Raw genomic sequence first — 54,766 nt, 5'->3', positions numbered from 1 at the left:
AATGGATTTCTGAACTTTGAATTTTATTGTTATTCATGTTTTTATACTGTATTTTATGCTGCTTTTACAATTAAGTGTTTTAAATTTGTTGTTAGCTGCCCTGAGCCTGGTTTTTGAACCGGGAGGGGTGGGGTATAAATAAAGTTATATTATTATTATTGTTATTATTATTATGGGACTAAAGGTAAAGGTAAAGGGACCCCTGACCATTAGGTCCAGTCGTGGCCGACTCTGGGGTTGTGGCGCTCATCTCGCTTTATTGGCCGAGGGAGCCGGCGTACAACTTCCAGGTCATGTGGCCAGCATGACTAAGCCGCTTCTGGCAAACCAGAGCAGCACACTGAAACGCCGTTTACCTTCCCGCTGGAGTGGTACCTATTTATCTACTTGCACTTTGACGTGCTTTCGAACTGCTAGGTTGGCAGGAGCATTATGTGGCAAGAGAGAGAGAGAACAAGAACCCCCTCAAAAGATGAGGGGAAATCATTTTTTAAAAATTAGACAGTGATATCATTAAAACTATATCCATATATAAAATCTACGAAAGCCATAGGAACAATTAAAAAACAACAACACAACAGCAGGGCACCTGCCCTTTAATTAACAGCAGCCGCCCCGCCCCTTTCCTATCTGCTTGCACGCCTCCAGCCAGCCTTTGCCCTCCTCGCTTCTTCCTCATCTCTCATTCTCCGCCCCCTTCCGCTCCGGAGGCTCCTCCCCCTTCTCCCCCCCTTCCTACCACCTGAAAGCTTTGCCTCGCCCCTCCCCATCGCATCCCAAAGGGGCGCAGCAGGCGCACGCGCAGCGCCGCGGTAAACAAGGGGTGGGGAGGGAAAGGCCTGAGGCCCCGCCCACATCGCGGCGTGAACGTTCCACGGGCTTCCCTTCCCTTTTGCTTTCGGGCAGGGGAAGCGAGCTTTCCCCCTTTCTTGGCGGCGGCGGCGCCTGCGCGCTGGCCTCAACATCCGGGCACTGGGGCAGGATGAATGCTCCTTTCCAAGATGGCGGCGGAGGGAGGAGGGAAGGAGATGAACGAGATTAAGACCCAGTTTACCACCCGCGAGGGGCTGTACAAGCTGCTGAGCCACTCGGAGTACAGCCGGCCCAACAGGGTGCCCTTCAACTCGCAGGGCTCCAACCCCGTCCGCGTCTCCTTCGTCAACGTCAACGACCAGAGCGGCAACGGCGACCGGCTCTGCTTCAATGTGGGCCGGGAGCTCTACTTCTACATCTACAAGGGGGTCCGCAAGGTAAAGGGACGGGAAGGGGAGGGCGCCGCCGCTCGGAAGGGGCTGCCGGCGCCGCGCTGAGGGAGGCGGCGCGGCCTGAGGAGGGGCGCTCGGGGCTGGCGGGGTGGCATGAAGGGGCGCCCGGCCCTCTCTGGCTGGGCTCACCCTCGCCGAGAGGCTGCCTGACTGGCGTAACCGCCTCCGCCGCGCGGGAGCTGTCAACAAACACGTTTCCCTCGCTTCCTTTAAAAAACGGGGGGGGGGGAGGAATCCGTTAAAGGGTCCCCCACCCCTTGTAGCTTTTTTGGGTAGGTGGGTTGGTGTGAGGGAGGTAACTTTGCGTGGTTTGGAGAGCAATGGAGGTGTCCTTGCCGGGCTCAGGAGTATAGGGCAGGTTACACAGGTCTCTCTTAAGTGCTGTGGGTCTTCACTTTGAATAAGATAAAAGCAAATGGAAGCGGGGAGGCGGAAGCAAGACCTTTTTTCTTCTTCTTCTTTTTGCCTTGGAAGGCTTTAATGTAACCTGCCCTCTTGACAGGAAGCACAAAAAGGTGTCTCTGGAAGTATGTGTGGGTGGACTCCTGGGTACCTTTAAAAAGTTGGCTGCCGTGCTCTTGAGGAAGAGCAATAAAATAAGAAGGATGGACTTCTTGTTCTGTTGATTTACTTTTTTTCTTTTAAGAAGCGCTGTTAGCTAAAGCAGTATTGATCATTTTGGTATTCCAGGAATGCTTGTGCTGTAAGGTGAATGTATTTACCCTTAAACAAACCTGGTCTATAGGAGCCCTTCCAGCTCTTGGTTTACAGGACAAATGATTTCTGGATGTGTTCATTTTCATTCACTGCCTCGTGAGATTTGGGGTGGAGAAAATTATTTTGTCATCATTGTGTCAACACCCTTTTGAGGTGCATGTAGTTTGCAAGGCTTGGTTTTAGCTAGGAAAACTGGGAATTTTGATGTAGAAAGTGAGGAGTTACAGCAGTGTTCTGGTTGGTAGTGAGTTTTGGTTGGAAAATGTTTTCAAAGTAGTGAAGCTTCTTGTGTGTTTAATGTAAGCGTAGGTGCTGATATGAGATAGTGTAATAGAAACAGCTCTCAAGAAGAGCGTGCTGGATCAGGCCACTGGCCTAACTAGTCCAGCACCTTGTTCTCACAGTGGCCAGCCAGATGCCTGTGAGAAGCCTGAAAGAGAAGGGATAAAGTTTTTTTAGCCATTCACTTGATATTAAATAATATGTAATCACAGTTAAGTTTATTTGGATAGTTTGGAAAGTTTGCATTTTCATCTGTGAGTTGGGTGCCTGACTAAATCATACAATACCATGTTAATGAACATAAGCATGTAGATGCTGATAATAATAATAATATCTGGTACCTGCTGTATTATATTGAAATGCCAGTTTCCTACTCAGTAGTAACACGATGGGTTGAATTGCCAGTGAAAAATCAAACACTCTAGTTTAGGATCAGTTTGCAGTAACTAGCCCTACAGACTTATTTTTAAGTATCCCCTTAGATCAACTAAAGCCCAAATCTTGTACACATGCACCTGTGCCATATATTGAGGCAAACCTTTCATTTCAAAAGGGGAAAACAGAGACCTTCTGACTATATACAAATTAAGTGGTGTGCTAATTAATATTGGCAAATGAAGCTTTGTGGTTTCATTTCATAGCCTGATGAAGTTATTACCACATCTTAATTGCTTGAACTTTATCGTTTCTATGACTCTTCTGTCTGAGATTCAGTGCCCTAATACATAATTAAAACATTAGTTCATCTTTCCTCAACAGTCTGGTCTATACTGTATTAAGATTCATATTCGGTGTAATATTTGTTTGTTCGCTTCAGCCAAGAAAGAGGTCAAGAGTGGCTTTTAGATCACTTTATTGAAGAAGAAAAAGAAGAAAGCCCCTACTCTCATGCTTATACTTTAAACAGATACAACACAGAAGTAAAATGGATAGGGATGGAGGAGGCAGTAAGCAAACTTGGCTACAGGTTCTTTGTTTTTCTCTACTGACAAGTAGGGGTGAAAAAGTTTAAGGTAAGGCAAGAACTACCTACTCTGGAAGAATGGCAGACAAAGGTGACAGACTTCATGGGACTAGCAGAGATGACCGGCAGAATCCGAGACCAGGGGAAAGAGACAGTGGAAGAGGACTGGAAGAAATTCAAAACATATCTTAAAAACTGTTGTAAAATTGAGGAGTGTTAAGATGTCAAGGGGTAAGAAGTAGAGAATTACAGCTGTAACTAATAAGTTTAAGGAAATCTAATGAAAGGGAACTAATAGATAAATTGACTAAAGGGTTGCTAAAGAATTGTGGAATAAGGATGCAGCGAAAGGGAGGTATGGGGAAGTCGGTATATGTTTAATGTTGTGTATGTTTTTGTTTTGTGTTGTGTTTGTTTTTTATTATGTGTTTGAAAAATGAATAAAATTTTTTATAAAAAAAAGAAAGTTTAAGGTAAGAAGCGGCAAAATCTTGGTGCATTGGTGGCGCAGCCCTACCTCTCCTCTTTCCTCCATTACTGCAACTGGATATAATGGCTGCTGCCAGGTGACAGTTGCTGAAGGAAGGGGTCTGGCTCCTCAGTAGAGCTGTAAATGACCACTCATGCCTTCCCTTGTTTACAACCAAATGCTACTCATGGGAACTAATTTTCAAGATGACCCAGTCTCTGAGTCATTAGATTTCTGTGGCACCAGTTATCACAGTTGTAAAATATGGGGGAAGGGGTGTGCAGTTTGGAAGTAGGACAGAGATCTTGAAGTGAAATGGTCAACAAGGAAACCAGTATATTTTGTTTGGCTTTCTGAAGCCGTTTAGATTCTCCCTTTTGATTCAAAGAATAATGTCATACTGAATGAATGACAGTAAGCTCTGTTGAGAAACATCTAGTATATTTCAGATCCAGCTGTAAATATTTTGAAAGGCAGTACAAAAGTCAAGAAATACTTTATTTTAGCAAGTTGGCTAGAGCCATGAATAGCCTTAAAAAGTGCTTGAATAAAAAACAGTATCTTAGCTGGCAGTGCTCAGATTTCTATGTTAAGAAATTGATGTTAAAGGTTTTTGTTGTAGTTTTTGCTATGAATGGTAATCTTTGATAAAGGTATTTTGTATGAGAGGCCTTTTTGGTTTTAGTAATAATTAAATGTTTTAGACATCTTATCAAAGGAACATATAGGGTTCTGTTTTCTCCTTGAAGAAAGCTATGGAAGAAGAAAGTAGAAAATGTGAAACATTATGTTCTGAAAATGAAACTTTTTAGTTAGAATGCAGCAATCATGTGCTAAACCAGTGATGTCAGGTGGACATCTTCAAAAACAGTGAACTTTTTCCAGTGGTTCACTTTTCCGTGGAAATTTAATACTTTCATAAGTTCATTAGTAACAATAAATGGATGCCAGTTGCAAATACAATATTAGGCAAGCTCAGCAGTTTGAAAGTTGCAGTTAATGTTTTTCAGAAGATTATCCCTATCACGTGTGAGAGAGAATACATGCATTTGTAAGTGGCAGGTGCAAGGGAATCAAAACAACATGTCCACCATTTTCAATACCTGTTTGCCTTAAATTTAGAAAATGTGAGGTGAATACATGCTACTGTCATTAAATTGTACAAGTATTCCAAAAGAAATGTCTACATAATATATAATTAAAACCACTTCAAGTGTGCTTTGTAGGACAAATCTTTTTTTTTTTTTTTTAGTGCTTTTATCTTTGTTTTCTAAATGGAAGAAAAATAAACATACTAAACTAGATCACTTTCTATGGCATCAGAAAAATTTCCAGTGCAAACAAGAAAGATTTCCAGAAAACTGGTGTAATGGTTAGAGTATTTGACTAGAACCTGGGAGGCCAGGGTTCTGATCCCCACCTATGGAGCGTTCTATGTGGCTTTGGGCCAGTCACTATCTTGCAACCTAATAGACCTCACAGGGTTGTTTTGAGCATGAAATGAAGAGGAGAACCATGTATGCCACCTTGGGCTGTTTACAAGAAATGTGCAATATAAATGTAGCAATAAAAAAATCAGTATGCAGTGGTACCTCGGTTTACGAACTTAATCCCTTCCAGAAGTCCCTTCTTAAACCGAAACCGTTCTTAAACCGAATATTTCGTAAACAGGGCTGTTCTTAAACTGAGGTACCACTGTACTTACATACATTATTTTCAATTATTCATAGGGCTGTAGGATCAGTCTATAGAATCAGATAAATATGGTAGTATTTATCTTCCTGTTTGCTGTTTGAAGGCCAGTGTTTATTCATGGGCTATCCAGATTCCCGTGTTCTTGCTTAGCTGCCTACTTCTGAAATCTCATTGTGTTGATTCATTCCTCCTAAACCTGGTTGTACAGTAATAACATTCCAAGTGAAAACTAAAGTCTCATGTCTTTGCACATCACCATCTCTTTGGTTGTAATTTATTAGCATTTTTTACTAGTATTTATATACTGTAACTAGTTTAACGGGCACTTTATAGAACAGAACAGGTCCCAGCATACCTTTTAAAACACTTATGATACAATTGCAAATCCTTACGTTAAGCCTGCTTCAGGGGCTTGCGTGTCCCTAGTGGAATTTTGGCCTTCAACCCTTTGAAATAGCAAGCCATGTTTATCAACTGTTACTTCATATTTTAAAGCAAATTGTGATAAACATGTTCATTTTTTGTACAAAGGTAATAGGCAGAAATTCCTCTGGGTGTTTTGCAAGTTCTTGAACATGCCTAAAATTAGGTATTTCAGTTTAAGCTCCTTGAGGCAGAGACTTGTCTCTTTCTTCTGTAAAACACCATTAACGACAATAACAAGAAGAGTTCTTGTATCCATGTTGATGACGCTTGTACTGAAATATCGGTTTCCAAAACAGTTCACTACTGTATAAGAGATACAAGTTAGTGTGGTTAGCAAGTTGCTGATCGAAATACTGAGTACAAATTCTTCTTGAATCATCCTATTTGTGGTTTTTGGATCCCAGCTTTTGAATCTTTTTTGCTGATGACCGTAGGCTCGAATGATGGAGCTGAATCTTGGGAGTTCATACTTCATGCTTCGTATTCTTATTTTCCCTTCCTGTCTCAGAGGATTGTTAGGCCACAGTGTTGTTCTGAACCACTGTCAGAAATTAGCTTTGTTTGTGTGCATGTGTTGGCCTTAACTTTAGATGTCTTGTAAAGGGCATGTGACTTTGCTAAAATGTAGGTTAAAAAAAAAAGAGGTAGCCAAACAGAATGAGATACAGGATATTCAAGTATTATAAACCTGTGGGAAGATGTCTACTTACTGAGGAGCCTGTCCTTAATGTTCTAGTCTGTCAAGACAAACTGCTGATAAATACTGCTCTTGAAGTTGCATCTGTTAAACAAGGAATTGATCTCTTTTTTTCTTGCAAAGTATTTGAAAGTCTTAAGCTATTCTGTCATACCAACTGCAATGATACATAGAAATAACAATTCATTTATTATGATATAAGCTTTTGTGTGCCAGAGTCCACGTCATCAAATATATTTATATATTTTACTACATTTTTATCCTGTTCTTCCTTCCAAAGAATCTCAGAGAGGCAATATCTGAAGCATAATATTTAATTGTCAGGCCAGGCATACACATGGTTCAGGAGAAATGGAGAAGGCAGTGGCCAGAGGGAAACAAAATGCAAAAAGGAAGCTTTTGACTTTGAAAGCATGTGCCACAATAAATTGGTTAGTCTTGAAGGTATCACAAGACTGTTTTTGCTGCAACAGGCTAACATGGCTGCTACTCTGGAAGTATTTGTGGAAAGGCCATGCTTCTATAATGCTTGCCTCTTTTCTGAATTTGAAGGTAGATGTGTGTCCAATGACATAGGTGGAGGTGAATTTTTTTTTTTAGCCAGCTTTGTGAGTACTGAAGACTAAGGGATCCAAAATACATGTCAGAAATATGGTGGCTGGTTTCTGTTTTTCCATCCCTGAGACTGTATGTTTTATTTTGCTTTGTCACAGATAAAACAGTACCTGGACTCATTAATTTATTCTAAATTGCTCTTCTGTCAACCCTGTAAATTTCATGTACCCAGCTGCAACTGCCATTGTCTCCTTTGAATATTCTTGAAGGGTTGATTACTGCAGGGGTAGATTGACCTGGTCTTGTGTCTACTTGGGATCTCTGACCAATTAAGGCATAACTAATCTGTTTTAAGTAATACTTGGTATGCACCATCACTTTTTGCCAGAATCCCAACAACCAGTAGGTCCTAGGCAGATTCCCAGAAACTGGCCAGTTGTTCATCCATGGAGCATAGTCTGTCTTTTGCCCAACCTTTAATTACTGGATGACTTCTAGAAAAGTTTGCTTTTTAAAAATTCTCAGACTGACATATCAGATTGCTGTATGGTTTACCAAATATTAATTTTTAATGTAATGTCGCTAGTGTGGGGAGGTTAACAACGTTCATGGCTTAACCATATGAAGTTCTTGACCTGCACTGAGGCATGGCAAATGATTGTCTAATTGTCTTAGTGTAATACATCCTGGCTTTCTGCATACAGGTTAACTAATTTAACATGAATTAAAGAGTTGCCTGATAAGATGCTTGCTCTTGGGTTAAGAGGCAGATAGCCTGTTATTTGTACCTAGATGTGCTGAGGTACATAAAAGTTTAGACTACGGTTAAAGTGACAAACAGAAATACTTCAGTATCTTTGGCTTCCAGAGTATTGTACCTGATGATTTCTTTTCTTTTGTTGGAGTTGAGATGATTTGTTATCTCTGGATGCCTTCACTGTCCATGCAAATTAAGGGTGGGGTACCTCTGCCCCTTGGGCCCAACGGTGCCTCCCCATTGGCCCACCAGGCCATTTGGGCCAAACATGCCCACTTGCATGATGCCTGTGGGGCAGGAAAAACCTAGCTCAGCTGAAAGGGCATTTGCAGGCACTGTTGATCACCAGTGTCTGAAAAGTGCTATGCAGATAGCACATTGAAAGGGGCTTCTGAAAAATCCTGTAGGCAATTGTGATGCCAGGTGATGGCATCTGCCTACTTGTCAGACTTGACCTGTAAGGGATGGGGGCGATAATGATAAAGCTCTTTGGCCATGGCCAGTTCCTCACCTTGATGTAAACAATAGTTCTCTAGGAAAGCAGATTTATGGTATTGTGTCCATTACTGGAATTGGATGAAATGAGTAACAATGGTCTTGGAAAACAATATGGCATAGATACTCTAGATGTGTAAGCAGCTTGCTGCCTAATCCTACACATGTTTACTCAGAAGGAACATAGAAGTACCACTGTCCTAAGCAGGGCTAATTCACAAATATAGATAGGACTCGCTCATAAGCGATTGATCGAGAGTTAGAAGTGAGCAATGAGATGGTCAAACTTGCTAATGATACTAAATTGTTTAGGGTTGCTAAATCAAAAATGTGAAGAGCTCCAAAAGGACCTCTCCAAACTGACTGAATGGTCAGTAAAATGGCAAGTGCAGTTCAATGTAAACAAGTGCAAAATGATTCATATGGGGGCAAAAAAAAAATCTTAATTTCATGGGGTCTGAACTGGAGGGGACAGACCAGGAATGAGACTTTAGGGTCATGGTAAATAACTTGATGATGATGATGTGAACCCAGTGTACAGTGGCTATGGAAAATGCATAGTGTCAGACTAGGATCTGGGAGATCAGGGTTCAGATCCTAACTCACAGTCATTAAGCTCACCAGGTGACCTTGGGTCAGTCACAGCCTCTTAGCCTACATCACAGGATTGTTGTAGGAATTAATTTAGGAGGGGGGTGAACCGTGTACTCCTTGGAGAAAAAGGTTGGATATAAATGCAATTTACTAGCGCTTAAGAAAGCTGGAGGTGCCAGCTAGATGACGGTCATCAGTCTGACATCCAGAGATCTCCGTGTCATCGAAATTGGATCTGTGCCAGTTGCAAAACTTGCTTGGTGCCTGGGGAATTTCAAACACTGGTTGGGGTACCCTCCAGAACAGCATGAGAGTCTCTCCTTCCTCCCACAGGAACCTCCTCCTGGATCTCAGTTCCTTCTGTCAACAGGAGCAAGTCTGGATCCAACTGTCTTGGTAGTTTTAGCCAAAACTACAATTTTCCATAGGACTATAAGGATTTATCAGACGAGGCTTTTAAAAGGATGCTTGAGAACTTTTGTGAAGCTTTTTATAGTGCTTTTCTAAAATGATTATACTCAACAGTGTTACTGCTGTTTTCCTGCATTTCAGTCATGACCAAACAGTTTGTGGCTAGTGGTTCTCTTTTTGCTAGTTGGAAAGATGGCAGTAAAGTTTAGTAGTTTTTATTGTATGTAAATTGCATTCTTGGTGTTTCAGAAACAGATAACTATAGTAATACTCGATTACTCAGTTGGTTTCTGGCTAGTAATGTTAGCAAGTGATTTCTCTTGCTAACTGCCTCCGCTGTGCGGGGAACTCTGAGCTCAGTTGCAATTCTGATTTCTGGAACATGTTCTTCTAACTTCAAGATTACATAAACTGAAGTTTTGAAGATGGGATGTTTACAGTACTTTCTCCCTGCATTTCTGAGGTCACCATTTCTAGTAACATGGTTATTAAGCTAACAAACAATGGAAAACAGCCTAGAAAAAACAAACAACCCTACAAATCCATTTTTCGTACGGCATCCACGGGATGGCTAAATCTGTGGCTGTATTCAGGATACAGTTGATTTGTTTATTAAGTATGTTAACTATTCTGCTATTCTAATACTAGAGGGTGAGCTTATTTAATACGGGGATGTGGGACCTATAGCCCTCAGATATTGTTGGACTCTAATTCCCATCACCTTGCTGGGGCTTACGGGATCGAGAGTCCATCAAGGCTGCAAGTTCCCCATCCCTATTTTAATATAAAGACGTAATTATTTCCTCCACCCACCCCAAATTGGTAGAATTAACACCTACAGCCCTGGATTCTGGCATCCTTTTTGTAGAGATGCCAGAGATTTCATATGGCATCTTCTTCATCAAAGCTTGGGCTTTACTAGTAAGCTATGATTTTAACTCTTTATCTCTGGGCTTGGTTGTGGTCCCCAGAATATTCAGACTAATTTGTGGCTAAGGATATGTGCAACATTTTGAGCTCTATAAAGATGTTCACAGCTTTAAAAAGATGTATTTGCTTTTCAAAATCAGTTGTCTGATGAAGGCTTTTGTTTGGGGGCTAAAGTAGATATAACAGCAGCAGTCGCAAGTGTTCTCTGTGTTTGCCCTACTAGCATATGGAATGGGGTGTGTCTATTTTAAACATCAGTCTCAGGGTCACTGGTACGAGCCACACATTAGGCAAAAGGATTAGAACAAAATACATGTGTGCCCTACATTGTGACTGATGTGCAAGCAGTGAAGTGTTGGGGTATGTTGTAAAAATGATTTTCTTCTAAAACCGTTTTGAAAGTGGCCAAATAAAATGGACCCTCCTGATCCTAAGCATCTCAGCTCAATGGAAGAGGGGTTTTTGAGAACCTGAAGCTGTGAAGCCTGATAATTACATGGGCAGATTAAAGAACTCTGAAAGCAGACAACCAATAATGGTTATAGCTTTATTGGTCAATAATCAGACTTCACTGTACTGGAACTATCCAGACATCCAGCTGGCTGGAAGAACTGAGATGTAAAAGAAAACTATCTTGCAAATCTTTAATAGGCCGGTGCTGTGGTCTGTGAATGAAATACCTATGCAAACTAAAGAATAGTGGGAAAGTTCCTTCTTTCTGGAAAAGGGTAGTGTTCATTTTTTTCCTCTTTTACCTGAGACGGTTGAGTTGCAATTAGGAGAATGTTGTTCTTGACCTCAGCTGTTAATAATGTACATTGCCTATTCAGAAACTGCAAAAATGGTATTTATAAAATTGCAAAGTGAGTCAGGCCATGAAGCTGCCTACAGCTGAGGCTTGCATAAACAAACAAGGATACAACAGAAATTAAATACACCACTTGTATAAACATTCTAGGCTACAGGGGCACCAAGAAGTGGAGAATTAGCAAACTAGAAATCATAACTCTAACTTGGTGTCCCTCTAATGTAGGTGGTGTTGGACATGCACTTGAAATCCTTTTATTATTTTGTATTGCATATTTAATACTGTGTTTTATTCTTTTAATTTTTGTGAGCCTCTTGAGAGAGTAAGTGTTTTTGGGCAGCCCTACAATTATTGTAAATTGAAGTCTTTGGTTTTTTTAATGAATTGTTTTAACTGATGAAATAGTTACAGTAAAAAATTACCACCACTACCAGAACCCTGGAAACTGTAGCTTTGTAGTTGTGCCATATATGCACCCCCCTTGACTCCATATTAATTCAGAAAAATCACTACCCCTTGGCACCATAATCATTAAATTTATGCTGGTCCTTCTGCAAGAAGACAAACCCCCTCTTGATTTCCTGTACAGTTGTCCACCAGCTCTTAACCTAAATCTTATTAGTGCACTCAAAAGAAACATATTGGACTTTCATGACTTCCATATCTTATATATCACTAGTAATTGACTGTATTGATTTCCAGCTGTTATGGTTTGGTTAAGGCATAGTGACCAAAGTGTATTTTGGTGTCTGACTACCTACAAGATATAGCACCTTCCTTTCCCTGCTTCTCTCAAACTTTAGTTTTGTCATTGCATCTCTGTTGGATGAACTGTAGTTGCTTCCACCCAGGAATCGCTTCCAAACTATGACTCCAGAAGGTTTGGATGCAGTTCCTGGTTTGCAGTAACCATAGCTTGTCAAGGCTGGATTTCACAGCAAGCTACAAAAGGGAGGAGGAACGCCCCCCGCCAAAGTTTCTGAACCATGGCTTGACAATGATATCTGCATTGGACTGGTGAAATGTCAAGCTTTGCTAAAACATCACTTGCTTTGCCACTGAGGGGCAGATTCAGCTAACTGGTCCAAGTAACACAAACCCACACAAGGACTTATTGTAGTGCAATGGGGCATATCCCTTCCCCTCCCACCGTGTGTTCCACCAAATTGGCTGCTGTGGGGTGGGGTGGGCAGGATAACTCCCACATCAGCATGCGGGGGAAGGAGATGGGAGATCATTCCATTGGGTAAGCAGAACTGCTTGCACTGATGGGTCAATCTCCTTAGTGCTGTGTTATACATAGAGAGATATGTAGTAGATTATAGCCTGCTTTTTGTCACAAGTCCTCAAAGCAACTAACAGCTGCACACACATGAAACAAAACAAAAGCAGGAGCTGGATCGGGTGGCAGTTGGTGTCAGTTGGCTCTGAGATGGGATGTGGGAAAGACAGCCTGACAGGATTGGGCCCTGATGTTACCCTTGATTGCTTCCCTCACTCTTTCCATAGAAGATATCACCTCTGTCCTTCATTTCTGCCATGCCACATATCTTCTCTTGCCAGAATTGATAAGTGGTGCAAAGCCCTACTCTATCTAAATGCCATTCTTGAGCTTGAAACCAAACTATTCTCATAAATCTGTTTGGCTTAGAACACTGTTGCAGGATTGCTGAGAATAGCACATGTGACCATATATTCTTTTCACTGTGTGTATATATGTTGAATATGCGTTGCAGGCTTTGTGTAGCTGCATGTGGGAAGTGAATGAGAGGATCATATGCATCTTTTTAAAAGTATAGAAGGTTGTTTTGTGTGGAAGGGTGTGTGTGCTTGCACCTTGTCTCTTAGGGGCGGGCCCCAGAGATTGGCACAGCAGTTCTATTAACAACAGCTGATGGTGCCAGCAGCTGCTTTAAACCCTGCATGCTAAGAAAGTTTTTCTCAGGAGACAAAGTCCCTGACAGAGGCAAGACCTGCCCTGGTGTGGGTGTGCATGTGAGCAGGTGGAGGGAGGGAGGATGCAGGGAAGAAATATCTTTATGCTCCTGAGACATGCCAAGCTTTCTACACAGCCAGTTCCAGATTGGGTCAGTTCCAGTGCTCATGCCTTTTCTGCAATTGTTAAGGCAAAAGATGCACTGAATACTTCTTCACTGTGGCTGATAACTCCTCATCTAAAAATGGGCTGCAGTTCCTTTTTATTTGTTAGGATGCAGAAGAATTAGTTATTTATTCTCTAAGTCTGATGCCTTAGCAGGGATAGGATGAGAAAACTTTCTGAAAAGTGGTGTCATTGACATTGTTTTCATTGCGTTAAGCAGCAATAGAGTCCAGTTTTGATGTCATGCCAAAACATACTTTTGATTACCATACTGTATATCTGGTTATAGAACCTTGTTCCTTTTCTGAATCAGTTATCTCCAAGAAGCGACTGTCTAAACATCCTGCACAAACTGAGAACCCTTATTCTAAGAAACCACAAATTCCCTCAGCTTCATACCTTTTCTCGTTTAAATCTTTAAGGAATCAATAATCTCTTCCCTTAACCTCCTCTCCAGAGATGTGTCAAAGAATGGATGATAAACATATTGCTAATGATTTTGAGGTTGCAGTTGGTGGCAAGCATATGATCTCTTCCTCCAGTAGAAATCTTTGAGGCCACCCAGTACCTCTCCACAATGACACAAGTTGGCAGCTCAGGGGTTAACTTCAATCACAGCTTTTGCATACTCTCCTCAAGGATCCTGAGAAACCACAAGTGGCCATTCCACATTGTCTCTGGCAACAAGAAAAACAGTGAATGTGGATTCATATGCAGGAGCCATTCTTGCAGTGGCCAGAAGTGCCAAGACTCAAATAGAGATACTGGAAAGCAAAATGAAAAATGGCAAGTGAATAAAAAGTTCATTGCCTGGAACGAGTTGTGAGGTGTGGTGTGGTTGATGTTAAGATGGTGCATTTGCTGCCTTGTGCAAGTCCATGTGCAAACAGGAGTGGCTGTGCTGGTCCATGTCAGATGGCACAGATCATTTTGAAGGAGGACAAAGATGAAAATGGCTGAGAACAGCCAAGCCATTCAGACATCTCAGCTCCCTTTCCCATATACTTGCATCAGCCTGAGGCCAGGAAATGAGTTTTATTAAGAGCTAAACTTGCAAATGTTGCTTCTACCAAAGCTTCACTCATCAGCTTCAGGGGTTATTTATAATAGTCTCATGGCTTGCTTCCATGTTTTTAAGGGTGGGTTTGGGGACTGTGTCATCCTGAGAATGGGGGCAGAAACTCTCCCAAGCCAGCATTGGTTTCAGCAGGGAACTCTGACATACATAGTGCAGAAAGCTTGACTGTGCTTTGCAGCATCAAAAAGCAAGAAGAAAAAGTTGGGTAGCAACCGTGAGTTAAAATTACTAATTCAGGGGGAGAGGAGAACCAACACTCCATTGTGAAGTGCTTAAGCCAGATGTGGGGTGTGGATGGCAGCTTCTATTTTAGACATATATTTATTATATTTATATACGTTAATCCAAACATGTTCTCTGCATGAAAAACAGTTTAATTTGCAGTGCTGTAGGAGGGAAGCTGCTTCTATAGTAAGCAGTTTGTGGTAACAGAGAAAGAAGGGCTTTATTGACATCAAAGTATATAAAAGACACCTCTAAAGGTAATTTTCTGCTAGTATAGAATCATAGAATTGTAGGGTTGGAAGGGACTCCAAGGGTCATCTAGTCCAACCCCCTGCAATGCAGGAATCTCAACATAGCATCCATGACAGATGGCCATCCAACCTCTGCTTAGTAGAAATTGATAGTCAGAATAAGAGCTGAGCTTAGCCTTGGACTAATACTTTTTCTTTGAAAGAAAAAGGCAAGGTGGGAAGAATAAAATCTTATTGGGTGTGGGAGAAAGTTTTATTTTTTACAGGGTACGGGGCCATACCCTAACAAGCAGTTAGAGTTGTACATCGTGCATTGAGCATACCAGTATGTTTGCCTAGGGACTTCTTTTCTCTTGGATCCTTTTTTCAGATGAGTATGGCAGAACTTTGAGCCCTTGCCTTAGGGCAGCCTGGGTCCAATATATGCTTCCTCCCAAGCAAGCTGTCTGGGGTTTGTATGATATTGAACATCCTTCCCTGCAGTGCTGCCTCTGAAGTGCCATAGGGACACTGATGAGTAATGATTACCAGCTGCAACACAGTCACTGGACTGATTGAGTCAAAGTGCTCATGAGCAAGTGATGGTTCTCCCATCTCAATGCCTTTCTGGTGCCCTTGCCGTGTTGTGTGGAGGAAGGGTACTGTCTGAAACAATAGTTACCCCCTCCTTGGGAAGTGGGACTCTTACTTGCATAGAGTCTAGGAAAAACTGGGTATGGATAAATAAATGGACAAGGAGAACAAAGATCTGTGCTCAAAGTAGCTGTGCCCAGGCATTGATCCTATAAGGCAGGTGAGTTGCAGCAGTTGCAGTGGCTGGAACAGAGCACATTCTGCTCATGGACACAAGCATTTCTTCTTCACAATTGAGAGTATTGAAGCATGAGGAGCAAAATGTGGGGGACGTGTGTAGCAGTTATACTTTGAGGCATGGCACCTTTCCTCCTTGTGAACCCTTTTGAAGCAGCGGAGTATAATCTCTGTTTTGAATCCTGAGGCAGAGTTAGAGTTCTGAGAAGGCCAATGGTGGCAATGAGCTCTTCCTGTATTTGTGCTAGGCTGTTCATGTAGGGTGCCCTCTCTTTGTGCAGTTTGCCCTTGCACCATGGATCTTCTCACCAAAGTTCCCATTGTGGAAACTATGTGAGACCCAAGTGATGTGTGCTCTGTTATGTTGTTTTCTGCTGCTCCAGAGAAGCGGACACGGAGCAATGGATCCAAACTACAAGAAAGAAGATTCCACCTAAACATTAGGAAGAACTTCCTGACAGTAAGAGCTCTTCGACAGTGGAATTTGCTGCCAAGGAGTGTGGTGGAGTCTCCTTCTTTGGAGGTCTTTAAGCAGAGGCTTGGCAACTATATGTCAGGAGTGCTCTGATGGTGTTTCCTGCTTGGCAGGGGGTTGGACTCGATGGCCCTTGTGGTCTCTTCCAACTCTATGATTCTATGTAAATAAAGGGCTTCCTTAGTGCAGGGCGGTTTGTATACTAGTGTTAGTGCACTGCAGTTAGGTGCAGTTAGAGTCTATAGTCTGCCATAGCAGAGTAGGTGGTGGCAGGGAGAGGAATAGTTTATTTTGGCAACTCATTTTCAGTTATTTTGCCAGCAAAGAAATTGGGCTAAGCTTGATCCTCACCACCTGCTGCCCATCTTGGCCACTCTGTCAATAGTTCTGCCAACAGTGAGGATATGTTGCTGTCTCTGGGACTATCAGCTAAAATGATCGCCAATGATGGTGTGGTAGGTGCCCAAGATACATCAGTATTGGGAACGTAAGCCAGTTAAGATGGTATCCTTGAAGCTTGGGATTGTAGTGTGAGCTGCCTTGAGTTGGTAAAATCTTAATTGGACTGATGTGCTGGTAATCTCTTGGAAGACGCTTTGCTATTACTGTACTGCTTCCCAAAAATCCTTAATTAAAGGACAAAATAGTTGGTTCTAGATTTTCTCCTTAGCAAGAAAACATTTAAGCAGCCCACAAATATCTCATGTCTCGCAGAATACCAATGTTCTGCCCCAATATCTCATTCTGAGGAGAGAAGAGAATGATTAATCCAAATGACTTCAAGCTGCAAATAGGGACCAGTACAGGAAAAGGTGGGCAGCTGTTATGGAGGGAGGATCTGTCCAAATGAGCAGTAATTAAAATGGAGTGCTGAATATTTGAAGACTTAATAGATTCAGGAAACAGGTTACTACAACTAGAAAGAGAGGGAGTAGGAAAATAAGGCCTTTGCTACATCCTTTTTATAGGATTTATAAAAGTGACTGAGAACAGGGATTGGGAGGCATGGCACAGGAGACACTGTAATTATATTTTCAAGTATAAATAGAAGTCTGTCTGGGATTGCAGTTCCTGGAGGCATCTGTGTGTGTGGCACTAAATAAGTTTCTCACTCTGGTGATGGAGTTGAGAAGCTACACAAATCAAAGTAGATTGTTAACTAGTTTTACATTTTTAACCAGAACAGGAAAGTACTAAATTTGGAGGCAGTGTGTCATAAACACATGCGAAACCTAATTTTTCTATTTCTAGAACCGCTGTAGCGCTATGCGTTACTGTTGTAACACTTTTTCCTGATTGTGTTGGGACTAGAGTCTTAAGATTTGGGTGGGGGGAAGTAACACGGTTTTTCAGAACTTGTCGAGGAGCCTCCCAATGACTTTTGACTTAAGTTCAATAGAAGTTTAAATTGTTATTGCCTATTCTTTCTAACTCAAGAACTGTAGCATAAAATGATTTTCTAGGAACTGTTAATTACTTTCTTGCCTGAATAGGTAGAAATCCTCCACCTAACTGGCATGTATACATCTAAATTGTTCCCATTGCCAGTGGTGTTTTCTTATTACTGTATTATCTTTGCACCACCCTCTTAACCCTCAAATTTGCTCAACAAAATTGATTATTGATTAAGCAGCTTAGATTATTCTTGTCTTCATAGTTTTTCTTTAATCTATCAGTTATATTATACCACATCTTTCTTGATCATCACTGTTTCTGTAAAATTAGCATGATTTAGAGGTCAAAGAGTACATTTGATTAAAGCAGAGAGAGTGATCTAATTTAGGGGTGTCATAGGGATGGATGTAGCCAAGATTATAAAGAAGATGAACAATATTTATGAATTAATGTTTCTTCCACCAGCCTGTTATTGCATTGGTGTACAGAGAATGAGGAGCTCACACATAGCTATCTATAACCTATTGATTGGAACAAAATTATTTGAATAGGAGTGCTCCTTTTCCTCCCCTCCCTTTTGCCTGGCTCCAGATTCATTTTATTTCTCCAAGATGGGCTGTTGGAGATTAAGGCCTCACACCAATGTCAGGGAGGGGTTAATCTGGCATGCTTTCCTGGATAGTGAAGGAGGTGCCCTAACCAGATAGGCAAGAAGGCTTTGCATAGCAGGTGAGAATAAGGAAGTTGAGAGGTACTGCAATTTTAGACACTGATCCAAAGGAGGAAAAGCTGTGAGTAGCTTCTTCTTTCTTCAGCTGTTTGGAGTTCTGGCTCATCATCTCCTACCTCAAATAATCACCCCACTGCCCTTTTACCTATTGGGCCATGTTGTGGAGTTTCCAGAAAATGGTTCCATGCTCTAAATTAGGATCTTATTCAGCATGTTTATTTTGACTAATAGTAAACTACTTTAGAAGTACCGTGTACTCTGATAACCATACATGCTATATAGCACCAGCATTTTTCCAGCAGCTGAAGGGATTTGAATGAGAAGGTCTGATAAGGAGGAAAATTAAAGCACACTAAGAATTGAAGGCACTGAAACAGGTGTCTACAATTTTTGGCTTTCCTTGCTGGCCATGAAAAAAACTGGATAGATACCATATTTTCCTGTGTATAACACGCACCCGTGTAGAAGACAACCACTATTTGGGGGAACTCAAAACTAAAGAAATGGGGGAGATTGCCCAGAGTTGTTGAGCTTTTTTAGGGGGGATTGCCCAGAGTTGCACAACTCACGAAGCCATCGATCGCCTGCCCGCTAGCCACCAGCAACCGCCAAACAGACGGCCACTTCCCACAGCAGCAGCCAATCGCCAGCACGCATTGCTGCAGCCCAAAAACCACAGCCAAATCACCTCTTAAAATCTCCTGCTCGCAGCTGCCCCCAATCGCACATCCCCCCTCTGCACTATCCGTGTATAAGATGGCCCCAAATTTTTTACAGTTCTTTGTAATATAACAACCTCAACTTGTACACAGAAAAAGACGGTAATCCCTTCTCTACATTTCCTGAACTCAAGCACAAAAAACATTGGGGGCAATGAAAGGCAGTCTGTTCCTGAATGACCAAGGTTGTCTGGCAACATAGCTGTCAGATGTCCCTTAACTTTCTGCTTAGTGGCCCAGGTAGTAGGGATCTCTATAGAAAGATATCTGCCACTTTCTACAGCTTCAAAGTTGGGATAAAGGCAGGCTGCTCACTACAGTGAAGTTACATACTTGTCACGGTGAGCATAATTGGACATCTTCCCTGTTATGCTAAATTTATAAAACTCAAAAGAGTTCTGTATTGGGCAAGACATTCCTGTTATAAGTAATGTGGAGTTGTAGGGGTGGGGAGAGACGTGGAAAGAGAGGGAAGGAAGGAAGGAATGGATGGGGGTTGGTGAAATTTCATTATATTGCATTGTAATGGTATATGAACAAAGTTTTGTGTCAGAGTCCCATAAATAGGTACCTTATTTTTGTTGGCGGTATGAGAGTCCGGAGTGCCCAGGGCATGGTTGGTTGCAGATGGCTGGCTGCCTGACTTCTGTAGAATTAAGAAACAGGCTCTAGTGCATACAGCTGCATGTGTGATTAGGAGCCCTGGCCAGCCATCAGCACAGATCCAACACCCCATAGCCTGTTCTCACTTTTTGCTCAGCGAGCAGAGGTTGTGCGGGCAGGGCTTCTGCATGTTGGTGAGAAGGGACCAAATAAGTAGCCACAATCCCACTCCCCTCCATGACTAGATGGAACACGAGAAAGGACCTATAATTACGGGGGTGGGGACAACTTACAACTTTGAACATGCCCAGTGAAATTGCATTTATTCATTATGATGCTACTAACTCATTTTTAAGAAAACATTCTTTATCATGGAAAATGTTCTGCCCCACATCACTGCTAGTATACTAGGATGGGTGAGGAGGTAGTAGGAAGTGAAAGAGAGCAGATTTCCAGGAGGGAACACACTAAAATGCCAGCTTGTCTTCTAGCAGTGATGGCTGCCAATTGCTCCAAAACCCCAGCATTCATTTTCACTACCACCCCACCAGTTAACTACCTGCATGCATATGACGGAGTAGCTGCATATGGCACCATTTTGAGAATATGTGAATTCTTTTCTGCTGGCTGTCAATTGCGAAGCCAAACTTCCAAATGTTACTAAACCAGGTTAACAAGTTGTATGATTATGAAACAAATGAGGCTAATTGCTTTCACGTTGTTATGCTGCTAGGGTGCATCTTTTAATTGTTTCAGTTGGACCTTGGGGAAGGGAGAAGTCTACAGCAGAAATAATTTTGAGAGAGCTACTGAAATTGAATTGCTCAATAATTACTGAGGCCTTTAAAATTGCGTCTGACAACACTTTTTGTCTGCAAAACCTTCCCCTACTCCTCCGATAGGAAAACACCTGCTAGGGAGGGAAATTTGAGACCAGTGTATATAAGCAAGGAGAACAGTAATCTTGTTCACGTGCTTTAGACTTGTTTTTTCTGTCTCAGTGAATATGGGAAATCTTTCATACCAGGAGTGTGAAAGCATTTTGCAGCAATATTTTGTGCAGCAGGCAAATAGTTGTACATATGACACTGCACAATAACACTGAATAGCCCCCACAACCCTGTTGACCTGCATGCTTTTTGTTCACGGTCTTCTACAGTTGTGAAGTTGGGATTTGTAAAATAAAGTGGGAAGATTATCTGCCCTTGCCTACTGGCCCTGTTGCTAAACCTGTGCAGGTGGCAGGTGCTTACCTTGCTTGTTTGCTTAACTGTTTACCTTAATGCTTTGTCACTGAGGCTGAGACTCTTGTCTGCTGGGATTCTGCTAATTCTTGTAGAACTGCCACCATCTCCCTCCTTCTGCCTACTTGTTTCTGTCTGCTATCCTTCCTTCCTTCCTTCCTTCCTTCCTTCCTTCCTTCCTTCCTTCCTTCCTTCCTTCCTTCCTTCCTTCCTTCCTTCCCCTTTACTCCATTTTGCTGCTATCTTCCTTTCAAACACCAGCCAGTGCTCCAACTGGCCTATCTGGAAGTGGAGGATGGAGGAATGCAGTCGTAGGTGGTGGCGCCGGCGGCAGCGGCAGCAACTTACACCCTGCAAACTACTGAGTGCTGAGAAGTGGTGGCAAAGAGTTGTGTGCTTGGCACCAGTGGTACCAGGAAAGGAGAGGGAGGTGGAAATTCATTGTGTGGCGGTGGAATGAAGGGCAGTCTTTTTGCAGGTGCAGGGAAGGAACCATTGACACACAGTCCCAATATTACAACCAAACTATGGGTTGTCCGTAATCTGGGCTTACATGGTCACTTATTTACTCTCCCCTTCCATCCTACACTTCCTGGTTTCTGTCAACCACACTTTATCCTGACATCAGAATTGCCCAGACAGTGGTTACCACAAACCATGGCTTCTGGTTCTATTTTTGAAGCATACTGTGAACCTTAATCTTCCCAATTCAGACATCACGTCAAGCTATTGTCATTGAAAATCAAGAAGCTTAGATGAGAGTTGGCATTGCCATTAGCTTGCTTTTCCCTCTTGTGTTCCCAATGGTGAAAACCTGTTTTCATTGGTGTCATGCTATTAAAACCAGAGTTGGTTAGAGCTCTTTAAAGAGAATGTGTGCGTTTAAATACTTGGTGATTTTCTCAAGATGGCATACTGTGTTGGCTTGAGGTTTCTTGATCTTTAGATGTCTATAACCATGCTGTGCTGTTTAGTTATCACTGACAAGAGTTTCTGTTTGAAGCTCATTTGCTTAAGCTAATCCGCTTTAAGTTTACAACTGTTCATTTTTCTTCCCTTCAGTGGACTGGTGTGTTTTTTTATTCCACCAAGCCGTACTTTTGCAAAGCATTCTGTGGTTCAACATAGATGCACTTGTTCTGACAACTTGCTGCTTTCTCTTCTCCTATTCAAAAGTTGTTCTTGTCTAAGTTCATTCACATCGTAAATATACTGGAATAGAATATGCATTTCCCATACACAGCTTATTGCAGTCATGCAGCACAGAAGATCTATAAATCAGAGCTGTTAACCAACCTATGCTTGCATGCTGTTTGTGTGTGAGGGAGCAGATGAGCAGTGAATTTCACCACTTAACGGCTGCAAGGCAGTTGCGTTGCTGGTACTAAATGTTTCATTATGGGGTGGGAAATTGAAACATGACTGTAGAGATGAACTTGTGATATTTAAGTTGAACTTCCTCCTCCTCCTAGGGTTCTATGAAAAATCATTGATTTTGGGAACTGTTGCTGTAAAAATGACAGAGGGAAATCATGAATAAAACATTCATAATCTGTTAAACAGTATTAACAACAAAGGAACACCAAAAGCTAAACACTATTATGTGTAAAAGGTAAAAGATAAAGGACCCCTTGACGGTTAAGTCAAAGGCGACTATGGGGTTGTGGCGCTCATCTCGCTTTCAGGCCGAGGGAGCCGGAGTTTGTCCGCAGACAGCTTTCAGGGTCATGTGGCCAGCATGACTAAACCACTTATGGTGCAACGGATCACCGTGACGGAAACCAGAGCACATGGAAATGCTGTTTACCTTCCCGCCGCAGCGGTACTATGTGTACATTTTCTCTCTCTCTCTCTCTCTCTCTCTCTCTCTCTCTCTCTCTCTCACACACACACACACACACACACACTCCACCAATCATGATCTTTCACTCTATTCATCCCATTAAAATACATACCGCTCCTGATCCATTTATGAGCCTACTGTAGTGTTGACTAGTGTACCTTATACCTATTTTGACTTTGAACTCTACTTCTGAGGCCTTTAAGTACACCAGAGAGATAAGATTATGCAGGTGGATTCTGGGAAAAAGGCCTCTTCAAAAGGTGTGCCCTGACTGTAGACTGCTCAACTCAGAGAGGCTCACCTGGTGTCTTACTTGATGCCCTTCTTGCACTTAGCAAATACCTCTCTATTCCCTCGGGCCTTATTTATTTATTTATTTATTTAAGTATTTCTGCATTGTCAAATTATCAAATAGCAGGGTGCTGTACAATAATAAGCACCATTAAAAAAAATACAAATTGTTTAGTTTCTTGCTGGCATATCCCTCTGTGATTTTAGACTTGATTTGTCTTTTCATTGCATTTCACACTTTGTTTTCTGATAGTTGCTTCCCTGAGAACTTACTCAGATGTGGAATAGAAATGCAGTTAATCAATTGCTAAAGTAGGCAGGATGTAAAGAGTTCTGTTCTGGGCTTCTGCACATACAGCCCCTTTGCTTTGCAAAAGACCACCTTGAAGCACTTGTAGAAACAGTCTCTGGCATACCACAAGGAACATTAATCAAAAGTGGAGAACAGAAACTTTCTTGTACATGCACCAGAGCACTTGAACCCTTGCTTAGAATTTTTTGTATCCTGTCCTATATGTTTTAAAACAAATCTGACTCTGAGTTACATAGGCTACTTGCCAACTCCTGTTGCAAGGTAGGCTTGCATAATTATTGCAACAAGTATATCTGATCTACCTTTACACAGACATAGCACTGTGACACAGATGTCACCATGGTGGTGCCCACAGAGGCATATGCTTCTGTGCACAGAGTCTCCCTGCCCTCACTGAAATTAAACACGAAAGAAGCATTCTGATAGTTTCCCTGGTTTGCAGTTGTGTCCATGACCCAAAAAGGTTGGGAGCCTTTATGGACAGGAAGGAGTTCACTCATTTCAAAAACTTCGTCTTAACTCTAGTCCAGAACTTCTGCCTCATGCTGCCTTAGAGTTAAAATACTTCTGCACCTCTTACGACCCTGACAATCAATTTACAATGTATGTATAAACCAGCTAGTTCTCATTTTTAGAATTCAAGGAGTGCTGTGAAATGACATTTTATTCATAGCTTACTTGGAATAAAACATGTCAGTTCCAAGACAAAAGCAAATTAAGACTTCTATGCATTTCTTAACATTTCATAAAGCAGGTGTCTCTGGGATTTTTGTTTTTATTGCATGCTGCAATACTAAATAATTGAATAATTTTGTAATTCTCACCTGTTCTTACTAGGCAGTTTCCATATGATCAAAAACATCTCTACAATTTAACAAAAGTACAAAATCAGAATTTGACACAACCATTTAGGATAGAGAGAATGCACAGTGATTAACTATCACCACCACATTAGAACATCTCCATGGCAACCCAAGATAAAATTATGCAAACTGCGTTTAGTTTGTTGATAACTTATTTACATCTAAGTGAAAGATGAACACCTAAGATTTTGACTTCTGTGGTGTGCATATTATAGGACTGTGAACAGTTTCTTTTACACTGAAATGCCAGTATCCGTAATACATTTATTTTTCAACCAAGGTGCCAAGATCTCTGGGGTTTCAGTATTACTGTTTGTATTGTGCTGCTAGATACTTATATATAGTACTTGATAATTGACATGTTGGCGTGTTTGCACTTGAAAAAAACCTGTTGCTTAAGGGCCAAAGTAGACATTACACACAGATGTGAGTAGTAACATCTCTTTAGGAACCTAAAAAATCAAATCAAAAATTTTGAGAGATGGTGAGTAATCTTTTCCCTAGGGCTGTTTTTTATTATCCAAACATGCCACCCTCCAAACCCATTTCTCTCTCCCCCCCCCCCCCCGGAGACTTACATTTGAAACTTGCTGGCTGTAGTACTACTCTGAATCGAGAAACAACTACTGGGGAGAGGGAAGTAGACACACCACCTGTTTCTCCTCCTGAACACCTTGTCCTGAAGCCGCTGCTGATTAGCCAGCAGGGCAACCTTAAAGAAACCCATGCATTTGGCCATAAAATGCAGCCAAATTGGAATCGTTCTAATTTCAAAGAGGAAAAATAATATTGGACAGTTAGAGTGGCTAACCATTGACTTGATACTACATTAAGGACCGGATTTAGGCATTGCCCTAGTTTGCATGGAACACTAAACTCTGGATGGGGTGAGTTTCCTCATAGGAACCTTCTCGCATGCTGGCAGTGGGTGGGAATAGAGACAGAAATGGGTGGGCGAGAGGCAAAACAGTCAATGGAGCAGCAGCTGTCATTCTTACCTTTGAATTACGGGCCACATTCCAGCCTTGCAAAACCCAGAGGTTTTCCCACATGCAGATCTCTCTTTCTGTCCAGGCAAGCAAAAGGGATGGTCATATTTCAAAGAGATATTCCGGACAGGCAAAAGCACTTGAGGAAGTGAAGCAGTGCCAGTGAGGTGAGCTTGTATTAAGGTGAGCTTAAACTAGACCCCTGGGCCTAAGGCTCCCCACCCCAGCACTAAACCATTGCTTAGTGTAGGCTTGGCATTAATATCTTTTTCAGCCTAAGGGCCATAGTGAAAGCTGCTCACTTATGGCATGGGCATGACAAACATGGATAGTTTGTGTCTGCATACACAACATTTTTCAACCCCACAATAGGCTAGGAGTGTGGGTTGAGATAAACAAAGGGCAGGAAAATCAGGATAGTCTTAGTGCCTTTTCTCCCTCTGGCATAGTACCTTTGTAAGGAAGTCTTCGTGCTCTTTCCTATTTCTCAGGTCTCCAAAACCACCTTCCAATGACAAGGCTTTCCTACCCCTGATTTTGGTTGAAGGTTGGTAGGCCATAAAGGTGGTTCTGTGGATCAGAATCAGGCCAAGGTTCCGTGCTACATGCATGAGGTGGAACAAAGCCAAGTAAAGCATTGGGCTCCATTTCCTCCTTACCCATTTTACAGGGAGAGCTTTGCAAGGCCCCATCCCCACATTCCTCTAATCTCTGCTTGTTGCATATAAGCAAAATATTGCAGTTTATCACATATACTGGTTAGTTCAAAATAAGCTAGCTTTAAGATGGCGAGTTAAGAAGGTGACTTGTTAAACTAAGCAGCACTTTCCGTAAACTACAATTTCTATTTCGTACACAAGGACAAGCTAGGATGAGGGGGAAGTGAAAGAAAATGCTGGCAAAATCCTTCTCCTGGTTGTACAAGATAGGGGAACGCATGAGCCTGAGGCTTTGTTTAGGCTCATTGCAGCTTGTGCGCATAGCACTAAAGAACGGTTTAGCGTCACACGCAAGCACTTCCAGTGAGTTACTATGTCCTTTATAGGAAGCACCTACTGTTTTGAATGACCTAGAGAATGTCAGGTTTTTGTGCTGATTTGTCAAGTAAGTACAATCATAGGGTTAATCATCAGAGAAGAGAGAAATCTGCTGTAATACCTTTTTTGTTTAACAAAATGTTGCACCAAGCCAAAGAATGGAAATCTTTATGCATTCATGTAGCACAATTGCATGGTGTGCAGTGCTGAATTGCCATCTGAAGAGCTTAGTCAAAAGATGGAAGTTGACACAATAGATAATAAACAGTGGTGGTATGTGTACTGAATGAATGCCTTTTGGATGATGCTAGCAATCTCCATCTCCACTTATCTGAAGTCATGCAGATCTTTGGCAACAAGTCTCAGTGGCTTGAAATTGTGTTTAAGGAGCATCAGAATTTTGATTTAATCTCTGCTTTAAACACATAAGGGTGCAGAAGAATATAAAGCAGGCAATAAGGGAGAAAATCCTTGTTTTGAGGGTGTCATCTGAAGCCTGAAAGAGGAATTGAATCATTGCTTTGTGAATGTGTATGGAGCCTAAAAATTGGCCCAGCCTAAGACAAGTAAATGGGGTATGCAGAGAGCAGGTTGGGATAACCCTTGAAAGATTCTGAATTGATGTTTCTAATGAATGTATTTGGACTTTTCTATCCACCACATAGCCTTTGTTGCATATAACCACAATTAATAGCCCTTTGTGTTGATGAAAAGTGGCATATAAATGCTGGTATGAATGAAATGAATACTCCCAGTATGTCTTAATGATAGAACTTCGTGTTCTGTAAATATTGGCCATTTATTGTTCAAAATCACTCTGCATCATCAAGATATCCTGAGGCATTTTTGATAGGCCCCTTGCAATTTTGCTTTGAGGCTGTGCAAGGATCCATCTTAACCTCCGTGTTGTTAAGTACCTATATGAAATTGCTGGGGAACATCATTTGGGAAACAATGTCAACAATATGCAGATTATTCCCACCTGTCTCTCTCCACCTGAAATCAGGTGATGCTGTGAAGATGCCAGATCAGAGTCTGGTGACACTAATGAGCTGTATGTGGGCCAGTAAATTGAGCTGAGCCTTTGCCCATATAGTTCTCAACAGATTACAGTCAATTGCTTACAAGTCTTTCCCAAGTCACAGTGTACCTTTAGTGCTCAGAGGTCAACATGATTTTTTCACTGCATCAACTGCAGGAGAAGTGCCGAGAGCAGAGACGCCCCTTGTACATCACCTTCATAGGCCTGACAAAGGCCTTTGATCTCTTCAGCTGAAAAGGACTCTTCACACTGCTCAGCAAGATAGGTGGCTCACCTAAGATTGTTTTCTTCCACAAGAAAGTGCACAGCACTGTCCAATATGGCGGCTCATCCCCCTGGGATGATGGTCAAAGAGTGTTCTGCCCTAGCCGTACAGACCCAGGGCAATTCAAAAAACTGAAGGAGAGCAGGACTTTGTGTTTGGGGCAATAATTTACCATTAAAAACAGCAACACCCCTCAGTTGGTTCCTCTGGGTGCTTAAATAAGAAAACTGACTTGCAGTGTGATTTTTCAAGGATTTGTGTTTGCTAAATTGTGTCAGTTATTAATATAAATATTGGCATAATCATTTATTAACTCTGACTGCTTCCCACCACAACTTCTAAATGTTGCTTAATACATTGTCCCTCTGTTCATTTAAGAATGTGAAAGCAATTTTTACACTTTGGCTTAAGATACAGTTTTTGCTTAAGCTGCGTTGATAGGCTTAGAGATTTGAGGGCAATGATGTGGAAAGTTTTGTTGTTGTGCGGTCTTCTGAAATTTAGATAGTTACATTTGTCCCAAATAAACTTAGCTGGATATTTGAAATCCACGGTTGATACCAATAGTGACGGGTAATTTTGTGCTTGCTTTCAGTGTCACAAAATGGAACCAATTGTCACTTCTATAGTAAGCAAAGAATACTCAATATAATGAAATGAAATGCTGTGGGTAGCCATGAGTAGTAACTAGGGCTGCCACATTTCACAGATCCTGAATCCTTCACCTTTTGAAGCAGAAATATAGTTGGCAATTCTCACAATTTTGTCGGCCTTCTTCAGCTGCTGGGAATTGTAATCCAAAACACCTGGAGGATGCAAGGTGATAGAAGGATGCTTTATGTCCATGTTAGGAAAAAATGGACTGCTTAACAGCAGTCTGACATACAGATGATAAATAGGTGAAACTTTTTTCTGTCACCTTATATATTTGTCGGGAAAAGCCTAATCTGAATTGTGTGTCAGGTTGCTACAGGAACAGAAGCAGACCTAAGGAAAAAGGTGGGGCAGCCTAAGGAGTACCTGAATTTAAGTCACCATGTATCTTTCACCTTGGTATAAAAGGTTTATCTAGGACTCTCAAAACAGTATTTTCGTTTGCTGCACATTAGCATTGGCTACATCTTTGGGTAGTGCAGGTGGGGAAGAGAAAATTGAACCATAGCGGATGCTGTTGCCACTTAGCTGTGAATAGATTGATGTTGGTATTTGGTAATCCTATCAGCAATATTAGAAGAGCAGATATTTGGTTTGTGGTAAACCGTAATATTTGGTAAATTCCCACATAATTCATGGAATTTTATTCAATAAAATGTTGTGATAGTCTCCAGTCTAAATGGTAGATTTGTAGAGAATGTTAACCACGATAGCTAAATTGAACCACCATGTTCAAAGGAAGTATGCCAAAATACCAGGGATTGGGGATAAACATCAGTAGAAGTTTGTTTGCTTCATACCATACTTGCAGATTTCCTGGAAGATTATGTTGGAAGTGGGGTGTGGATTAGATAGAACCCTATGCAAAATCATATTTTGTCATCCAGTCACCTTCGGGTTAGCATAAGAGATTGACTTCTGTATCTCTTGCCAAGAAAAAATGGGCACATAAAATGCAATGTGTGTATGTGTTTCTGGGCTTGCTTCGCTCTAATTTGATGCTAGATCTGTTTCTGATGACTGTCCTTTACCAGTGTGTCATGCAGAATTGTCTTCACACTGAGTATCTGTCTTGCAGAGAATAGTTTACCAATGGTATTACTGTAATGTGTTCTTCCAGCATGGTAAGAATAATGAATGAAAAATATTACGGCTCCCAAGATGTTTAAGAGCAAAGACCATCAGTCCTTTTCTCCTCCCATCTAATAAAAAAAGTCATTGTTCAGAGGCCCATTTAGACAGGTGAGAAATGTATCCTTCAGAGCATTAAAAACCAAGATTAGTTAAAAGATAGTTAATGTATTTGCTTCCTCTGTTTTACTCATGGGGTGCTCTTTATATTTGTAACAAACCCTTTAAAAATTGCTTGCCCCCAGGTCCAGTGGTTAGCCCTCTGGCTTGCACAGTCTCTTAAATTTAGTGGACTCTTATTAAATATGTTAGTGCTGTAATATGAAATGGCAGAGGTTATATTTAATTCAGTGCTTTTGGAAATGGTATCTGAAGCATTTAGACATAATGAAATGTTCAGTGCTTTTATTCCAATTCTTTTAAGTACTGAGGCTGGATCTGAGGAAGCATGGTAGTATAACTTGAAGAGTCACTTAGTGTGAGTGGAAGCACAGAGCACCTTTCAGATACAACCTCTTAACAAACTTAGGAACTGCTTCAGATTGCGAAGAAGGGTTCATATTGTGCAGTGGTGGCGAACTTATGGCATGTGTGCCAGAGAGGGCGCTCAGAGCCTTCTCTGTGGGCGCGTGTGCCGTTGCCCCATCAGGGCCGTAGCTTCCGTGCCGGGGGAGGAGGAGGAGAGGAGGGCTCACGTGCGCCATCCAAATTCTGTGGCACCAGGGCCTGGCGAGCGAACAAGGGGCTGAGCAAGCATTGACTTTTGATGCACCGGGGCCTCCGGCCAGTCTGTTTTTCCTACTTGGGAGTAAGCCGCCTTGAGTTCAGCAGGGCTCAACACCTAGGTCAGTAAGCATATAAAGACGGCAACCTAAGAAAGGGCTGCTGGGTTTACATGTTTGCTGGGCTTTCCCGCAGAAGCCAACAGAGAAATTCATTCCATTGAGGCTGCGATCAAGCGGCAGCCGAAGAAACGGCAAATAATAATAATTAATTAATAATAATAATAATAATAATAATAATTATATCCCGCCCATTTGGTTGGGTTTATTTATTTATTTATTTTTATTTGTATGTGTGCACACAGACTATCACTATTATCTCACATTAGTACAGCCCTCCAGTGTGCTAGTGGCCAAAATTGTGGAACCTTCTGGAAAAAACGTATTTGCGAGGTTTGATGGCTCATAACACCACTTTGTTTTGGAGTAATACCAGTGCTTTTTTTTCTGTGGGGACGCATACCCCTAAACATTTTGTGAATTTAATGGGAGAAGAAATTCACTGTATTTATCTTTTCCGATTTGAACTGTATTTATTTCCCCCCGGTGGTGATTTTCTTGAGTCAATATGAGAATGCCATTAAACATTTTTTTAGAAAAAAAGCACTGAGTTATACCATAAAATTATATATCAGTGGGAAGATAATTTAATGAAGAATGTAATGCAATAACTTTTATGAAGGATTATTTATTTATTTATTTATTTATAATAGATATTTATTAAGGTTTTGCAAAACAGAAACATAAGTAAAACAGACATACAACAAAAACAGATATATCAAAAAAGAAAAAGAGAAAAAAAAGAAAAAATCCAATTTTTTAACTTCATAACTCTATAACCCTCTTTCCTGACTTCCTCACATCTCCCTTTTTTGTGTTCCCCTTTACTCAATCAAGTTCTTGAGTCAATATGAGAATGCCATTAAACATTTTTTTAGAAAAAAAGCACTGAGTTATACCATAAAATTATATATCAGTGGGAAGATAATTTAATGAAGAATGTAATGCAATAACTTTTATGAAGGATTATTTATGACAACAGCAGCCATAAAGAAGAAATGTGAAACACACAGAAAAAATGAGATATAAAGGTTAAATTGCCGTGTTGGCACTTTGTGATAAATAAGTGGGTTTGGGGTTGCAGTTTGGGCACTCGGTCTCTAAAAGGTTCGCCACCACTGATATAGTATAATTGGTATTGTTACCTTGAAAGCCATGTTCCCTGTCCACAGGAAAACAGAAAATTAGAGTTTACAACAAATCTGGGTGAAGTTTCCAGTAGTTAGAATGAAACCTCTGTACACAAATTAGAGGGAAAGGCAAGTGCACATAAAACAAATATTGTTCCCAAGCCATTTGGAATTCAGTTTTCTCCTATAAAGGAGGTAGAAAATAAACTCATTTGCTTACCTTATGCTGCCTCACGGGAAAGCCTAAGGCTGCAATCCCAACAATAATAAGTACCATTGAATTCAATAGGACTTTTGAGTAGACATAGGTAGGCTTGTTCTGTTAAACACAGTTCTTTTAATATATTTGCCAACTGCTTGTTCCGAATATCACAGCCTTTAAAGTCTACTTGTGATTAAGTTCCTAATACATTATATTTAAGATCTTAGTTTAAATCACCAAAGGCAGCAGAGATTGCTGTTGCTGCACCAGGTGTTGGGTCTTTGACCTCAAGGCCACTCTCTCCCAACCACAGAGAGGTAGGTCAGCAGCCTCCCAGCTGTTCTTTCCACTGCCTTAGGATTGTTCTCAGGATGTCCAAGTTAACACTATGTAGATTAAGTATTTAATTTACTTGTCAGCTGTATAATTTGTACTAAAAAGTATTAAGGACGCTATTGCCACAACTGTCTCTTAATAGCAGGGGTCATATGGAAAAATACACCTTCCACAATTCAGTTAGTTCCATTGTTGACCCTACTAGAATAATACATATTAACATTGCTCTTGTAATCTTTAAGCATCTTCATGATGGACAATAAAGATGAAACTAGATGTTAGGCTTGACAAAGATTGCAGAAACCTTGTGTTGAATTGTTGCATCTCTCTCTAATGCTCAGGCACATTTACTTATGACATATCACCATGCACTAGTTATTTAAAATATTTGTATCCCACTCTTCAGCCAAAAATGATTCCCGAATGACTTACAAGATCAATAAAAAACAATGCAGCCCCCGCTCTGGGGCTTATAATCTAAGGTATGATACAAAAGGAAAAAGGAATGTGAGTGGAGGATGCAAATGTTTTAAAAGTAGAGTGTTGTAATGACCCAGTTAGAATGGAAACAGTTTGGAGGAGCTGGTCTTTCAGCACAGCAGATCGTGTGGCCTTGCTTTCCATTTTCCCCTCTGCTACATACAGCCTGATAGAATGGCTGCTGCCATGGCATAGTTGAGAATCCAAAAGACAGCTAGTTCCTCTTAGCAGAGCCAATGGCTCTTCTCTTTCACTTTTCTTCTTCCCTCCGCTGCAGCCTGTTGGAATGTGAGCTTCTCTGCCGATTCATTCATGGCAGCCAGTGGTGTGCCTCATGTGCAAATTCATAATGTGATGGCATAGTGTTATGGGCAAGAGAGATTCAATTTATGAGAAGTTGGAGAGCTTAACATGGAGCTGCTATTTTATTGTGCCAATGCCACACTGAACATTAAGTCTTTTTCTACCATATGTTTTAGGTAGTCCTACTGCATTGACTTGCGTCTGAGACAGTGCTAAGTAACTGTCCCACCAGTTCACGGGTTAATGCTTGTGCAACAGTACTTTTCTCCCATCTTCTCTCCCTAGGTGTTCCCTGCATCCTCCCCAAATGTACTCGTGAGGGTTGTGAGAATCCCCAGAACAGATTTAGGGGCACATGGTTCAGGTCCTGTGGGGGCCTGGTACAAATTGGCCTAAATGGAAGATGCAGAATTATCCTTTCAACAGGCTGATAAAATAGATTAGACTGGTGGAGTGACCTATCTGGGGTACCTGATGAACCTCATAGCCTTCAAAACCAGAAGCTCTATGCCATTGCACTACTCTTCTGTGATAATGGATAATGACTCTGATGACCAGAGATGAAGCAGCAATGCATTTCACGTAGAGCATGAAGCTTATTGGCACACCACTTAATACAGCGGAGTTACAGATTCTTGGAACATTTTGCTTCAAACAAGGATAGCCACCTGCCAGCAGTTTCATGTCATCCGAATCTTGTACTAAGGTGTTAATATACAGTAAAACCTTTGGTCCACTATGTTTACTTGTAAGGGAACTTCTTGTTAAGGAATTGAGATATCCATTGTTGTTGTTGTTTAGTCGTTTAGTCGTGTCCAACTCTTCATGACCCCATGGACCAGAGCACGCCAGGCACCCCTGTCTTCCACTGCCTCCCACAGCTTGGTCAGACTCATGTTTGTCGCTTCAAGAACACTGTCTAACCATCTCATCCTCTGTCATCCCCTTCTCCTTGTGCCCTCCATCTTTCCCAACATCAGGGTCTTTTCCAGGGCGTCTTCTCTTCTCATGAGGTGGCCAAAGTATTGGAGCCTCAGCTTCACGATCTGCCCTTCCAGTGAGCACCCTGGAAGGACAGATCGTGAAGCTGAGGCTCCAATACTCAGATATCCATACTCAGTTGCAACTTCTTTTAATTTTTGAATGTGCTGCCAATGTGCATGTTACTGTGTAATGCTTTCCATGAATGCATGTGCTGTCCGACTGGGAAGCCCAGGTGGTGCCAACTTTTGATAGACTGTGTCCATTTCTGAAGAGGTCAGTACATGAGTGACTAGATATATTTCGGCCTCCTGATGACTCTCGACTATACAACTCTCGACTATACAAAAAAAAAATTGCTGTTCCTTTAATACATGATTTCCAAATGGTCTACTTAAAGTTAGTTGCTAAACTCTCTCTGGGTTTTAATCCTGCATTGTTGCCACAGTTGCTACAAACATCAGACTTGTTCTATTGTAGAGCACACTAGCGTACCGTTATATTCATTGCTAATCTTATTTTCAATCTTTTTGCAGGCTGCTGACTTGAGTAAACCAATAGATAAAAGGATATACAAAGGAACACAACCAACGTGTCATGACTTCAATCATTTAACAGCCACGGCAGAAAGTGTTTCTCTACTAGTGGGCTTCTCTGCAGGCCAGGTGCAACTTATAGATCCTATTAAAAAAGAAACTAGCAAATTATTTAATGAGGAAGTAAGTGGATACCGTAATCTTGGTGCATGCAAACGTTTATTTTCTTTTATGAGTTCTCCATATGCATGTTTGTTTTTCCATTTGAAAATAGTCACCTTGGGGGGAATACTAGGGGAAGCCTTTGAAAATGGGAAAGCACATTTATATCACATTGTGTGAGAGGGACTGTATCACAGTAATGCACCATGGAAGAGGTGGTGGTTTTTCTCACACCCTCAGTTTATCACCATTTGCTTATTGTCAGAAGACTGGAGTACTGTATGGGCTATAGCAGTGCACTTAAACTGTGGGAAGCATTACATCTGTATCATCTCCTAATCCAAGGGTGGCTAACACTCAGGTTGACTCCCAAAGGCCCAACAATTTTGCCTGTGGCGGCAAAAAAATAAAAAATAAAGTAGACACAGTGCTGAAATGGGTTGACTCTACCATTCTATGATTGCATGAACTGTTATATGGAATGCTCTAGACCTATTTCAGTTAATATTAATGCTTAAAGGCTTGCATATTTGCAGAACATAAATTTCTTAGTTCTTGGTTTACCTTCGAGCTTGGACAGCTGCATCCGAAGAGCTCCTTCAGGAGAATTGCACTCAGTGGTTTCTTAGCTTGAACAGCTTACTGCTTTGCAGCTTTCCTCAATTTCAAGTATTTTACCATGCAATGAAACTGGCACACATACATACCAGCCTTTGCATGCCCAAGACAGTTTTGGAACCATGAAACTTTTTGGGACCATGAAAGTGATTTTTGGATTGCTTAGTAACTATTCTAGAGGGGTGGGTAATTCATAATGTAAGACAACTGTGCCCAAACACCTCCCCCAGTTCTCCTTTTGTATACAAGGCAAGATCACAGAATCGTAGAATTGTAGAGTTGGAAGGGACCACAAAGGTCATCTTGGCCAACTCCCTGCAACGCAGGAGTCTTTTGCCCAACATGGGGCTCGAACCCATGACCCTCAGATTAAGAGTCTCATGGTCTACTGACTTAGCTATCCCAGATCATCAGCTCTCCAAAGATGGATCAGCACAATTTGGACAAAATGCGCTGCAACTTGCTTTAGGTATAGTTTATCGTTCATTGCAGTGGTTTGTAAAGAAAATACAATGCTGTGAGAGCAGTTGTAAGTCACAAACCTTGTTCCACAATTTTGTACTGGCTTTAATGCCTTGTTACTGATGATGATAGATAATAATAATAAAAAAATGTGGTGCAACTTGAAAGAAGCACTTTTTTCTTTTAACTTGTTGAGGATTAGTATACCATATGATGGTGCGATGTTTGGCTGCCAGATTTTTAAAGTAGAGAGATCTGCAATTTAATTTGAATACAAATTCTACTTTAAAGTGAGTCTCTAAAATCTGATGCTTAAAGGTCTTGCCTTCTATCCACTCATAAATATGCTCAGCTGTTTGCTATAGCAACTCAGGTAGTTGCAAACACATTCAAAACACATTTGTGCATTTCTAGCACCTGTGTCAGTAAAATCATTAACTGGAAGTCTTAACACTGATTATGACTCAGTCAAATTATTCTAGAAGGTGGATCCTTGCGTATCCCTGAATATAAACTGAGTTGGGGTTTTTTTGGGTCCTGTTCTCATGAATGTCAGCCAGACCTATAAAACCTTCTTTTGTTTCATTGGCTGAAAATGTTTCACTTTTTGGGGGTTCAGGAGGCATATTCCTGAAAGTGGTCACCTTAGTACAGAATATGGTGGACTTTGGGCCGGGCATGTTTTTTTCTTTGACGTTTGCTGAGACAAGAGTAGTAAAAGAACTCTGCATCTCACTATAAATTTGCTAGTTTGGATCCTATAATAAGTTGACATAAGGATGCTTACAGGAGACTTTCTCATCTTCTCCTGCTACCGCCCACGTGAGAAAAGACTCTCCAGAACAATGTGAGATGGGGAAATGTGTGTTGGGGGTGGCATCTTCTGTGGGGAGGGGTAATTGCTGATAATTGGACTTGGATCCCAGGATAAGCTTTAATGTAAGGGGTTTCACAAAAGGAAAGTGTCCTGTTCTCTTCTTTATTATTAATATTACCATCTTTCTCTCACCCACCGTCACGCCAGGGAAATGCAAACCTTCTTTGCTTCTACTGACTACAGGTTATCAGGGTTCCATTAGCCCCCAAACCTCAGCCCACCTTATTCAGCAGGTTCCCCTGAAGCCCAGAGGGGAAATCAGCATTTGCCAGCCTCCTTCCATGGACTTCTCTAGACCATCCCAGCATTTTCTAGCTACAGCTGCTCATTTAACCTATTGTGCATTGTACACAATTTGTCCCGTTGATGTATATCCTATATTGAACAAGACAGGGCAAGAACTCTAGGATGGAGTTTTCACATTTCATAATTTGATGGGGTTTTTTCCTATAGTCTCCAAGGATTATTGAAATTATATTAAGTGTTTTCCCTCAGTGAGCAGCCTTTACATCACTGTACTAGTGAAAAAGTATTGTATCATAAATTTTGGTTAAATAAATAAAATAAGTTGTGTCCCAGTTGAAGACATACTACAGTATTCCAGAAAGGGAAGGATATTTAGTTTTATAGCTGGTTACAAAAAAAACACCCTGGTATTACTGTTATTTGCTTCTTCCCTTTTTTTGTTGTGATGCTTGAATGGCTTAGGTTGGCAGAATAATGATAAAACCCACAGAAGTGCCATTACTATCACTTAAGGATAATGAACCCACAGGCTAAATTGCATTGGTTGTGCATAAAAGCCCAGCACAGGTAATTGGAAGGTGGAATCCGCAACTGAAAATCTCTTCCATCTATTGTAACTAATTACCTTGAATGTCTAGACATCTTCTACACAAAAGCAAAGCAGTATTTGTTAAGTGGCTCAAATATTTTAACTTTCCCAGATACTAGATCTCTCTTCCCCATCCTAGGTCCAGACTGTCAAAGTATTTTTTAAGTTGAGCATACTTTGCAATTGCCATTATTTTTGTTGAAATAACATCATCTTCCTTCCTATTTTCACTTCAGTAAGGTAGAGCTATAATACCTAAAGTGGTCCCATTCTACTAAATTGCTTCTTCTCTTCTGGATCCTTAAAGCCAGGTTCCTTTTTCCAAGGACGAATTAAGTGGTTGTCTTTTCAGGGTCCCCCCCCCCAAATCTATGTCAGATTCAGATTTGATGAGTAAGTTCTTCCCAGAATGTACACAGCCTTTCTTTTTTTTCATTGAACTGTGTTAAGGGAGGCTTGCCACAAATCATGCTGACCATTGTAATGTTACTCCAGATCTACACGGGGTAAGAAAAGCACACAGTAGCTTAGAACTGAAGTAGTCATAAGCTTGTTTTCTGCAAGTAGAATAACTTTGCGTATTAAATGCCGACTGGCAGAAAGTTAATTACCTTGTTAAATGAAAAATCAAAACTGAGATGACTCTGATGTGTACCTTCTTTCCTTTGTTTTCCAGAGACTAATAGACAAGTCCAGAGTAACTTGTGTAAAATGGGTTCCTGGTTCAGAAAGCCTCTTCCTAGTAGCTCATTCCAGTGGCAATATGTACTTGTATAACGTGGAACACAATTGTGGTACCACAGCCCCACACTATCAGCTACTCAAACAAGGAGAAAGTTTTGCAGTCCATACATGCAAGAGCAAATCTACACGAAACCCTTTGCTTAAATGGACAGTAGGTGAGGGGGCCCTGAACGAATTTGCTTTTTCCCCAGATGGGAAATTCTTGGCATGTGTAAGCCAGGATGGCTTTCTTCGTGTATTTAACTTTGATTCTGTGGAGTTGCACGGTACAATGAAAAGCTACTTTGGAGGGCTGCTGTGCGCATGTTGGAGCCCCGATGGCAAATACATCGTGACAGGCGGAGAAGATGACTTGGTGACTGTCTGGTCTTTTGTGGACTGCCGAGTGATAGCTAGAGGCCATGGACACAAATCCTGGGTCAGCGTCGTGGCCTTCGATCCGTATACCACTAGCGTAGAAGAAAGCGACCCAATGGAATTCAGCGGCAGCGACGAGGACTTCCAAGACCTTCTTCATTTTGGAAGGGATCGAGCAAACAGCACGCAGTCTAGGCTATCTAAAAGGAACTCTACGGACAGTCGTCCAGTAAGTGTCACATATAGGTTTGGTTCAGTGGGCCAGGACACGCAGCTATGCTTATGGGACCTAACAGAAGATATCCTCTTCCCACACCAACCCCTCTCGAGAGCAAGGACACACACAAATGTCATGAATGCAACCAGCCCACCTGCAGGAAGCGGTGGAGCTAATCCAGGCAGTAATGGAAACAGCATCACAACACCTGGGAACTCTGTGCCCCCTCCTCTTCCACGGTCCAATAGCCTTCCACATTCTGCCGTCTCCAATTCTGGCAGTAAAAGCAGTGTCATGGACGGCGCCATTGCCTCTGGCGTTAGTAAGTTTGCAACCTTATCACTACATGATCGGAAGGAGAGGCACCACGAAAAAGACCACAAGCGAAACCATAGTATGGGACATATATCTAGTAAGAGCAGTGACAAACTGAACCTAGTTACTAAAACCAAAACGGACCCAGCAAAAACTTTGGGAACGCCCCTGTGTCCCAGAATGGAGGAAGTTCCTTTGTTAGAGCCTCTTATCTGTAAAAAGATAGCACACGAAAGACTGACTGTGTTAATTTTTCTTGAAGACTGTATAGTCACTGCTTGTCAGGAGGGATTTATTTGCACATGGGCAAGGCCTGGTAAAGTGGTAAGTTTTAACCCTTAATGCTGCATCAAAGAAGTAGAACTTGAATAGGTAGTTTTTCTCAAAACATAACTGAATGTTGAATATAAAATTTCTTTATGCTTAATGTACAAAAGAAAAAGAAAAAAAGAAAAGATTATTTCCTCAGAGCCATACTTTTGGATACTGCATGCCATATTTCTGAACGATTTGAAGTGTCTGGCCCAGGTAAAGTTCTTTTGAAATACCGTTGCCTTCCAGCTGGAGAAGTGTTGTGTATCCAAAGTGTCCGTGATAGTTTTCCTATATTTTCAAAAGCTATTTTTGTATAACATGATTCAGACAAATCTTTAAAAAAATCAACTAGTGAGGGTAGAATTGTAAGGGCATTCAGGATATCGGATTGGTTGCAGCTTGGGTGAGCTGTAGCTTTGCATAACATGCATTCTGGGTAAATTGAAGTTGGAACACTTATTCTGACAGGAATCCATAAAACAGGGTCTGTTCTCACTTTTTTTTCCTTTCCAAAAGTTAGTCTCTTCTTCCTTCGGTGATCATCTCAAGAGCAGTTTTTAGTGTCGCCATTTAAAATTTGAATAAACTTGGTATTAAATATACGTTGTAATATTCTGATCTTTAATATCAATCTTCTCCAAATATGTAAGGTCACTTTTTTTTTAAAAAAAAGGCTTCCTAGTGAATTGTATCCCTTACTCATTTCTACCCCCTAATCACTTTACAGAACGTTTGTGTTAAAGGTATTTTTAATTCATGCATTTTTCATTAAATCCACAGGCTTAAAATGTGGCACTAGTGATGTCTTCTTTCATGTTAAGAAACTGAAATTATCTATTTAATATTTAGTACTTTCTACTGATAAAAATTATTTTGCCTTCAAATACTCATGGGCAATTTGCAGGCTATGGCCAAGCTCCAAGACTTTTGAGGTGGCTTTTGGGCATGCAATTTGGTTGACTTGGGCTTGCTCTTCTCAGAGGGGGCTCCCCAAAAGCAACCATTAAGGGTTGGGGGGATCCTTTAATTCAGAACCCAACACTGTGTGAGGGGTTAGAGCTGCAAGCAAAGACTTGGGAAGCCCAGTGTGTGCATTGGAATGCACACACGGATTCTCCTGATCTCTACCTATGATGGATAAACCAGCAAGAGACCCTAAATGGCAGCTGGTTATTTTCTGTAGATCTTCCTGAAGGTTCCTAAACTTGGTTCCTAAATCTTCCAAAACTTGGAAAGTGTCGTTGAGAGTTTCTGAAGTGCATCTGTTTTACAAAATTAACACTCTTCCAGTAGACATTAATGCCCATTTTGACTGTAAAGATTCACAGCTTCTCTAAAATATGTAATAATTGGATATTTTAAGTGAAATCTTATCAAACATGTTCTGGTATGTAATGTCACCTGTATGCCTTATCTTGGATAGACAATCTGGAAAAATACGGCATTGCTTTTCGTGCAGGGGGAATAGCAAATGGTAAGGATAAAGGACAAAACTGTCTATGTTCCCAAGTGCTAAAATCATGGAAATGTGTGTATTTCTGTGCCAGGGGCCAAACAGTTTTGAAGGTAATTTTGCAGATGTGCATTGCTGAGCTATCGTTGGTAGCTATCCAAGCCCCTCTGCTTACTATATTCTAAAGTAACTTAACATTCACCCTTTGGCTACTTGCATTTCTATTAAGTAAAAATTCTGCAAAGAAGTTGTGTTTAATCGGTACAGGCCGTAACTTGCACGCAAATGACAATTTGATTTGGAGCACATTTCAAATATTTCAGAGATAAGTATGCAGTACCAAAAGCTAGGATTTCTATATTTGGCCAATGCGGAAATCTTTAATTAAAGGTAAGTTTCATGCTGATGTTGTTCACTAGGTCTTTGAAAACTAATATCACACACTGATGTAAATGCCATATTGTTTAGGATGTGTTTATTTAGAATGGGTTTCAAATTATTATTATGCTTTATTTTTGCAGTCGGTGAGCTCACTCAGCTGGCCTAAATTAGCAAGTTAGGTGATATGTTTACATGGCTCTGGCCAAGAAAGTCTTTGTTCCAGAAAGGTGTTAATAAGCACCATTTTCGTTCTATAGGAGAGCACTTACTAAACTTTATACTTATTTAATGAGTCTTCAGAAACACTCATGGTAACATATTTCTTTCCCTTGGGTTATACACTGCATATGTTAGTCTTGCCTATAGTTTAGTTCCGTAGCTTTTAAAGAGTTTAAAGCTGCTACCTTCCCGCGTTGACATTTCTCTCCCAGACTCCTCGAAAAGTACTTCCATTGCCCTTTACCTCTGCTGAATTTGTTTCCCACCCACCCTTTGGCAGAGGATCTCAGTTGGAAAGAAGGGCCACAAACTTCCAGTTTGAGGAGCAAATGGGCCAGAAGACTCAACCAGTTGCGCAGTCTGAAACCTCACTGCTACTGAGCCAACCCTGTCTTTTTCCTTCCTCACCTGTCTGTCTGCCAGGCTGATGCAGTCAGGAAAGCAAATGTTATTTTCTTGAGAAGAACAGGGTTCAAATAGGCAGGGACGGGTAACCTGCGGTATTCGTTTTAGGCTCCCTTCAGCCCCAGCCATCATGGCTGATGGTTGAGGACGATGGGAGTTGTAGTCTGACCACACCTGGAAGGCCGCAGGCTAACCCATCCCTGGTACGGACAGTCCCTCCCTAGAATAAACAGCTTTTGTCTGGCTGATACCTGGCTAGACTTGAGTCTCAGAGACCCATAGGGCAGAGGAAGCCAATGTAGTGCCCTGCAGATGTCACTAGACAATATCTCCCCCCATCACCGCCATAGGGCACAGACAGACTCGCTGCCGGGTTGGAGCAAGAAGATCTACGCTACAAACATTATGACCTCCGTGTAGCATTCGCACCATGTCTTGAGCTTCCTTAACTTCCTTTCTCTTTTGAAATGCTACTTAAAACACAAGTTCAGATCTAAAGTACCATGTTCAGCAGAAAACATGGGACAAGCCCATGTTGCATACCGCAGCAACATTTTAGAAGTGCACTAATTTGTGGGAGAAACTACCTACTCTACAGGAAACAAAACTTCTCAGTAATGACTTTGTAAATATATATATATATATATATATATATATATATATATATATATATATATATATATATATATATATATATATGCTGTACTACTGGGAAAGACAAAACTGCTTATCTATCTCTCGGCCATTTCCTTCCTGATTACATCGTATGGCAGAGATGGCAGGAAAGCTTTTGCATTTCTTTTACAGTGCTACTGTCACACATGGAGGTGTTGCTTTCAGTAGCAGGCTAATCTGCAGCCCTCCAGGTGCTACTGGACTGCAGCTCCCATCAACCCCCATGCAGCAGAGCCAAAGGCTGGGGATGATGGGAGCTGCAGTCTAGCAAAACCTATAGGGCCAAAGCATTGTTATCCCTGATCTACAACCCCTTGTAATTTCAGGGGAACTTGCCACTACTTAACCGGAAAACTCATGGTAAGAAAGAGTAGACAACTGCAAATGAATACAGTAGTTGAGTGAAATGGCAGCATATACCCTGGCTGAGAAAATGTGTTACCACTTTGTACAACAAAATGCACATGAAATTTAGAATATTTATTTGAACTATATTGTACAGGGAAAAATCTAGAGTTAAATTATAGAACGTCCTTTAGTTTTCCAATAAACAGGAACTATATAGTACAGCATCATGTTTAAATGAGTTCTATCATTGCTGTTTTAACAGACATTTTGTTTTACTATTTGGGCATGGGAAGACGTCACGTTTACTACTAAATCTTCATTGGCAAAGGGCATTTCATTTGTTAGAACTGAAGTATAAAGTGCTGTTGGGAAGTACTATCTTATTTCGTTTGACTTAATTTTAAATTCAGGGATGGTTAGGAATTGCTAAATCAGTTCTTGATTTTGAGGTTGCCATGATATAAAATGAAATATATTGAACCATAAACACTGCAAACGGGAGTTGGGATTCCTTGAAATATTGCCATGCAAAGTTCTCGGGATTGGTGTTGGCTTAGTACACCAGGTTAAAAAGCTGCCCAGTTGAGCTTGGGCCAGTTACTTCTGTGAAGCCAGGAAAGAGTAATTGCCTTATTATGTGGGTGTCCAGATTAGGAGGGAAAGATTCTTACTAAAGACTTTTCAGAAATGCTTGATCTTTTGGAACTCAGTTATGTACTTGAAAAGACTGTATATGTCTCCTCCTACCACGTTAAAGCTACTAAATTTGCATTTAGAATAACTGCTGGCCTGCTTGTGTTCTTAAAGAAAGAAAACCAGCTAATTTACTGTCACATAACTTGTGTAAAGTTTAAAAGCGAGACTTTTTTCCTGCATTTATGAAATCTGTATACATGAATTTGTTAAGATTGACACGTTAGGTGATACTGTACAAAATTGTAATGATATAGTGAAAAAAAATCAACAGTAAAATTCATATGTATTTTCTTTATAAACGTCCATCTAATTTCTTGACAACTTGAATAAATTTCATAAGAGCCTTTCTAACATAACAAATTGTTAAACTAAATTGACTGTTGCAATAATAATGAAGCTTTAATAAGTATTGTTATATTTATAATTTTAAAAAATCATGTTTGTTTCATACTGCTTATTTTTTAGCGTTTTATGTCACTGTTTCAGCTGAAGAACCCTACTAAATACTTGACATTACAGAATAATTTACTGGGGTTGTCCTCTGTATACTGACATTAAATAAAAAGTGTGACTGAACTGTAAAATGTAGATAACTGTCAATAGTGCTTCTCATGCCTGAAGTTCTAATATTGATCTTCCGCAGTTAAGACTTCTATGCAGGAAGAAGCATATTCCTGAACAAAAAATGGCCACCGTGAAACTGCTGCCTCTGTAACTGCCATTTTTATAAATGACCAATGTACAACCTCTTATTTCATACAGTTTTCAGATGTCAGCTTTGACCTACTTATTTATATTGATCTGTCATAATTCATGTCCATTTGAACTGTCATAGATACCATACTGGATTGTTATATGACTTAAATGAGAAAATATGCAGTGGGCGTGGTTAAAATGGGTGTTTCTAGTTTAAATAACGGGGAATTGTGGGAGAAGGTAAGATGATGATGTAAATCCATTAAACAACCAATGGAATGGAGAATTGATGCCTTTTGGATTCTGCAGGAGCTCTTTTGTTTATCAACAATGCACGTTAACGTTTAAGCGCTTTAGGGGCTGCTCACCAGAATGAAGTGCATAAAAGGACAACCCGAGGCTAACTTTAAACACAGATTCGTGCAACTCTGAAGTGTTTGGGTAATGTAGGCTGCTGATACTGCAGGATATGCTGGCAAACTTTAATTCAAATTTGGTTAGACCACTTGGTTCTTTCTGTGTTCTCTCCAAAAGCAAGAGTTCTTAATTGTATCAGAAGCAGGCATGGTAGTGTCACTAGAAGGTATCTTCCCCAGGCTGGCACGTTGACTATGGATTTGAAAATCCATCTCCCAACTTGGTTTCCAAAGCCATACTTCCTACTACTGTTCGGTTACGTTACTTTCTAGTTACCCAATTCCTTTGATTCCTGTCCATTTGCCTCTGTGCACCAAAGTGGCTTTAAATCTAGCAGTAACCCCCCCTCCCCAAGCTTTATGAAAAAACAGAATGAAAAGGGGAGGGGGTGGAGCTGCCCTTGCTGAAGAGTTATATGACAACTACCTTTGGGTACAGAGTCTGTGTCACAGCAAGATCATGATTTCAGCATATAGCTTTCCCCAGGAAAAGCATTTGAAGATTCTCTACACTGGCTCCGGTTTAATTTTTGAATGGATCACCCCTAATTTTGGCCATCGGGCAACTTAGCTTCCAAACTTGACGAGAGAGACAAGCTCCTCAGTGGGTACGGCAGTTTCTGCTAAATGAGCAACCGTATCCATATCTTGGTGTGAGATCCTACTTGCAGAGAGTATATACCTTGAACATATGAAGGGTATTGCTCCTTGAAGTTTGCTATATTCAGGGTACCAGTATGGTACCCCCCCCCCCAAAATTTCATTTGATTCCTACCTCCATCAGCCCAAGCCAGCCTGGCTGATGGTTGGCGATGATGGAATAAGTAGCACAGCAACATCTGGAGGCACCATGTTAGGTACCCCTGGCAATAGACCTTGTAGAAGTGACATGCAATGCACTAGAGCACGGCGCCCCAACTACTGCCAAATGCTTTTTCGTGTCTCATTGATAGAAGCAGAGTATGTTGCAAAAGGGAAAGTGGATATATTTTAGAAGAAGTCTGGAAGAACTTACATCAATAAGATTATGCAGTCTTAATTTCTGTAAAGAGATTGGGTGGTGTCCAGTGAAGTCTTCCAACAGAAGTAATACATCAGATGAATGGGAGGCAGGCAAATTTTGGCGATTCTGCCTCCCCCTGCACCCCCTAAATGCGTTTCATAGGGCTCCCCATTGTTAACCAGTCTTGAATGGAATAGCTTGTTTTTATTGCGTCTAAAGAGAGCAGCCTTTTTTGTCTGTCAGGTAGCTTTGGCTCTCACTGTCTCAATATTTGTTGCAGTGTGTTATGCAAGGTACCGGTTTCCTCCCTGAGTATTTGCATAGAAGCAATGTTGTTTCAACTTCGTCTGCTTGCCCAAGAAAAATACTTGAATCGTTCTAAGAACCTTTTCCTGTCTTGATGTGCCAAGCATTCGAAAAGAAAAGGTTTATATTGATCATAGTTTGATTTCTTTTTGATAGTTTCCTTGTACAACCTTTCTGAAACAGTCAATTTTCTTTAAAAGCAAACTAGGGAATGATCCTGTCTCCCTTCTGTGGATGGTAGATGAACCCTTTCAAACACTCCGATGTATGTGCAAACAAAAAGGAAAAAATATAGAGAGGAGCTGGACTCCCTCCTTAGACTTAAGGATGGTACCTTAAGAGATTCAAAATGTATTATGCCCTACTTGTTATATTTGATAGAGAAATAGCTACCTTTTCATTCTATCGAGTAAATGATTACTTGAAAGGGATGCCTACATAATAACCATGGAAGGTTGGGCCAGTGAAAATTTATTGATCTGCATATAGTAAGTGTGAGACCTACAGAAAACCTGTCTTCAGTTATTCTACAATGTCTCTGCTAAGCTTCTTTTCTTTCCTATGTGTGACTGAGATATGCATGTAATAGATTTTGTTGAAGCTGATCAATGTCATCTTATAAGAAAACCATTTATTACAGTGTTGATAGTTTCTGTTTCCCAAGCCCCACAAAGCCAAGATATATTTGATCCCTGATTACCGGTGTATCTGTATACTTGGGGCATACTAGCTCAGATGTCAGCTGCACCCCAAGGCAGCTAAATATATTTTGATTCTTCCCTGGTTGGGAAATTTAGGGGAGAAATACATATTAAATAGGAATGATCTACACTATAATAAATGAAAGTCTGTTCTTATTTGGGTTTAAAGCAAACCTTTCTCCAGAGTCCTGCACTATCCAGAAACAGATGAAACAATACCAAAAATACCCATAAGGGAATAATAGAAGAAGAAGAAGAAGAGTTTGGATTTGATATCCCGCCTTTCACTCCCTTTAAGGAGTCTCAAAGCGGCTAACATTCTCCTTTCCCTTCCTCCCCCACAACAAACACTCTGTGAGGTGAGTGGGGCTGAGAGACTTCACAGAAGTGTGACTGGCCCAAGGTCACCCAGCAGCTGCATGTGGAGGAGCGGAGACGCGAACCCGGTTCCCCAGATTAGAGACTACCGCTCTTAACCACTACACCACACTGGCTCTCTAATAGAACACACAGGCTTCAAGTAGTGATCTTTTTCAAACTCTTTACTACTTCAGAGCTGAAATGGGCTACTTTTAGCTTTAACAGAATTAGATAATTGGGGATCTTACAGCTGTTGCTGGGATCCAGCTTCTTTCAGCCCCAGCCAGCATGGTCAGGGATGTGGGAGTTGTAGCCCATAACATTTGCTGTATGGTGGTGGTGGTGGTTGTTGTTATTACTATTACTATTATTATTATTTAAAGTTATTAAAGGAAGCAAAATGGAGCTACAATAATATTTTAACACCCTAGGGTTCCACAGCTTAAACTGCTGTACTCGGGGAGAAGTGAATGGAGGCCGCACACAGTATTTGAGCTAGTTGGCTAAGCGGCTTGAAAACTATAAAGTATGAGAAGTTCTTTATAGATTGCTCCTTGAACAGGCATTAAGTGCTCCTTGAACAGGCCTGTGGTGATGGGGACTGACTGATCAATACAAAAGTTCTCTGGGTGTCAAATTAGTCACGTAGTTCTCTGGACCCAGGCTTTGTGCTGACGGGAGTCACCATTTGTTTGCTTGAATGGAAAGAGTAATAGAAGACAATTAGAATATCATTAAAATTTGCCAACCCTTGCTGAACTAGCACTGCTCAAAGACTGCCCAAATTGCCTTTGAACACAGATGTTTAATTCTTAGTTACTTAGTTTCCATTAGGATCTATTACTGGCAGCTGGCTATCGGAGGAAAAATGAATCATTAAAGTTGGGCTTAGCAATGGCTGTTATCTAGTCTGCCTGTATGTACTCCGCAAGCAAAAGTCCATAGCTCAGTTGCAAACTGGGCCTGCTCTAGATATGTTGTTGCCTGATAGAGCATCAAATGCCCTCTTTCAAGGTACATAGTACCCAAGGCCAGCCAAGTTATTTTGGCACCTGAAGAAGAAAATCCTTCAAGCACTTCTTCCTGGCAGTAAAAAGAATAAGCCGCAATTTCCTGCTCTTTAATGATACTCAAAATCAGGTACTTGAGGTGGATGCTTCACTTTCTCTAATGATCGGGCCAGCCCTGGAGAGAGTTCATGGTGTTTGTATACAGAAGATTCTAGATTCACTGGCAAGCACCTGCAGTTAAAGGATTTAAACTGGATTTTAACAAGTAGAGCTGCTGTTAATCAGAATACTTGGACCAATGGACAACAGTCAGTCATATTTTGCAATTTCCCCCCATACTTAACCCATCTTATGCAGAGTTTAGAATATGATGGCCTCTCTTTTCATTGCTTTATTTTAAAAGGACACACTTCCGGCATTTATTGTTTCATAGATAGTTTTGAATGGGTACATGCCATAGAAGTTCTAAGAAGCCAGAATGCTGGATGAATAAGATCTTCATGCCTGGCAGAAGCAGAACATATTATGCAAATCCAGCAAATAGATGTAATTTCTTCATAATCATACAGGTCACAGAATTCAGCTTCTCTTGGTCCAGAGCTCTTGAGTCAGGCTAGCTGCTCGCAGCCAGCCAATTAGAACTAGCTCGTTCAGAGGCTGTATACTAGTGCTTAAAGAAAATGTTGGGAAAGTTACACACCTCTGACAATTTTTCAAGTCTATGCATGGGGGGGGGAGATCTATTTCCCCATCCAAACACACCTTTGCATTAGGGATATATGTTTGAGTACATTTACATATCCAAATATACATGTATTTGCTCTGCACTACGTTTTTTCAGTGGGATGCATGTGCAGTCACACCATAGGAGATCATGGGTCCGCTGCCTTGGAAATGGGGACATGTTCCCCCTTCTCTCCTCCCCTGCCCCCCAGCAGCGACAGATGAGAAGAAATGGTGGCTGTGAAGAGCTATGGAAATGTGCAGAAATGAAAACTGGAGGCATGAACCATGGGGACTTTGGCAGTGAAAAGTGATCCTCACCAATTCAGCTGAGAGCACCACTACCTACATCTGTCTACTAAGTCAAATTTTGTTGTCAAACTCTGATTATGAACACCTGGGTTAACAGTAAATCATTGATGTTGGATGATATTCATCATTTGGACCTGTGGCCTAACCAAGTAAAGCAATTTGTTTATTAATATTGACATGTATGAGAAACGTAAAGAATATAGTGACCATACAGATATCAGCCACAGAACCGACCGTGTTTTTTAGCTACGTTGATTAAGGGTTGTCCATTAGCATTTATTTTGCCTATTGAATCCGACTTTGGGGCCGTCACTCCTATGACAAGGCAAGTTTGTGCAGATGGTTTAGATCTGACTTCACATTTTTTTTTGCTACTTTGTCCTCTCTCTTGTTTCTAGCTAATGCTATACTCTTTATTCGGAGTGGTGTTTTCTCAAAGGTTCATTTCCCATTTTGAAATCAGCAGTTTTACACATTTTTCTCTGGGACATAACTTCGGTGTGGGGTGTGCTAGACTATGTTGTGCATAACACTGTAATATGAAAAGTGTGTGCCTACTGAAACAGTGGTTAGGCTACTGGGCTTAAAATGAAGACACTTTGAATTATACCCTAGTGCACCCGGAGGAGCTATGTCTTTCTTTCTGTGCTGCTACCTGAAATGTCATCTTGAATAAACTTGGTTTAGACATTTTTAAGAGATGAAAATATCAGGCCAGGTTCTGGTCTGGGTAGCTTGTGTTCTCCAAAGCAGGGCACTTTTGTCCAACCTGGTTTCAAGAGCAGGGAGTATACTTCTCTTTCATAGCGCTTTCTCAGTATTTGGGTCGGACCCCAAAAGAGCTCCTGTAGATTCCGAAGACTTAATTCTACATGACAATTAATAATAATGATTTGTACCCCGCCCATCTGGTTGATCCAACCTGAATTTCACAATATTCAGGTAAGAAAAATATCTGCAAAACCAAGTATTCAAAATGAGGGATTTCCCCCATGCATACTTTAAGTGGAACAACGGTATTTAAGAAACAAAACTAAAAAAAACAAGCACCCAAGTTAGGTGTAGATGCCAGTGTATCTGTTAGGGGAGGGGTGTAATACAGAAATGTTCAGAACCGTATCTCTAAAGCCAGCTTTGCTAGCCTTGCTGATCAGTTTCTGATTGGAGAAACGGTTGCTTAGTGAGCTGCAAATTAAATATGAAACGAGCATTTCCCATTGTTTAAAACTCAGTTTTTAAAAAATGCTAATTGGAAACGTGAGAGTTCACTGCAAGCGCAACCACTAGCTGCAGTTGCTTGTTAGTGATCCGTTTGTGGGTTTCATTAGAGGTGAAATAATTTCCTATTAAAGGGTTGCTTCCCTGCAATGTCTATGTCTGACATAGCAACATTGGTTCTGTTGGCTGGGCAGATCCACAGGTTGGGAAGGGTCCATTATGTCATTTGAAAAAGCAGGGTAATTTTTCCCAACCAGCAGTTCTGCATCCAAGAAACAATAGGCTGCAGCATCTTTCCTTGGCATAGATACAGTGGTTGAGAGGAGCTCCAGGTTGCACTTTGAAACATCTGGCTGAAGAGCCCCTCATGAATACTTGTGTCTTATGGTTGCAAGGTGCATACAGCAGGGAGAGATACCTGTTGATCGTAACCTCCTGGTAAAAGACTTGTGTCACAAATGTGCCCTGTAGCTCACTGACTTTTATGTTTTTAATAGGATAGCTTAACTTTTGCAAGACATGAGCTAAAATCTGATCATACTACGGTCATAATCAAGATTCCTGGGGCCTATTAAAAATGAATACATACTATGGTATAAACTTCTGTGGACTAAAACCCACTTCAAGTTTTATCAGGATACTTCATGTTCATTTTAAAGCAGCAACCATATTCCTTCCTTGCTGGAACATATTACAGCTGCTACACCCCTGGAATTCTAATTATGATCTACATCTTATAAGTTACTTTGAACTAAACTGCTACATAAAGAGCGAAATCGTTCATGTTAAGACGTTCGAACAATGTGATCTATCACTTTGAAGTCATAATATGCAAATGCCACTGTGCACTGAAAGTCTACAGATATATATAGAACTGTTTAGAAAACTAAATGCTGGGTTCTCTTGCTGGATTAATGCAAATTGCTTTGTTTGCAGGGTTTATTGCCATCCCAAAACCAGGCCAATTCTCCAAGTGGAACTGTAGTATAGCCATCACATTTCTGCTAGCAAATCTTTGAACACAGAACAAGAAGTAATGGCAATGGAACCAGGAGCTGCTGTTCAGCCAGGGAGCACCACAAATTCTTAAAGGCAGAGTGTAAACTTGGAGTTATGTGAATCACATAGTGTTTTACAAAAATAATAATGTAATGAATTCTTTTTACAGCTAATATTTAGGCTGATGGCCGAAAGAAGGATTTTTGCTAAAAAATACTTCTTTTGGTGTTGCAGTTAAAAATAGTATAACTTTTCCAGTTTCTCTGTAAAACAAAATGTTTGTTAAATCTGAATAAGTTTAATGGTTATATAAATTAGAACTTCATTGTTGGGTCTTTTTGCACTGATTTTTTTTAATCCAGCAATGGTTAGTCTAGAATGCTCTCATGGGAAATGAAAGTCATTACTTTCTGACTTCATAAATGTAATTCAGGAAGATGAATGCTGCAATCATAGAGGTTCCCCCCTCCCCCCAAAAAAGATTGTTTGCACTTAAATAGCTTAATGCTAGTAGAAAATTACTTTTAAATGGGTGTTTGGACACCCTCTAAAGCTATGTTATGGGGAAAGAGATCCTTTGTATCTATTAAACATTTTATTTTAATAATGTTTTGAGCTACAATCAATCTGTATTATATGTGTAAATAATGTAATTCAGTGATCGGGGGAGAAATGAGTCATTACACTAGTAATTTTCATTTAGGAAAGTGATATTTCTAATTCAGAAAATACACATTAAACTATCTTGAATATGCAGTTTTGTTTATGTTCTGTTTAAATCAAATCAACTGTGATGTAATCTTTTTTTGAATGTAATATTGGCGTGGACATGCAGGGCATATTCATTTTGGAAACACTCAGGTTGGATTCACTACCTATTAAACCAAGCTTGCCCTTTGTTATAAGACATGATAATTCCCCACTATATTCTAAACACTACATCAATTCTTAAAATTAGCCTAATTTTCTAATCAAGGTTAGCCACTTAACAGTAGGACTATCCATTTTTATATATTAGAAATGCAATGTAGCATATTTTAAGGCTAGCATAATTTTAAATGTTGATTTAAAATTCAGTGTAAGAGCAATACAGTGAAATAGGTTGATACAATAGAATAATGTGTCAAACTATACAGTTTATTTTCCAGAAAAAGGCATGTCTTCTGTCAGAGGAGAGATTTGACAGCCTACAAAGTCTAACTGCTGCTTAGTTAGTATTAAACTGATTTTGAACAGTATAAGGACACTAGATTTCAATTCAGTTCTTCACTGGTAGTGGTTCCCAACCTGTAGAACACCCTCCCATCAGATGTGAAAGGAATAAACAACTCTGACGTTTAGAAGACACCTGAAGGTAGCCCAGTTTAGGGTGGTTTTTTAATGTTCGATGTTTTAATGTATTTTTAATCTCCTGTTGGAAGCTGCCCAGAGTGGCTGCGGAAACCCAGCCAGATGGGCGGGGTATAAGTAATAGATTATTGCTATTGTTATTAATATTCATTGAAGAAAATGCTGTCTGCTTGATACCAGGATCTATGAGGGCTGGGCATTATTTTCCTGATAGTGAAAGCCTCACCTTTTTAACTTTTTGAGTTAAACTTTTTGAGTTAAAGTAGTCTTCTTATCCCCCCCCCAAACATATCTGTCAGGGTTTCTGGGAGAGAGGAGGAGATGACAGAGGAGACGGAGAGCGAGTGGGAGGAGGGGCAGAAGGATGAGGAAGAAGATGACGGAATTCTGAGGGAATCCACTAGTCTGAGCAGCGAGTCAGAGGATTCTCAAAAGGGGGTTACCTTAATCAAGCAAAAGGGAGGAGAAGGGAGAAGCGGAGAGGAGCCCAGTGGAAGACAGACGCAGCAAGAGGCGTCTCAGCCGGAACGGAGTAAAGGGGGTGGAGTCGTCAGCCTCTCGGAGGGAGCAGGATTAGGAGAGAACAGAGAAAGGGGGTTGGAGCAAGGTGTTCAGCCGGAAAGGGTGGAGAGCAGAACAAGGGGTGGTGTAGCGGTCGAAAGAAAGGTCAGCAGCAACGTACGCGCGCCAAGTTCAAACGTAGAGGCGCGCGGAAGTGGAGAGAGCTCAGGGGAGGAGCCCGGCCCTAAAGCCAGAAGGAGGGGGGAAGAGGCGGCAGAGGATTCAGCCTCAGGCGAGTCACGGAGAGAGGGAACCCAGGGGGGCAGGAAGACCCTGCGGAAAAGAAAGGAGAGGAAGAGGTGGTCTAGAGCCAGGCTATTAAGTTGGTGTGGAAGAGGGGAGGAGTCAGAGGGGACTTCAGCGGTCTAACGTGACAGACGTACGGCCACGATGCTGAACTGTACGAGAAGCAGAAATCTTCAATAAACTTTTCCTGTAAATAAACTGCAACGGAGTGAGGTCTCTTGTGAGCTGGGACCCGTCCTGGGTGGCCGTGACAGTAAGTCCCCTCTCTGAAAGCAAAAATTTTTTTTTGCGAAGCTCACGAACGGGAGCAGCCATGAGCGCTGAGGAGCAGCTGGTTGCACTGCGGGATCAGGTTACCGCTCTCACATCGGCAGTCATTGCTTCGCAGAAGAAGAATGACGACTTGGAGAAGACGTGCCAGGATTTGCAGGCAAGGTGGGAACACGCGGACAGGGCGGGGGCCCCAGGTTCCAGAGCGGAGGGCATTGCGCTTGGACGGAGGGGAGGTGCCCTGGTTCCGCATTTTAATGGCAACTTGCAGGACTATCCCAATTTCAGAGCGGACGTCGTATATGCACTGCATTTACTCCGTCACGATTTTAAAGATGAGGAGGAGAAAGTGGGGTTCATTGTTTCGCACCTGCATGGGGAGGCCAGGGCTTGGCTACGCAATCTGTGGCGCGAAGATGGACCGGCCCGTCGCAATTCAACTGCGTTCATCAAAGCGATGGATTCTTGTTTTCAATCCTCTGTGGATGTGGACATTGCGCGCCGTCAAATGCACGGGCGGAGGCAGGGGAAAGCGACTGTGCGCCAATACCACTCTAAATTTTTTGCATTGCTCACCGCCTTAGATTGGCCAAAGGACAGTAAGCCGGTCAGAGATCTTTTTTGGGAGGGATTGAGCCCCCCCATCAAGGATGAGATCGCTAGGGGGGACAGACCCCAGACCCTAGAAGACGTGGTGCAACGGGCTTTAGCTATTGGAATTCGACATGAGGGACGTCCGTGGCACGAGGAGGACGGGCCCCAAGCGCGTGCGCAAGCGAGGACTCTCCCTTTTGTGCACAGAGATTTCAGCCGTGCGCACCCCTCGCCAATGGGGAAGGACAGCGAGGAGCCAATGGAGATTGGTGGTGCTAGGGCTCAGAAGCCATCCCAGAGCCCTGTCCCTGGTGCAGCCAAAGCGAAGCCTCCTAGAGGAACCAGGAAGTGTTACATCTGTGACAGTGCGCACCATATGGCGAAAGAGTGCCCCCAGAGGCTCCAGAAGCACACTGCAGCACTGGCAACTGTAACAGCAGAGGTGCAACCAGGGGAGCAGCTTCAGGGAAACGACAGTGCCTGGCTGGAAGCAGAGCTACTGGGGCTCAGCCAGGCGGATCTGTAGACAAGCCCCCAGCATCACTGCAGAGCGTGGACCCTTTGCCTCCCAGACCGGCAGTTCTGCTCACAGCAACACTCCAGTTGCCTGATGGGAGGCTCCTCGAGGTTCCAATAACGATCGATTCGGGAAGCAACGCCGACTTCGTGGGACTGCAGTTCGTTAAGCAGCACAACATGGCGCTCCTGCCTGCAACGACGCCTCTAAACGTGGTCACGGTAGACGGCAGGAAGTTGCTGGGGGGGCAAGTGGTGCAGCAAACCCCTCCCATGATGATGCAGATTGGCAACCATCGAGAACTTATTAGTTTCAATGTCACCCACTTATCGGACACACCCATCGTGTTAGGCATGAGTTGGCTGGAGAGGCACAGTCCCGCGGTTGCGTGGTACCAGCGGCAGATCACCTTTTGTTCATCGTATTGTGCTCAGCATTGCTTTCAGACCGATCAGGGAGGAGAAGCCGAGC

The 54,766-nt window shown here is 41.5% G+C and overlaps 1 protein-coding gene and 1 long non-coding RNA gene across 2 annotated transcripts; one reads left to right on the top strand and one right to left on the bottom strand.

Moving 5' to 3' along the window:
- Window positions 1-889: 889 nt before the first annotated feature.
- Window positions 890-51,513, top strand: WDR20 (WD repeat domain 20). The gene is made up of 4 exons (XM_081911926.1): window positions 890-1,250; window positions 33,935-34,117; window positions 37,565-38,845; window positions 50,695-51,513. Exons 1-4 carry the CDS (start codon window positions 987-989, stop codon window positions 50,746-50,748), a joined length of 1,782 nt encoding a protein of 593 aa, XP_081768052.1. The 5' UTR covers window positions 890-986; the 3' UTR covers window positions 50,749-51,513.
- On the bottom strand, window positions 21,036-29,662 carry LOC309368195. Its single transcript, XR_014167594.1, has 3 exons — window positions 28,065-29,662; window positions 23,968-24,007; window positions 21,036-22,204 (listed from the first exon to the last, which is right to left on the bottom strand). It is a non-coding gene; the product is annotated as an uncharacterized lncRNA (long non-coding RNA).
- Window positions 51,514-54,766: the final 3,253 nt, after the last annotated feature.

The sequence above is a fragment of the Podarcis melisellensis genome (genome assembly GCF_964234715.1).
Source record: "Podarcis melisellensis genome assembly, chromosome: 1".
NCBI lineage: Eukaryota > Metazoa > Chordata > Lepidosauria > Squamata > Lacertidae > Podarcis > Podarcis melisellensis.
This window is presented reverse-complemented; position numbering and strand designations above follow the sequence as displayed.

Bases quoted from the DNA above. Each gene is read 5' to 3' on its own strand.
- WDR20 (XM_081911926.1), top strand. From the start codon at position 987: ATGCTCCTTTCCAAGATGGCGGCGGAGGGAGGAGGGAAGGAGATGAAC. The intron at 34,118-37,564 runs GTAAGTGGATAC...TTTGTTTTCCAG, and splicing joins GCAAATTATTTAATGAGGAA to AGACTAATAGACAAGTCCAG. The intron at 38,846-50,694 runs GTAAGTTTTAAC...CTTTGTTTGCAG, and splicing joins GGGCAAGGCCTGGTAAAGTG to GGTTTATTGCCATCCCAAAA.